The 71,464-nt window shown below is 34.4% G+C and overlaps 1 protein-coding gene across 1 annotated transcript; it reads left to right on the top strand.

Moving 5' to 3' along the window:
* Positions 1-10,768: 10,768 nt before the first annotated feature.
* Positions 10,769-28,497, top strand: LOC149558356 (uncharacterized). Its single transcript, XM_089832619.1, has 3 exons — positions 10,769-10,968; positions 27,530-27,852; positions 28,236-28,497. The coding sequence occupies exons 1-2, from the start codon at positions 10,962-10,964 to the stop codon at positions 27,841-27,843; spliced, it is 321 nt and encodes a 106-aa protein (XP_089688745.1). The 5' UTR covers positions 10,769-10,961; the 3' UTR covers positions 27,844-27,852; positions 28,236-28,497.
* The last annotated feature ends 42,967 nt before the right edge of the window (positions 28,498-71,464 follow it).

Genomic DNA, 71,464 nt, shown 5'->3' with positions numbered 1-71,464 from the left:
TGGAATGACCTATCAACTCGCTTCTAGTTAGCATATATCCTTTGTTGATTTTGAGCATGGTGGAGGTTATCTTTGAGAGTCTTCATGATGTCAATACTTTGTTGAATGAAATCTTTGGCTCCAGGGACTCTGCTTTCTTGATTGATTAGGTCTCCAAATGTAGTAGCATCATATCCATATAATGCTTTAAATGGACTCATTCCAATTGACATATGATGAGTATTATTATAGCAATATTCTCCCAAGTATAACCATTTGATCCATGAGTTTTGTTGTCCTATCACATAGTTTCTGAGATAGCCTTCTATCCATTTGTTAACAATTTTAGTTTGTCCATCTATTTGGGGATGATAACTGGTGCTGGGAGTTAATTCAGTTCCTACTAATCTAAATAATTCCTTCCAAAACAAACTAAGAAATTTTCTATCTCTATCACTAATGATATTCTTTGGTAATCCATGTAATCTAAAAACCTCTCTAAAGAATAATTCTGCTATCTGTGGTGCCTTTAAATGTATGGATATGGGAAAGAAATGTGTATATTTGGTTAACCTATCTACTACTACCATGATGGAGTCTTTGTCTTGCACTTTAGGTAATCCTGTAATGAAATCCATAGAAATGCTCTCCCATTTTTGTTTTGGAATAGGTAATGGTTGTAATAACCCAGCTGGACAATCATGCTCAGCTTTATTTCTCTGGCATATTCTACACTCCTGAACATATTTTATAACATCTTTCTTTTGGCCTTTCCATGAGTATCTTTCCCTTATTTTCCTGTAGGTTTTGTAGAATCCAGTGTGTCCAGACAGAGGGTTGTCATGATATTCTCTCATAACCTTACCTTTAACTTTGGACTTTGTTGCAAGTAAAATTCTTCCCCTATATAGTATGAGTTCTTCAATGATTTTGATTTCATCATTAGTTACCTTTCCTTCCATGATTTCCTTAGTCCTAGGATCCTTAGCATATTTTGCAATAATTTCATTTTTCCAATCACCTGTGATGCTAGTAAGGGTGTTCAATTGACCCTTTCTAGATAAGGCATCTGCTACCACATTGTGAGTTCCTTTAACATAGTCAATATCAAAGTTATATGCTTGGATTTTACTTACCCACTTTTGCTGGCGATCATTAAGGTTATTTTGATTCATGAAGAATCTTAGACTATTATGGTCTGTTTTAATGTTGAATCTTCCACATACTAGGTACTATCAAAATTTTGCCAATGCATGCATGATAGCCAACATTTCTGTATCATAAATTGAGTAATGTTGTTCTGTTGTTGTTAGCTTCTTGCTTTCGAAAGCAATAGGGTGTTTGTTCTGCATGAGAACAGCTCCAATTCCTTCACCTGAAGCATCACATTGTAATTCAAAGGGTTGTGTAAAATTCGGGACAGCTAAGACTGGGCAAGAACTCATTCTTTCTTTTAATTCTTCAAAAGCCTTCTATGCTGCCTCATTCCATCCAAAATTTCTTTTTTTTGCTAAGTCAGTTAGAGGGGATGCTAGCTTGGAAAAGTTTTTCACAAACCGCCATTAATAGCTGCATAAGCCCAAGAATCCTCTAAGTTGAGTTAGGGTTTTGGGTTTTGGCCATTCTTATATTGCTTTAACCTTTTCTTCATCCACGCTTACACCTTTGGCACTGATTTTATGGCCGCTATAAAGAATTTCTTCTAATCCAAACTCACATTTTGATGCTTTTGCAAATAATGATTCAGATTCTAATATGCTTAGTACTTCTTCAATATGTTGAAGGTGTTCTTCCCATGACTTGCTATAGATGAGAAGGTCATCAAAGAAAATAAGGAGGAATTTCCTGAGTTTTTTTTGAAAGATATGATTCATACATGACTAGAAAGTGGCCACAGCATTAGTGAGACCAAAAGGTAGAACCAAAAATTCAAAATGTCCATAATGGCATCTAAATGTTGTCTTGGGAACATCCTCCTCCCTCATTCTAATTTGATGGTATCCTGAACGTAAATCAATTTTAGAAAAATATACTGCTCCATGAAGTTCATCAATAAGTTCATCCAACCTAGGAATGGGATACCGATTTTTTATAGTTTTCTTATTTAGTGCCTGATAATCTATACACATTCTCATTGTTCCATCTTTCTTTTTCACTAGAACTACTGGGGATGCAAAAGGACTAGAACTGGGTTGAATATTCCCCATGGCTAAGAGTTCTTGGATGGCCTTTTCAATTTCATCTTTATACTTTTGAGGATGTTGGTAAGGGGTGGTGATCACTAGCTTAGCATCCCTTTCTGATTCTATAATGTGTTCAAATCCTCTTTTGGGTGGCAATCCTGGTGGAATTTCTTCAAATACCCTCCCATGTTTTTTAAGGATAGGTTCAATATCTATATGGATAGCTGATTCCTGGGGTGCAGATTTATTCAATACCAAACATTGTGCAACCCACTCTCCTCGACCATGCCGCAGTGTTCTTTCTATTCTTTTGCATGAGACTAATTTTGCCAAACCATCTGGTATTCCTTCCAATGTTATTTCTTCACCCTTGTGCTCAAAGTGGATTTTTAATTTTGGAAGGTCAAACCTAAAACATCCTAGAGAAAATATCCACGAACTTCCCAGGAATAATATCTGAATCAAGTGGAACCACATGTAGGTCTTCTCTGATGGTGTGCCTTTTTCCCAAAGTGATCTCTTGTTGTGGAATCATCTTTGTACAATGCACTAATGATCCTGTGGCTTGAACGACAATAAAACCTTTGAACTTCTCAGTTTTCAATTTCATTTTGTTAACGATTTTTTCATCAATGTAGTTATGGGATGCTCCACTATCAACTAATGCAATGACTTCTTGTCCATTAAGAGTGCATCTAATTCTCAAGACTCAATTTTTGGAGGGTTGAGTCATAGTAGCTATCACTCCATATTCTACTCCCTCTTCTCCATTATCTTGGTCACATTTTGCCTTTTTGTTGACCTCTTCTTCCTCTAGGTCTTCTTCTATTCTTTGGATGCGACCTCTCTTTTCACATCTATGTCCTGGTACCCAATCTATTCCACAGTGGTGACAAGCATTTCTTTTTCCGTTGCAATTATGGCCTGGTTCCCATGGCTTTTGGCATTTAAAGCATAAATTTTTCTTCTTAAGTTCTTCTTGGTCCTTGGTAGGGATGAACTTTTTGTGGAATTTATTATTTTTGTGATTTTTTGTATTAGGTTTATTCCAGGATTTTTTATTTGTATTTGAAACTTCCAATCTTAATGATATTTCAAAAGCATCATCTAAAGACGAAGGTTTTAAGGCACTTACTAGACCCCTTAATGAATCTTTCAATCCTTCTATGAATAAATATGTAGAGCGTTCATCATCTACTCCTGTGACTTGAACTGAAATCTTTTGGAATTCCTTAATGTAGTCTTCTACTGTTCCTTGCTGTCTTATTTGAGTCAGTTTCTTATAATTTTCTTGGGGGTGCCTTCTATCAAATCTCTTAACGAGTTTCTGAGAGAATTCTTCATAAGAAGTAATATTTTGGTGTCCTTGAGCAATAAGACCATGATGCCACCAATCGTGTGTTGTTCCTTCTAAGTGGAGGATTGCAAATTGAAGTGCATCACCTTTAGTCATTGGACTAAGGGTTAGATAGGTGTTTAGTTTTTGCAACCAGGCACATGCAGTAAACTTTTTGGATCCATCAAATTTTGGAAGTGTTACTTTGTTTACTTTACTTCTAAAGTCTTGATTTTGAGTGCTACTTTCTTTTTTATGTGTCTCCTATCTATTGGCTTCACAAAATTCCCTGAATGTGATTAATTCTCTAATTTTTGGTTCAAGGTTGGCATAAGCTCTGGCATTCTCAATAGCGGTATTGGTTGTCTATCCCTCTTCTTCCATTGAGGAGCCTTCCCTAGGTAAGAAAGTAGGTTTGGGTACTTGAGGTGGTGAAGCTCCATTATTTGTTGAATGGTTTGAACTTATGTCCCTCCCACCAGAATTATTATTTTAAAGATTGTTTATGGAATTTCCCATGTTTTGCAGAGCTTGAAGAAGTGCTTGATTTGATCTTTCTATTTGCTCTGCTAAGGTTTGGTTTGTCTATTCCATAACATTTCTAATTTCACTAGTTAATTGCTCACTCATTTTTGCTCCTCTTGTTATTTACTATATTTTCAAGATGGCAGGATCAGGCTCTGATACCAATTGTGATGACCCCTTTTTTCAAAATTTTAACCTGATAATCAATTTAAGGAATAGATTAGGAAATCATCAATTTAAAATTAGCCTAAGATCCTTTCTACTATTGAGATGTTTGAGGAGTTTGAGCATTAATACTAATTTATTGATTTTCAAGGAATATTTCTCCTCATAGTGTCAGGTCATCTTTCATCCTGATTATGATCATTCTGAGACGGTAGAATGATGGTGCAGAGGGCGCGTGAAACAAGGTCCAAGCGTATCCGACAAGTCCTCGAAATTACTTCGCCTTTCCCCCCCACCAACTCCCTATCTCAGGATTTCATAATTCAGGTGAAGATACAACCTTCTACACTATAATTCAAAGTATATCCTGATGTTATTCAAATTTCTATTTATATATGTTTATTATATTAATATCCTTTGATACAATATTTATTATTACTTTATGTATCAATATCTATTTGAATTTTGATTATCATGCATATATATATGCAATGTAAAATATGATAATTTGGACGTGCATTGCAAATGTTTAATAACATTGAGTGATTTTTGTTATTTATAAGATCCATTTTAATATGCATGGGATAACACTTGTGAATTCACAATGCAATAATATGGTAAGCACGCAATAATCTTTTCATGTGAAAGCCCAACCATTCTATGTCGGGCATGAGACAGGAATTTCGTAATTTCCCTTAATAGCATTGAATTCACTACATTATTGTGATAAGACACAACTAAATTTTATGTTAATACCTTCCAACTTTAGATAGTCAGCTATTTAAGACGTACAAGAAGAAATTGGAATAGTACCTGTATCCGGATTACAGATGTACTACCCTGTCAGCGGGGTCTTGCGAATCCGATTACAACGCGATGTCTACAAGTAATATATATATCGCGTTCATACAAAATATGAAATGTTCTATTACGTATTCAACACTGGTTTACTATGTCGTTCCTTCTTCTCTGAATGTGCAATGTTAATTATGTTGCTTGATGTGATCCCTTCATTCCCACTTCTATATATTTCTTTTGACCTAACCCTAATATGATTATTTATACGTTATTGGGCAGTCGTGACTATAAAATTGTGCCTTTATATATGGATTTGATTTATAGTTTTCAACTTGCTTATTTGTGTAATTTAATGTTTATTTTATTAATTTAGTAAGCTTATTATATTGATGTAGTAAGCTCTTGTAATTATATATAAGTTTAATGTGATAATAATTAGTAGTTTATGGTTTTCTTAGATTAAGAGGATGTTTACATAATCAATTTAGGGTTTTGGGCTTATTGAACATTGTTAACATTTAAATAATAGTAGATTTATATATTAATGTATTGTAAAATAATAATACATTCATAGTTATGAATTGTAACGAGGGACTTGGATATTATGAGAATATTATTTGAAGCAATTTAAAGTAGTACCATAATATTTATTATAGTTTGTACGATTTGATATAAACAATCTCAAATATTTGAATTAAATACATTACAATGAGAATATATATATATATATATATATATATATATATATATATATATATATATATATATATATATATATATATATATATATATATATATATATATATATATATATATATATAAAAATCTAGGTTCATTACAGTAATGAGAAAAAAAATATATATTAATCTAGGTTCATTACAATTTCCTGATTGCTATGATACCATTCTCATTGTTCCTCTGTTATGAACAACAATAGTGTATTTCTTTTGAAGCATTGTATACTATACAGTCCTTCTTTTTGTGCATTTTCTAAGTTTTGAGATACAGGTGATGTATTGGTTTCAATGAAATTAATACAAGAACTTCATTTTCCTTAGTTTCATTCTGATTCTCATCTCCTTCTTCTATTATTGACAATCTTTTGTGTTTAAGAATAGAGAGCTTAAACTCAATTATAATCCCTAAATGTTGTATGTCATGATAAATTTGCTATTGGAACAAAGATCCATGCAAATGGTTGTTTACATTGATAGGTTTGTAGTTTTCAATAGAAGGATATTACAATAAGTATGAGAGTTTTTATGAAGATAGATGTCTATTTGCAAGCCAGATAGATGGATTAAATGTCTGAGTATACAAGTATACTTTAGATTTCCATGTTTATGTTAATGTTTAGTTAATACCCAATGGATAAGGGACTGGTCATCTTAGAGATTGCATGTTTTCTATTGCTACATACTTGGGTTATGTTGAGATCAAAGTCTTTAATCGAATATCAATTTACCTTTTTATGTATTGAAGAACTATAAGTGTTGGTCATGGCTTATTTGTTGTTACTTTTTGGTTGTAATTAGCTACTATAATCAGGAAGTTTGTTGGTAGATTATAGAAGATTATTGGCAATTTTTGCCATAGGGGATAGTCTTGTAGAGAAGAGTATCAAGTTAATAAGACCAATCCCTTAAGTTTGCTAGCCTTGGCCCTATAGAGCCTAAAGTGAAGTGAGTCCTGATGACTCTATCAATGTTGGCCTAGAACCAAGATTTAGCCTCGCTGAATATAGGATTTAGCTAATCCTTAGGCCTGTCCCTATCTTTGTTTCCTAGTATTAGGTCTAAATCTACTTTATATGTTCCTTACTAGAAAGAACTCCAACACATGGAATAATATAAGAAAAGACTTCAACTATATTGCAGAAAAATTGGACAGATTTTTTTCAAAGGAGAATCAACATAATTAGATTTCATAATCACAACCTCCATACAACCAATAGTAGGATCAGATCATTATCCAGTTAAAATTGAATTATCAGAACCAAATAAACCTAATAGGAATCCTTTTAAATGTGAAAAATGTGGTTTAGAGGGTCTATGAAACAAGAGAGGTGGAATAGGATCCTAAATCTAGTAGATGATGTTATTAGGTTTGCTAACACCCGGGCTATTGGGGAGAGGGTGTTTAATTGTGATTATACCTAGCGAACCAACATCTTTGTCATAGGCTCCTTTATAGGTTGCCTGGCTAAGGCTAATGTCAAGAAAGGGAAAATAGTTAGGTTATGCTATAACTCTTTGACATCACCTAACTAGTGGGTCTAGAAAATGTAGTCATGAGCATGGATTAGAAACTATGTATCCCGCTTACTGAGGTCTACATGGCATATGAACCAGAGCTTCAGCTTGTCAATATCGCGAGGAGGCTGTTTATGTTCATTAGAGATAATATAAAATTATTCAATGCATCGCCAAAAATGGAGGCCAGTATTAATTTCTTGCTAACATGGAGAGGATTTCATGAAGACCCTAATAAGGACTAGCTGATCAACTTTCTACAAGTGTTTGGAGCCTATGTCGAGCCGAATATCAATTTTGATGATTTGGGTAGATTGGAATTCACATTGCCTAATTTTATCAAGTCCAACAGAGAGCTTATGACGTATGTGTTTCCATTAGGGTCAATAGTAGATGATGCAGACAAAACCAAGGGCATAGTCATGGTTTGTTGGAAGAAAGAGGAGGAGACTTGGCGTTAAAAATGCCTTGTGGTGGCTAGGTTTTTGGCTTGCTATGTTTATGCCAATCTTTTTAGGTTTAGGTTTAATTTTATCAGATTAGCAGTATAGAATTAGCTATGGCCTTAGGAGAGGCCCTTTTTGGTATTTCCTTACGTTTCCTCACTTGGATACAACTTCTGTTATATCTAGGCTCCTTATAATTATAGTTGATATAGTATAAGGATATATGGTTAGTTTAAAGGTAGCCTAAATCTGACATGGATGGAATCTTATATTCTGGCATTTTGGGTATGAGCCATAATCCTATTAGTATGGATAATACAAATGGTTTAATGAACACGTGGTTTATAAATGTACAAATGGTTTTATTAATGAACAAATGGTTTAGTTATTATTGAAGAGCATTGACTTGCTAGTTCTATGGTTTTTTCTTAGTAATTAATCATAAAGGAAGCCAAGTTAAAGTATCAAGATGCTCTATAGTCTTGAGGAATTTATATATAAATCTGGATTTGTATGCTTGTGTTTTGAATGCAAACCTAAGATTAATGTTTTTTTTCCTTTCCCTTCATCTCTCTAGTTTGAGTCTGCACTTCATTTTGCATTAAGTAGAGCTGTCATCAATTTGGAAATTTGAATGATTTCAAGTTGGCAAATAGTATTTTTTGATAGTTTAATATTTCTCCTTTCATAGTCACATTATATGATAATTAGCAAATGGAATAATGAGTACCTTAGCTTATTAATCTAGTTAGTTTTACTAAGATGGTTTCTTCAGTTAAGCTAAGTGGGGATTTTGAATATCTAATACATCCAAAGTATAAAATAGTTAAAAGCATAACATAAAACTCTTTTGATAAATCTTAGAATAGCTTAGAATACTTATTACTTATCAATGTTTAGTATACTTTTGGTAAATGCCTAGCATTTGATAGAGTGAATGTATGGAATTTAACTGTTAATACTTATTGCTTTAGCTTTTAATATGTATTTTAAGGTGGTTAACTCAAACTAAGAATGAATTGTAATCACTTCTTAAGAGCTTTAATAAGAAGAGTTTAACAGTTTTCTATTTGGTATTTATCCTTTTCTCTTTTCCCTTTTTACATGGATTTTTGTTACTAATCCCCTATTGGAAGATAGTTATTCTTTTTCATGCAGATGCTTGGTAGAGCATTTCTTCATGGTTGGACTTTTGATGCACTTTGTTGGAACCTTGCCCTTTCTAGCACTCAATTTTCCTTTTCATTGGAACTTTCTTTGTAATAAATTGTTTTAACATCATGTATAAACATGATTACAAGAGCTTCATTCATATTGGTGTATGACCCTTTTAAATCTGTATAATATAGAACTTCGGTTCTGGGCAAGACTGGAGGTTTTTTTTATCCATTCTTTCCTACTAGTTCCCATTTGAACGGAGTAATCTGTAATTTTTAATTTATTAATCTAATATAATACAAAGGCTTCAGTCGTTTACTGATAAAAAAATAAAAATTAGGCAAGAGCCTACAACACAACGACTAAATTGTGAGCCTCTTATGTGGGAGGTCTTGGATTCAAATCTATTGAGTTTATTAAATAATAATAAATAATAATAAAAACACATAATAATAATTAATCTTGGCTTCAACGTCTTACCGATAACAAAATTTCATAACTAAAGTTTTTGGGGTTAGGGCTAGGATTATGTTTTAGGGCTTAGATTGCCATTAGAATTAGGATAATGGTTAGAGTGGTTATTATTATCAATATCATGTTGTAATTATAGTTAAGATTAGGGTTTTGATAATGGTAAGATAAGAATTTGGGTTTACCCAATAGTTAGAGTTATAATTACATTTAGAGTATGGATTATGATCTTATTTAGGATTAAGGTTTAATATTTGAGTTATAGTTAGGGTTGAAATTAGGTTTACATCATGGTTAGTATTATAATTAGGTATGGATTAGTGTTGGGCTTAAATATTAGATTGGGGTTAGATCTAGGAATATAGTTCATTTTATGGTTCGAGTTAGGGCTTTTATTAGGACTTGGGTTAGCTTTTTTTTTAGGATTAAAATTATAATTACAATTATGGTTTAATTTTAATGATAATTTTTAAGATTTAAATCTTTAGTAATTGATTAGCTTTCTCACTAAGAGGTTTTTATAATTTCTTTGTTTACTTGTCACTTTTATGTTCACACCTAGCGTGCACAAACATTATTAACTAAACAATATGTCAACTTACCTTATTAACTGTCAAAAAAGATATAAATAATTTAAAAAATAAGTCCATCTTTCCTCTAATTAACCTTCAAAATATCTCTTCGGCATCCCATTGCACCTTAAGATGGATTGCTAGTTTGTAGCAATTCAAACCTCTTAAACATATTGTAGACGATTCCTTGTAATCATGACAACCGTTTGCAATTTTACATCATAAGGGCCAAAACCCTAATACATATTTATTGATAATTTTTAAGATTTAAATCTTTGGTAATTGATTAGCTTTCTCACTAAGAGGTTTTTATAATTTCTTTGTTTACTTGTCACTTTTATGGTCACACCTAGCGTGTACAAACATTACTAACTAAACAATATGTCAACTTACCTTATTAACTGTCAAAAAAGATATAAATAATTTAAAAAATAAATCCATCTTTCCTCTAATTAACCTTCAAAATATCTCTTCAGCATCCCATTGCACCTTAAGATGGATTGCTAGTTTGTAGCAATTCAAACCTCCTAAACATATTGTAGACGATTACTTGTAATCATGACAATCGTTTGCAATTTTACATCATAAGGGCCAAAACCCTAATACATATTTATTGATAATTTTTAAGATTTAAATCTTTGGTAATTGATTAGCTTTCTCACTAAGAGGTTTTTATAATTTCTTTGTTTACTTGTCACTTTTATGTTCACACCTAGCGTGCACAAACATTATTAACTAAACAATATGTCAACTTACCTTATTAACTGTCAAAAAAGATATAAATAATTTTTAAAAAAAATCCATCTTTCCTCTAATTAACCTTCAAAATATCTCTTCGGCATCCCATTGCACCTTAAGATGGATTGCTAGTCTGTAGCAATCCAGACCTCTTAAACATATTGTAGACGATTCCTTGTAATCAGGACAACCGTTTGCAATTTTACATCATAGGCGCCAAAACCCTAATACGTATTTATTTATGTAACCCAAGCGTCCACTATTATATCTTTGCTAGGACTTCAGTTTTCGATAGAGGCGGCGTGTTTCAGTGTCTGGAGGCCAAATACATCTCGACCATGTCTGGTATGTACGCTAAAATTCAATATTTGTAAATCGGAATGTGCGCCAACCCTTGACAAGTTTGGGTGAGAGTTAGAGTCGTGTTCTGCTCATTTTCAAATTTAACCTGCTGTTGTAATCAAGTAGATTGGAACATGGCTCAATTTCTTGAGAGTTCCCATTTTCATTACATCAATACTTAAGACACTTTTTATGCCATCCGTGTTTTTCGTAAGCATTTTGTTTACTCAAGAACATTATTAAATCTGTATATGCTCCTAGAGAGTTCTTCTGGTTGTGGTATGCCGTTCCCTTTCTTGTAAGGCACAGGGAGGCGAACTAATATATGTCGACAGTTAACTTCAATTTTTATGGTGTAATGTCCTCTATCATATCTTAATTTAGTCTGCCCTAGCATTTCTAAAGGAGGCTTGGATTAAGGATTTGGTTTAGATCCACAATCTAGGTTAGTCTTCAATAGATAAATAAGGATATATTCTAACATTTTACAAAGAGAATTCTGATGATCATTACAACCCTAATGTACATTAGATTCTATGAAAGTTTTTTAAAGAACCCTTTTCGTTAATTTGCACCTGGGAGATCATAGAAGGTCCATTGAGACTATCAATCAAATCCAGGAGTTTGTAAATGGCACCATCCATTTGGCCTTCCAGCCCCACTTGAAGTTACCACTACTTGAACGGGCCTTTACGACCTCCTTGTATGCTCCACCTACCCTCCATAATGGTTACATACACATACATACATACATACACCTACCTACACATTCATAACTACACATTCATATACATATACATAGACACACACACACTCACATGCATATATATATATATATTTATGAATTTGTAATTTGTATTAACTGGAGTGTGAATTGATCTTCTTCAATGCCTATCCTCTTGTAAAGCCCATCTCTTTCTTCTTATACCTTTAAATGTTTGAGGGCTATACCGGTGCAGCTGGAAGGGATTGATCCTTCCGAGGAGGTACGCCCTTAAATGGTCACACCCATCATTAATTAGTATGGTCCAACTAGTGTGGTGGTCAACCACTAGTTGAGAAAGATTAACAATAATTAATTATTTAGTGTGTTATTTTTGTTGAGCTGCTTATTTTACTTCTCTTATGGGCATGGCAAAAATTGGTTGTTATCCCTTCACCAATTGTTGCTGCTTGGAATCAATGTCGAAAAGTTTTAGTTTAATATGCTTCCTTATGCTCTAGCAGATTGCTGATTTTATATCACTTTTCCTTGTTGGATGATCCATATTTGGAGATATCTTCAATATTTTATATATTTTAATTGCTGACATCTCCCAATCAAATTTTTATCTTGGTTGCCTTTATAATAGAATTAGAACTGTTGATGCATATCTATTCCCTATATTTATCTTTGTCATTTGCTGCATTCTATATTAGTTTATTAAATCACTGAAATGGTGGATTTGAAGAGAACTTTGACCAGCTTCTGTTGATTGATGCAAAGGTAATTTGTTTATACTTCCTTAACAGAATAGTTGAGGAGGTATTAGGTTGGGACATGACAACCTGGAATTCCCCAAAATTTCTTGTCAAGCAATGGTTGAGTGGTCACGGAATGTTATTTGTAGTACGCTTTTTGCTGCACTATATTATCATAATTTATAGATTCGGATTATAACATGTATGTTTTCTCCTTCAGTCTGAAATGTTAGTTATCAGTAATAGTTGTAAATTGGAAAGATTCAATTTAAGACAAGTTTTCTCTCGCAGTATCAGTGTGAAAGTCAGGACTGTAACAGCATCATTTAAACTGATAAAAACTGATTTGGTTTGTCTAACCATTGCACAGTTTTATACATATATCATATTCGTTTTACTGAAAGTAGGGAATTGAATTTTCCATATATTTAGGAGCGTGACACATATTGGTGACCTTAATGTTCTCTGAAATTATCACTCTCAAGTTTCTTGTATAGCTAATCCAAAAGTTTAAGGCATAATATCAAATGCTATTCTCCTTTTGAAGAATTCTTAATTCATGAGGTATTTGTCATAAAAACATTATTTATTCCAATAATTCTCCTTTGCTGTATATTCTCCTCGCTTCTCTAGAATCTCTATGTTTCCAAAACATTCTGTCTGCTTGTTTGAGTAGCTTGTTCTTTATGCACATTCATCTTCTGCTTTGCTACTCTGTAATGATCTTGAACATGATTCTATTATCAAACACCAAATGCTTGAAGAGAAATAAACTAGAGCATAGCTCTGATATTATTTAAAATAAAAATGCAAACACTGGACATATCATTTAAAACTTTAATATGCATTAGTCTGTGAGAATATAATCAAATCCCTAGTCAATGTTACCCCTAGTCTATCTCATCCACAATAAAGAAACGACATGTATCAATTGGGATAATCAAATTCAATTCTGGCTTCCCCTAAATAAAATAGCTGAAAATTGATCTGGTATGAAATATAGATGTGCTGGTTGAGAGAGGGAACGATATTGCTGATGATTGTTCTCTGCTGAGTTAAGTGCCTCTGATATTTGCCTGGTGTGGCAAAGTATTGGTTATTGCTCGGCTTAGTTTCGGTGGATCCTTAAATAGTTGTCTGTGACCATGGAACTGAATGAGCACCTGAAAAGCGTGCAACCTCTGCAGTTAATGAGTACCTGGAAAAAGTGATGGCACTTGAAGATTACACGGAGAGAACTGGGCTCGATCAGAGTAACCCGTTTTGCTGTTTTCCTGCCATGTGAAAATCTCCATAATTGCCACTTGATTGTCTGAAGGAAAACTATGATCTGAAACCAAGCAAAATGTGTAAGCAAACTTTGAAAAGAGATGTAGTGATGTGAAATGCTGAATGGACAATCATAAGACAAATTCATTTAGTCTGAAGCTACACACCAGGCTGAGTATTCATGTCTGAGCAGCTATGCCTCCAGAGCAGATGATTATTCTCCAAATTTGATGTGTCCAAAACATTTATTTTTTACTTATCTTTATACACGCAAGGATGCCAGACCCAAGGGTGTTGGCCACAAGGAAATAAATAAAATTCAAATTAATTGTTCATTAAGTAGGTCACCAAGCCAAGATAGGTGGGCCCAAAAATCTCATTTAATATTTATTGATTATTATAGTGTTGAGAAACACTTTTATCTGGAGCTCAGGTTAGCATAGAATATTCTGGGACATTACAATCCACGTCTCTAAATGGTTGCTTGTCCTCAAGCAACCTCAGATTAGGATGCTGAAAGGTGTCAAGTCCCTCCCATGTAGTGTCTTTTAGTAGGCAAGTTCTTCCATTTCACCAAATACTCCAGGATTACCTTGCTCCTCTAATGCTTCTCTCTTGTGTTCTCCAACAGAGTCTCAGGTTCAAGAGTGAGTTTACCTTTGTCATTGAGGGATGGCAACTCCATAGATGGTGTGATCTGTTGTCACTTGTCCCAAAGCATTTTTATGCATGAAATGTGAAAATATTGTGAATTCTGCTCCCTAGAGGAAAATTGAGCTCACGGGCAACTTCTCCGACCTTCCTTGTGGTCCTGAATGGGCCATAGAACCTTGGCTTCAACTTGTCCACTCCGTTCCCCTTGAGGTACAACTGTCTAGAGTGTCAAAGGCCTTTAATAAAACACATCATAAGTCTCAAAGACCCTCTTATCCTACACTGGTCCACGTCCAGTTCTTGCTGATTTGGGTATGATGCGGATTCCTTTTCAAGGAGTTCACAACGTCAACATTCTGCTGTACCAGATCCCTAGCACCTGGAAGTCTACTGTCAGCAAGAATCAAATTCCTGATTGAGATAACTTCATAACCATAGAGTGCTTTGAAATGGGAAATTCCGATGGACATGTGGTGTGGTGTACTAAAAAAACTCATCTAAGTGTAGCCATTTCACTCAAGCTGATTGATGCCTTGTAACATAGTTTTCCAAGTATCCTTCAATCTATTTGTTTATGATTTCTGTATGTCCATCTTTTTGGTGGTTATAGCTAGTGTTTGGAGTTACTCTATGTGGGCCAAACAAAGGAGTTCTTGCCAAATCATGCTGATGAACCTGATGTCCCTGTCACTCACAATGTTTTTTGGCAACCCATGGAGTATAAAAGCATCAAATGACATATTCTACTTTTATGCCTGAGATACTCTTGAACCTCGCAAGGTGAAAAATAGTATGGAACTTGAACCCAAGAGTCCATATGCCCTACAGCTGTGAACAGAATGTTTGTCTTTGTGAAAGGGTTTAATATTATTTATATAATTACATGAAGTTACTCAATTCTGCGTTGAATTGCTTTTCGGTTGGATGATAAATCGATAAATGTATGTATATGTGAACACTGCGAATGATTGGTTGTGTTCTTTCAGTTTCAATGATTCATGATTTTTTGCTAATCAAATTGTGGACGTATGATGAATTATTATCCAATATTTGATGAGTGATTGTTATTGATATTTGATGACTTATCATTTATTTATCACTTGATTGGTGTTTGCTGATGCATAGTTACTAATTTCCAGTTGATGGATAAATTTCTTAACTGCGACTTGAAGGAAATGATATTTCAATGAGAATGTTGATCGACAAGTAGTTGCCATTATATTATATATACCTACTGTCACAAAGAATTGCACCTTAGGAGATTGTGAACTCAGCTGTCTTCTGATACATGGAATCATTGTCCGGTTGTGGATGACCTAAGATGAGGAGGAAGCTTCATAAAGGGCTGTTTCCCTTGATATACCTAAAAAAAGTAACTGGATTTGAGATTCAGACTCAAAATTCATCCAATTTTTTTTTTGGGTTCATCTGTACAAAAGTATATGTTTGTGTTTGTGTGTGCACAACAAATAAGTCCATACACCACTCTGCTAATGGTACAGCAACATAGCAAAATGCACCACCTTATTCAGTCCAATAGGATATTAATTGCATCATTTAGCCATGCATACAACATGATGCACTTGTTGGGTCAGATGCATAGGACATATTTCCGTATGAAGGGGACAGTTTGAGAATGAAAGGAATTGTCAAAAGACAACTGCAATTATCTGAATTTTTATTTTGCATTGGTTATAGGATTTTAAACCAGGCTAGATCAAAAGTTGAGATTTCAATTTTAAGCCCTGGTTTCAATGATATCAGTGCTTTTTTAAAGAAGTTCCATTGTAATCGTCAATTTGAAGTTCCTTTATTAGTGAGTTTTCATTTTCATTCACAAATGCATGAATGACTATAAATCATCTATTTTAGTCTTTTAGTGGTTGCTCTTAAGGTTGGAAGGAATCAAACAGACCAAATTAGGCAAAAAAAGGTTAAAAACACATTAAAAATTCTTTTAAAAAAGTCTTCAGGCCAAATTTGGCCAAAGCTCGGCCACTACTGGGCAACAGTTTTTTCAAAATTCGCACCAAATTTTGCTTGGTATCCTCTGACAGAATTTGCGGTGAATGTGTGGCTTTATAGGCGAATTTGGGGATAATTTAACAAGGAGCAGACTCTTTAGAGAATTGAACCAGACTTTAAGGGTTGCTGGAGAAAATCTGGTAACTTCGGATAAATGCATTGATTAATAGGTTTAGGGTTTGACTGTGCCATTATTTTATACTGCTTGATTTTTGCATTAGAAATCAGTAGTTGTATTTGACCTTGACTTCCATTTTTTACCTTATGCGGAATTTCACAGACTTTGCAAAGACCTATCAAAGTATCATTTCTTTTATTCCTCTAACATCAGGATGTATTTCATCAGATTTTAAAAAGGAAGTTTTTATATAGCTGAAGAAAAACTATCAGCATCTATTGCTTCTTTGGTATCAGTATCAGTGCCCTGACCTGTAAAAGTCACGCGATGAACATATTTTAAAAGTAACGATTCTCAAAAAACTTTTAAAAAGGAAGTTTTTATCTAGCTGAAGAAAAACTATCAGCATCTATTGCTTCCTTGGTATCAGTATCAGTGCCCTGACCTGTAAAAGTCCCGCGATGAACATATTTTAAAAGTAACGATTCTCAAAAAACTTTTATATTAACCCCACTATCAGACTTACAAAATACTCTGATACCAATAAACTCTGATGCCAATTTATTTGACATAGCTCTTACGATGATCATTACAGACATTTACAAATAAAGTTACACTGTGGATTGATTTCATTGACGCGCTGTTTTAACACTGAGTTTGTGGGTCTGGTTTCTGATGTCTCAGTGGAACTGGAGATGGAGCATACTCTATGCCAAATAGTCAGTATGCAGATCCGAAGACCTTCCTGACTCTTTGGTACACCTACCCTTTTAGATATTGGACCTTAGACTCTCAACTCTATGGAGACTGATATTTTTCACACACTTTTGCCTTGCTATGACAAATGAGGACAACTTTTATAGAACAATCCCTCACTATTTCCCAAAACTAGGAAAAGAGTGCTTTCTAATCCGTCACAGGATGCATGACACGTAGTATTGCACTAAGAATTAAATCAATCTAAATGACTCTTTTCTGGAGGAGATGCCCACTGCGTGCTGTATCTCTTGCTTGGTGGACTTCAATATCTCATTATTGAGAAAAGTTTACTGACAAACATGTGGGACCGCTACAGGGGGAGCATTGGTTTACCACTGAAAGCAGATATGGGAAAACTTTTTGATCATGTGGAGTCTAACGCGTCTCCACAATAAGGTGGTGGACTTGGCCCTTCTACTGTGGTGTGGACTACTGTTAGTTTTCTTTTTGGGACTCAAGTTATCTGTGAGGTTAATAGTCCTAGACTCCTAACACCTAGATTGATCCGGATTCTAGTCATATTCATCTGGATTGCTTTTTTGAGGAGGTGTTGCAGGATCTAGTTGTTTCCACATAATTCATTGAAAATAGCTGACACAAGGAATATTGCTTTGTAATGGATGAAGTCAGCCATATGGTTCTAAACTTCTAAGTAATGTTTGGTGTAGACCTATGTTGGAATTTAATTGTGCCAAACTTGCCATAGCCATTGTTGAGGAGTGAGTTTAGTGGAACATTCCCATTGTTGAGGGTCAAAATTATCCAGAAAACATTTATTGATTACATCATTCCTGGCTGATTCAAATGTGATAGTAAACAATTTGGAGTTGCAGCTGTGTCTGCAAGGAAATTTTAAGTCTTCATGAGGATATGGTCCTCTAACGAATTAATCCACATGTACCATATTTTCTCTGATCCAAGCCTTGGCAAATATAGGTGGCATTAGCGATAGCAATTGGCCATATTCTCACTTTAATGAATGTTTCAAAGCTTTCTCTTTCTCGAACCCTATACCTTTTGCTTGAGTACTGCATAATTTCATCATATGTATCTTGAGGGACTTTTATTTTTGAGAATTCCTAGTTATTTCTCCTGGCTTCAAAGAATTTGAGTATTTGGTGTCCATAATTTCGAATAATATATGTTCTTAGGTAAATTGAGGTTGTGTTGAAGCTTATGTGTATCCTTATTGACTATAATAAAGCTATTGGATCTTCAAGGGCAGTCATGATGTATCCTCGAGAAAATTAAAAAACCTTTGAGAAACTGTATGCATTTCCAAAAACAGTGATTAGGTTTGATGGAGCAGTCACATATTTCTGAAATAACAGTTATTGAATCAATGGGGCAATCAATACATTCTATGGTAATGAACGCTCTTAAAAACTTTGAATACCTCTATTATAAACCCCTCTGTTCTGTGCAATAGTAAATACCATATGTCTCACGAAAACAGTGATCTCACTGTTGAGAACAATCAATGGCCTTGAAGGGAGTGAATAAAACCCTCTTAACAGTGAAATGATACTTCAAAAAAAACAAATGGAACATAATTGGAACTTCAAGGAGATTCATAATACCTCATTAAGAACAGTTAAAGAACCTTTGAAAAGGTGTATTAATTTCCAAAAAGATATTTTGATGCATGAAATATCCTCGACCGGATTATTGCTCCTTTTTACACCCAAAGCTTAACTTCAAGGGTTTGACATTTCGTCAAACAATTAGCAATCGAGCTCTGATACCACTGAGATAATCCCGACAAGATTATTGCTTCTTAAACACCAAAAATAACCCTTTATTCTTCAGCTCTGATACCACTGTAGTATCCCTTACTATAAAGGGCACTAAATCCCGATATTGTACTGTGGCAATTCGTCAAATACTTGGCATGCAACCGTTAAATGGTAAGGATGTAATGTCTCAAACAAATTCACCAAATAAGATGGATGTAACAGATGCAATGAATACAATATAATAATAACAATGCGAACAAAATTCAGAAGATCTGATTGAACTGTCACAAGTTCTAAAATAAATGCTTATGATAATAGCTAGTTTTCACCAAATTGTCTAACAGTCCAACTTAAGCTAAATTATAACATCTGTTACATACTGGACTGCAATAAGGAGAACTAGACATCTATAACTTGTACTTAATTCTTTTTTGCAACCCAAATTAATAACAAGAACCTGAAAAGACTGTGTGTTTGGTACTGCAGTGAGGTCCCTTGACTGATGAAGATCATTCCTAAAGATCCTCAGACCTGTATGGTCCTGTAGCAGCTTTCCATCTATGGTACAACACCCTTAATGGCAGCTTCAGATTTAAATAGGGTTCACATACATCAGCTGTAGCTTGTATGGCACTGCTGACACCTTCTAGTCTCCAGTACAGCACTAATTTCAGACTGTAACAGCTTGCAAGAGTCTGCACTAAGCACCTATTCGAGGACAAGGCAAACCTGCCCAACCAAGCTTTCCTTCAGCAACACACCCTTCATATGATTGTAAAAGTGGCACACCTTTGGATGACTGTAAGAGCAGGACGGTTTGAAACAGCTGTTCGTTTGCTGAGGAATGTTATTTCATCCACAGTCTCCCCAATCAATTCCTCCCAACGCATATCCAAGTCATCCTCCTTTACAATGCTCTGATCTTGCTGCAATAGACGAACTCTTCCATTGATAAGGGATGGGATATCTTGTATGTATTACTGTTGGAATCCTGCACCCTGGAATTTGCACCCTCGCACCTTGCTGTACAGTTCCCTAATACAGGTCGTACAGTACGGCACCTGTACTGAAAATTATGCACAGTAATGACAGTCGAATTTACCCCAAACAGGGACGCCTAGGGTTGCTTGATAGTCCTTTAAAAGCATTAAATAAACCTCTGAATATTTGGAGAGATATGAGCAGTTTGGTGACTCGAGCCCTAGTACGGACCTGTCATGTACGACCCTGTTATTAATAATCCCACTTGGTAATGGATGCTTAGAATGAATGTTCAGTACCGCGTAAGGTAAATATATGACCCCTCCAAAGCATAAATTCAAACTCCGAAACAATATGGAGTTATGAGTAAAAATGCGAGTCCAGGCCTTGGTACGGACTGATCAGAAATTCCCATTGAATGACCTCCGAATTTTGCTGACTGATTCTGCAAGAAGATGATGAACTCCAAACCCTTGCAAATAGCTTAAATCCTCAAAAATCAATTCTCACAATAATCCTCCCAAAATTGGCCTTAGGCCACAGATTATGCCCCGATGAAATGACTGTAATGTCACCTCCAATCTGCAATAATTCAAGTGATATTTCACACTCTCAAAATTGCGAACCAACTGAGAGTTATCGTTCTCAATGGCCAACTGTGATAATTGCAGAAACCCTAGGTTCTACAATACACCTATGATTGAATCACAATATGAAAACAAGAGAGATAAACAACTGCCTGATTCGAATGGAGCCCCGGGGTGCCTATTTATTCTTTTCTCTCCACCTTCTCCAGAGACTTCTAGAGCATTTTTGATCTTATCCCTCAAGTGACTTTATTAAATATTTTCCAAGTCACTTTATTAAATATAAAGTTATCTTTTAATAACTATTTATTTAATTAAAATAATTAATTAGTCGTCCTTGGACAACCATTAATTAAATTAATTAAATCGAACTGTCACCTAAAAATTGGGGACATGACAGTCCGCCCTTCCTGAAATTGCTTGTCCCCAAGCAATGGCTGAACCATGAACCAATCAGTCTGCCTGGATCCCAAATGTAAACCTGTGTATCATCCCAATCCTCATCATACTCCCGTGGAGAAATCATCAATACCAGTAGCTGAGAAACTGTACTCAACATACAAATAACTGTCAACTCTGATGAAATTATCTGTAACCCAACTGTAGATGTCAGTAGAAGAAACCATTTTGCGGAACTCAAGCCAACTGAAACATCAACTCTATCAAAACTCAAGCCCCTGTCAAAAAGACACCTGCACCCAACTGCATTGTAGATATGACAACAACCATAGGTACCTGAATCATTGCCGTCAAATCCAATCTCTGAAAAACTACTCCAGGTGTGTCGATGCTGCAGGCTAAGTAACTTGCTACTACCAATTTTATTTTCAAAAGATGGTGCCAATCTATCCCCTAATGGATGGTAAGAAACTGGAGCCAATCTACATCTGCGTGAAATAAAATCTTCTATCTCTGTGTCAGAAGAGAAATGATGAGCGTACCCTATCGTATAATGCCGGTAAGAACCTCCAAATTCTGCTGCTAGCTCATCATCACTGAACTGGTAATCAACATATGGCTCCATTTTCTGACTCCGAGTGACTGTAGGTCGGATAGGTCCTTGTGCACTCTGCTCAACAAACCCCTTCTCGAGATCCCTGTGAGGTTGCATAGTAGAAAGGACCCCTATAATCTTCTCAACCAATCTGCAAATAACACTAGTATCATGGATGAGAACACCTTCTGTCACTTCATGCGAGTCCAAATGAACACATGCACTGTCCAGCAAATACTCCATAAACGATTCAGTGCAGTAAAAATTATACGAGGAAACATTTACATACTCCCCTTTACACCACATCGGGTCCTCCTGTAAGGATGGCGTACTCAACTGTACCACACTATCAACTATCTGAGTAGAATCAATCTGGAGACTTGACTCTACCGGTATCCCAAACTCATTAGAACCAGCTACTACCAAATCTTGAATATATGTGTCGGCCTTAACAATATGCTCCTTAGTAGTAACTGCGGAAGTGTACTTACCATCATCCACCTCAGTAGTCAAATGAACTGGGTCTGGGGCTGGTTTTGACCGCAAATGCTCCAACTCCACGGTCACCTCCTTCAACTGAAACTGCGACTTCTGTAGATCTCGCTGTGTGTCCTCTAATGCCTCAGTAGTCGCTATGAGCTCTTGGGAAAGCTCACTCACCTCCTCTTCACGATCCAAGAGTGCCTCATAGGCTGTACTCCCCCACTCAACCAAGTGATCACGGTCGGCTACCAATCGTAAATAATCCTGCTTCAAAATCCGGACAGCTTCACGCAAGGCATGAATCTCTGCCAAAGAAAAGTAACCACCGCTGGACTCATCTGTCATAGAAGTACCCCAACCAGTAACTGCCAACAACTGACGAGCAGTATCAAAATGCTCACAAGCGATAGCAATGTCTCGCTCACTAACTTTCAATTGGCTAATCACATGATGGTTCTGGCTATACCGTCTTCTATAAATTCCCTCTGACACATTGTCTAAAGGAGTATCTTCAAAGATACTGGTCTCTGGATTATTACCATCCATATTTTGCGAATCAACTCCAAAACTCATATCAACATCCATAGTGTCAAAATCTGTAGTTCTGCTGTCAAGCTCTTCTGTACCTAAAGAAACTGTCAAAGAAGCTGTGTCTTCAAAACTGTCCATTTCATCCTCCTGGATGTCATCAAGGCCAAAATGATCCTGGGACTCATCCGTACATACTGGCAAATATGAAAAATCTCCAACACCTTTCAGCAAGAAGGGTCGTCTACATATATGAACCAAGCCCAATACCGGTGTATAAAAACTAATACCAACATCGGATGTTCTGCTGGCACAAGGAAAGACAACACCGTATACTCTGCTGATCGAATCCATGATAGCACTTAGACAATCATTGCTACCATTAAGTGTTAAAGATCTCCAGTTAACTGAATCCCAAATGCTGCTGAAACGTTCTCGAGTCCATATCCGTAAACAAGAAACAGCTGGTAACTCAAGCAAACTCCTTACCTGAGTAATGTGACCAATACCAATTAACTTCACATACCTGTCTGCCATTGTCCTTGTATCCTGGATGTGAATGCAAGATGAACTCGTAACATTATCAGCTACCATATATGATCCCTCTTCTGTCAAAAACTGAGTGCAAGATGATCTTAAGCTCAGCTCCATGTCGTGCTCTTGCCCTTGTTTCTCCCAGTCCTGTAATGCCAAAGTTGCTCGAGTGTCCTCAAGCTCGCAAGAAAGCTTGACAACTTCCTCCTCCTTCCTCCTCAAGGCATCTGAATAATCTTTGGTAAGGCTTAGAAGATGGTCACGATCTGATAGAAGATGCAAATAGCTCAACTTCGTCGTTCCCATTCCTTCACCAATTGCATGTAAGTCACAGCAGGAAGAATTTGCCTGAACTCCCTTATATCTTCCTTGTAACTGAATCACCTGGATGTGCGCTTCTAACATCTCCCGCATCCTGTCATGATGAGATAAAGAAGCCACAATACTATCTTTGCTTACCTTCAGCTGGCTGGACCAATCATGTGAAATACCACCAATTTCATCCTCATGTGACGAAGCATCTAACTGAGCCTGGTACTCTCTGTCAGCAAAATCATAAATGCTCGATGTTTGCTCATTTTCACCAGGTATCTCATCATCATGCACAATGACATCTTCATCATCTGAACTCACTTCACTGTAATCATTGACTGTCGGAACCAAACTACCCTGAGTACATGAGACATCACCTTTGGGAAACTCGTATTCAACTGTCTCAACTTGAGTGTCAAGTTGACAGTTACTATCCATCAGCGTAATATCCTTCACCACTTCTTCCTGTGACCGAACTGAAGCCTTTGACTGGTTGCACACTTGTTTCTCGAACTCCTCATTAAGGTTCCTCATAACATCTCTCATTGTATCAGTCAATGCTTTGTGAGAAGATTTGCCAAAACGAAATCCGGTTGATTTATTCACCTTAGCTGGGACGGACAGCCTGTCAATCATACGGTGGTGTTTAACCAACAGTTCAGACATGTTATGTTTGATTTTTCTGAGCTCATCTTGAATGTCTGAATAGTCCTCCTTTCCACAATTCCGACTCTGAATACTGCGTCTATTACTTGTCCGAGATTGTGTCCTTGGAGACTTTGTGCTGTACCTGTCCATCTTGGTTGAAGTAGAGTGCTGATCACTCATGTAAGTCGGTTCTCACCCCACAGGATGGCAAGAAAACCGCTCTGATACCACTGAAATATCCTCGACCGGATTATTGCTCCTTTTTACACCCAAAGCTTAACTTCAAGGGTTTGACATTTCGTCAAACAATTAGCAATCGAGCTCTGATACCACTGAGATAATCCCGACAAGATTATTGCTTCTTAAACACCAAAAATAACCCTTTATTCTTCAGCTCTGATACCACTGTAGTATCCCTTACTATAAAGGGCACTAAATCCCGATATTGTACTGTGGCAATTCGTCAAATACTTGGCATGCAACCGTTAAATGGTAAGGATGTAATGTCTCAAACAAATTCACCAAATAAGATGGATGTAACAGATGCAATGAATACAATATAATAATAACAATGCGAACAAAATTCAGAAGATCTGATTGAATTGTCACAAGTTCTAAAATAAATGCTTATGATAATAGCTAGTTTTCACCAAATTGTCTAACAGTCCAACTTAAGCTAAATAATAACATCTGTTACATACTGGACTGCAATAAGGAGAACTAGACATCTATAACTTGTACTTAATTTTTTTTTGCAACCCAAATTAATAACAAGAACCTGAAAAGACTGTGTGTTTGGTACTGCAGTGAGGTCCCTTGACTGATGAAGATCATTCCTAAAGATCCTCAGACCTGTATGGTCCTGTAGCAGCTTTCCATCTATGGTACAACACCCTTAATGGCAGCTTCAGATTTAAATAGGGTTCACATACATCAGCTGTAGCTTGTATGGCACTGCTGACACCTTCTAGTCTCCAGTACAGCACTAATTTCAGACTGTAACAGCTTGCAAGAGTCTGCACTAAGCACCTATTCGAGGACAAGGCAAACCTGCCCAACCAAGCTTTCCTCCAGCAACACACCCTTCATATGATTGTAAAAGTGGCACACCTTTGGATGACTGTAAGAGCAGGACGGTTTGAAACAGCTGTTCGTTTGCTGAGGAATGTTATTTCATCCACAGTCTCCCCAATCAATTCCTCCCAACGCATATCCAAGTCATCCTCCTTTACAATGCTCTGATCTTGCTGCAATAGACGAACTCTTCCATTGATAAGGGATGGGATATCTTGTATGTATTACTGTTGGAATCCTGCACCCTGGAATTTGCACCCTCGCACCTTGCTGTACAGTTCCCTAATACAGGTCGTACAGTACGGCACCTGTACTGAAAATTATGCACAGTAATGACAGTCGAATTTACCCCAAACAGGGACGCCTAGGGTTGCTTGATAGTCCTTTAAAAGCATTAAATAAACCTCTGAATATTTGGAGAGATATGAGCAGTTTGGTGACTCGAGCCCTAGTACGGACCTGTCATGTACGGCCCTGTTATTAATAATCCCACTTGGTAATGGATGCTTAGAATGAATGTTCAGTACCGCGTAAGGTAAATATATGACCCCTCCAAAGCATAAATTCAAACTCCGAAACAATATGGAGTTATGAGTAAAAATGCGAGTCCAGGCCTTGGTACGGACTGATCAGAAATTTCCATTGAATGACCTCCGAATTTTGCTGACTGATTCTGCAAGAAGATGATGAACTCCAAACCCTTGCAAATAGCTTAAATCCTCAAAAATCAATTCTCACAATAATCCTCCCAAAATTGGCCTTAGGCCACAGATTATGCCCCGATGAAATGACTGTAATGTCACCTCCAATCTGCAATAATTCAAGTGATATTTCACTCTCAAAATTGCGAACCAACTGAGAGTTATCGTTCTCAATGGCCAACTGTGATAATTGCAGAAACCCTAGGTTCTACAATACACCTGTGATTGAATCACAATATGAAAACAAGAGAGATAAACAACTGCCTGATTCGAATGGAGCCCCGGGGTGCCTATTTATTCTTTTCTCTCCACCTTCTCCAGAGACTTCTAGAGCATTTTTGATCTTATCCCTCAAGTGACTTTATTAAATATTTTCCAAGTCACTTTATTAAATATAAAGTTATCTTTTAATAACTATTTATTTAATTAAAATAATTAATTAGTCGTCCTTGGACAACCATTAATTAAATTAATTAAATCGAACTGTCACCTAAAAATTGGGGACATAACAATGCAGCAGTTGCATATTTCTGAAATAGCGGTGTATCTATTTAATGGGACAATCAATACATTCTATGGTAGTGAGCACTTTTCAAAACTGTGATTACCTCTATTATAAATATCTCTTTTCTGTGTAATAACCATGTCTCATAAAACAGTGATATTGCTGACAAGAACAATCAATGGCCTTGAAGGGAGTGAATGAAACCATGTTGACAGCGAAACGATCCTTCAAAAACAAGGCCTTAAGACAGTGAACTTTCACCTCTGTCTGGTCTGATGCTGGACATATGTGTCTTCTGTTCTTGCATTAATATCTTCCCTCTCCTGCTTAAAAAGTGGCGTTGGCTTTGTAGTCTGCTGTATATTGAATGCACATCTTTTTTTAATAACTGCAATTTTTTTTCCTTGGCCTTCATTTTTTCCCTGTTTGCTAGCTCTCAGGAAAAGCATGAGCATCATTAGCATCCTTTGCCCTAACTACCAATCTCGACCATTAGTTCACTTTCACTCAATGGGAGTTGTCTGATTAGACTAAAGCAAAAGAGAATTGAACTTTACTTTGCCCTTCAAACTTTTCTCTTATGAAAATAACATGCACTACATTTTGACAAAGTCAAAAAAACAGATGGCCAGGGGCAAATCATATATGGAAGATGGAATAGTTAAAAAGAAACATTGGCAACTTCCTTTAAATGCTTGTAAGCTGGCCCATATGATCATTAAAAGCTTGTTACCAACTCGAGTTCTCTTACAGAAACTACTTAATGCCTTAAAGCAAAAAGTAGGTAACAATACCAAAATTTATTACTGGGCAGCTATTCCATGCTTGCAAGAAGTTATCCATTCAATAAAATCTCCTTTTTAATGCTCTTCTGAAATCAGTATCATAAAATTTATTATCTGAATGATACAATTTTGAATTAGGCAGTTTCTAAAATTATTTGTGTATTTTTTGTTTGCATGCTTTTGTGTTTAGCATTTCCCTAAAACTCTCTCCAGCATACTTCAATGTACTGGAAGCAAGACATTATAGGTTTAATGTTATTCTGTTCCAAACATAATGCCAGGTTTGTTATAAATTGCAAGCTAACAGGATCTCATGCTTTGTTTATTGGCACCTTGCAATAAATAGATGCAAGATGCACTCATGTTTACCATCTTAATTGAAATTTAATTTCGGGTTGTAAACTTGCTAGAAATGGTGAAAGAGTACGATCAGATTTTGAAGGGAATGGGAATCAGCGAATTTTGTAAGATTGGTAAAGATATATTGTACGCTTGGGAATCTGCCATGATTGAGCTTTCTAAGAACCTTAATAAAGTTGAGATTGCATTATCTACAATTGAATCAGAAAATCAGGAATTGAATAAAAGAAACAAGGAGCTAGAGGAGCTCCTCAAGGTTACAATGGCAGAAGAGGTGTGTACAGGGTTTACTGCTGAGGAAGAAGAATGTAATGAAGCAGGGAAGCTGGAAGAGCGTTTAGATGTTGTCTTCACAACTTCGTAAAAAGAGAAGGTATGATTAAGTGGGCAGAATCTAAATTCAAATGACTTTTTATCTTGTTGTGATAAACTCAAATTCAACTGTGACATTTTATTAATGAATGCAGTGACTGCACAAATCTCAAACAAATGATAGGTAGAAGATTTAGTAGGTATATTTGTTTGATAAAAAAACCGATCTTTTAAATTATTGCATTTATCATCATACATTGATAAATTATACAATTATTCAATTATTAGTTGAATTTTGCATGGTTGGCATTCTCCTTTTTAGTCTGTTTAGCAAAATGAACGTCTGATTTCTTTATGGTAGCTCTTTTCAGAACTGTGAAAAAACTAAGACATTTGTTATATAATTTAATTTTTTCTGATCTTACATCATTCTTTTTTCTACAGGTTGGATTAAAGTTGTAAAGCAAGGGTCATCTTGGTAGCTTTCTTTCTTTATTTTTATTTGTATGTACATAAGATTAGTCATTCACAAAGTTAATTTGCCACTCAACTATGCAAAGGATTTTATCTGATTAAACTTTATATGACACATATCATCAATGTGTTTGATATAATGATGTTGGGATAAATAATGTTCATACCTGCAAATCTTGTAGTAATTTTGTCTTTGATACATGAGGTTCACATAAGATTTTTTAAGTTTGTATTTGTTGAATTGATTAACTGGTCATTAAGATGAAAGTCAATCTGAAATATTACTAGGTTAGATTAGTTCAATATAATATGATGTTAATAATTTTAAATATTCCAATGATATAATTACATATTTTTTCAAATGTAGAGGTGAAAATTGTGTGCTTGTATGTATTAATATTATGGATTGTGAAAAGATTATTTCTGTAATAAGTTATAATCTTTATTGAATATTAATTAATATAGTATTAGGCTCTTGGGTGTGAAACTATGTGTAAGACATAATATTTTTCGGTTTGTTGCAAGGAATTATTTGTATAAGGTTTTTTGATTGCATAGAACTAGTTTTTGATATATAGTATTTTGAAATTTATTATTGTTGAGTTTTCGTATGTGATTCGTCCATTCAGAAGGTCCACATTTTTACCATGAGATACTTGTTCATTATATAGGTTTATTGACATTACAACTCTAAATGAAGGTGTTGGAAGAAAAATAAAATGTGCTCAATTATTTTTGTTTTTGGATAATGTTCATTAGTTGGACGATGCTTTAAAATCCAAAAATATTTGAAGATAAAAGACATGCTCTATTATTTTTGTTGTTGGATAATATTAATTAGTTGGACATGGAATGCTTTTGACTCTTAAAATATAGTAAGAAAGTGTAATGCCTACCCTTAGTTGACTTTTCTATTGTATTTCAAGATTCTTTTAGGACAATTTTTTGATTGTGTTTTATGATTATCGATACTTGGTCATCGGATTGTTTAGATGTTATTTCATGCCTAGTTGATTAATTTGATGAGTTAATTAGTTATTCAGTTAATTAATGTGTTTATGTTTATTATTTCAATGATGACACACACACACACACACACACACACACACACACACACACACACCAGTTAGTGATATCAATTATCTCATGATGATTAAGTTAGATAAATGATTTATATGTTGTTATATGGCTACTAATCCATTCTTGCATGTGTATGGTGTACTTAACTATTTCATTTTACGTACGATGTTTTTGATGTGGTTGGGGAAAGGAATACAAACTAAGCAATTTTGCTGTAAGTGTCAGTGATAAAGATGATGATGATGATAAGGAAGATGAAGAAAAAGATGATGAAGAGGTAATTCATTTTGACAATATAGAAGATGAAGAACAACAAGAGCAAGAGGCTACGGAGGAAGAGATACAAGAGGTTGAGAAAACTAACCTAGTTAAGATTGTTGTAGTAGTTATAGCTTCACTTCCTCACTCTCCAAGAAAAATATTGGCAACATCAAGCACAGAGACAGCCTTAGCAGCACTAATTGTGACTAGTACTACAAACACAAGCATCCAATCAATCTTTGCACTAGTCTAGCTCAACACAACATTGATTGAAGTTACCTCCACTTCATCTACCAAGTTGTAGACTCTTTTGTTTTCAATTGTGTTGATTACATCAATTTTGGACACAACAGTTTCAGATACTACAGGTATTTGTACCACTAGTTTAATGAGTGCAATATCAATTTTTGTGGCAACTCCTACTATTCCTACTATTGTTTTCATTCTTAGTACATAAGGAATAAGTGCAAGGACAGTTGAGACCAAACCTCAACTGAGCACAAAATTTTTGAGTAAAGGAAAAGAAAAGGAGGATGTAGATCTTGATGAGGAAATTTGGATTCCAAATTGGGACATTTCCAAACTCAATCCAGATTAGATGTAGACCTTTGGTGAACTTCTCCAAAAGAAAGCCAAGCAACAGAGGCTTAGAGAGGAAAGAGACAAGGAATTTAAAATCATTGAAGATGCCAAGAATATTTTGGCAGAAGCTCTAAGTATAGAGGGGGATACTTTTCAACCAATTTTGTATCAGTTAGTAGTGGTAGTCTAGAAATACAATGAAGATTTGGATGGACAGGATAAATTGTTACAGAAGGCAAAGAAAAAGTTTGAAAATAAAGTGTTAAGAGCTTATTGCTCAACAAATTGCCATTTACCAAGTAGAATTATCTACTTTTTTGGGTTCTGTGGAAGCTTCATGTACAAATGTATCATTACTTTTTGTTATGTAATATTTCAAATTTTACAAAAGAAATAAAAGACAAATTGTCTAAGATTGGTGAAGATCTCAAGGCAAGTGCACAACAATTATAGCTTGACCCAAGTTCAAGCTTTGCCCATTTCAAAAAGATTAGATTTTTGATAGATATGCAGGCCTAATTGATTAGAGAAGAAGCTAGAATCAGATCAACTTTGATAGATATCTAGAATATGATTCTCCTTAACATGGATGCACTGCAGAAGCATATTGTACATTAAAAAACGCTCATCCATGATAATAAATTCTCTATTGTAGACCCCATGATTGAGTTGTCAACAGAAGTGTAAAAGGCGAGAAAGATGCAAGAAGTTATGAGGGAGACGATGTGAAAAAGATTGAATGAGAAGATTGAACGAAGAATAGTGTACAAGTATATATTGTATATAGAGAAGAGATGTATTCAGATGTATAGTATACTGTACATTGTACTACAAAGGAGCATTGCTATGTACAAAAATATATCTCTTACAAAACCAAATTTGAAAAATTTCAAAAACAATATACTCTATTGAGTTAAAGACATAAGGTGATGGATAAATAAGGTTTGATAAGTGTTTTTGTCACTAATGCCAAATGGGGAGATTGTTGACATATTAGTGAAGTTTGTTATTAGTGACATACACTTATTCAGATTGTAACTATCTACCATGCTTATTGAACCGTTAATAGTGTTAATCAAGCATTTTAGTTGTTTTCGAGTTTTACAGCTGCTACCAAGACCATTGGATAAATTTCAGTATGTGCTAAGTAGATACAACTATTGTGAAGATTAGCAATGTGAACCGAGCATCTCAATGTATGCTGAGTTTACTAGTGCAAATTGAGTTGTGCAGTGCTCTTACTGAGTTCACGGTTGATGTGATATGAATCTAGTGTTAATTGAGCTACACAGTGTTAATCAAGTGATTCAATTTATACGTAGCTCTTAGTGGAAGCATTGACCAAGCCAGACAATATGAGTCAAGTGATTCATATGCTAAGTTTCATAGTATTTATTGAGTCACTAGTGCAAACCGAGTTCAAGACTACTTAGAAGTGATCAATATGGATCGAGCTTCTACATCTATCGAGTGCATGACGATGTTGAGCATTGACAGTGCACGCCGAGTATTAGAACCTCACTGAGTCAGTCTTCAGAACTCGAGTGTCTACATTTGAGTTGACTTTGTAATATTTTTGTAAATTTATATTGTGGTCAACTTTGTAATTGTGTAATTGGATTGATATATATGTAATGTATTGTATCACACTCAAAGTGTGTAATCAAGTGCAATGTAATTGAATATAATAAAAAAAGAGCAGAAGTGTGAATTACAAAGGCTATAGTAGTCTAAAGAGTAGCAAAGATATATCTATCACAGCAAGGTGATTTATACACACAAAGAAATCTTGCTCAGCAAACCAAGCTGTAGATTGGAGATTAACTACTACTTCATCTTAACAAGTGGATCAGTTAAATCTTTTAACAAGGTAGATCTAACAGTCTTATGTAAATCTCTTTACCGAGTGCATACTTCATTGTATGTTTGTAAATCCGTTAACAAGGTGGACCTAGCAGTCCTTATTACTCCTAATAGGGCATATTATCAAAAGTGATCAATGTAAGCCTTAAAAGACTAATTTTATATTGCAGTACTAAAGCTTGTGAGTATCATCCACACCCTCGTTTTACTTTCTATTTGAAAGGTTTCTAGGTCACCAAATCTTGTATTAAAGTGTTGTGTATGCTTTCATGTTTTTTAGTTTCTCATTCATGCAATTAGATTAGAATATATGTGAAGGATTAATTGGGTAATTGAAGTTAAAAGTTTTAAAAGTTACTGATTCACCTCTCCTCTGATTCACCCCTCCTCTCTCAGTAACTTAGCCTGTCATTTTCAACACATGATATTTCAATTGTCTAAATACATTCAACAAGCGAGGACACAGGAATGTGCATACACTTGGCCGACATAGAATGAATGCAACAGAGAAGATCTCTATTGAGTGTAGGCAAAATTACATAAGAGTTTTGAAAATTAGAAAAGAGAGAACCTTTGAAAAAATGATAAAACTATCTTTTATAGTTCAAGCATAACTTTGATTGCTTCACAATTTCATTCATGCATTTAGGACTGTCAGAGGACTATTGGATGAAATTTGGGTGATAGATTAGATCTGGTACGCTTTCAAAGTCATGGAAATTTTCAACCCTGACTGGAAGAACTTTGATCCTAACATGAAACGGTGCCAGTAATGGAAAACTTCCCTCAAATTGATAACCAAGTGGTAGGCAACATGTCTTTCATGTCTTTCTAGTACAATTATAAATTGGGAGTGGTTGGGATCGATTAAGAAGATCAGATCTTGCAAAGGAAACCCCTTTTCCTTGCTCTAGGTTTGACAAATCATCAGAATCAATAGGTCAATTGAGTCAATCAACTAGGAAAGGACATGTGGACCAATAGTCTTTTATTCTTTTACCACTTCATGAAGTCTTTGAGTGTTGACCATTTTTTGTCTTCTTGACCTCACCACCTTCCAACATAATTGTTTGAACCTTTGCAATCTTAAGATCACCAATTATGTTGTAGCATCCCTAGTTGGAAATCCATCCCTTATGGTTTCATAGCACCTAGTTTATCTTATGGTTGTGAGCACCCCTTATAATCCCTACGATCTTACAATCATGGTTAATAGACCATCCTGTAATCTTGGCATTTACCCCAACAACTATTGTTGATTTTCGACCACACGACATCGGTTATCTTTACTTATTGTAGCCTTAGAAGCATCAAAATTTACCTTTATGATCTCTCGATGACCATCACTTCAGAACATCGGGCAGGTATCCTTTTTGTTTTATGATCTTACAATCCCCTTTGGTGTTATGACCATACAATGCTACGACCCTACGAGGTTACGCCAAACTACTAGTATCATGGTATCAAAACCTCCATTGCTTGCACCCATGATCTTACGATCAACTACTATCATAAGATCAGGAGACCATTCGTGTCATGCAAAAACCCTTATACTTTCCTTTGGCCCTACCATGCCACATGTTGAAATGTCGCTATCTCACCATGAGCATCTTTTGTGCAACTTTTGTTAGCGACAAAGCAATAATCACTTGATTATAATTCATCTAATGGTTTTGAAGATGCATCAACTTTGTCAGCACATAGACCAATAGAAAACACAGCTTTTCACCAACTCACTTGATAATTTGTCCACCTCACCTACGAGCTGCACTGAGAACTGAACCCCCTTGCCATATGCCATCGCTCACTTTCTTGCATAATTTAAAGTCCTTACATCTTGAGGAAGCGAGAAAGTGACAACCCTTGATCCTTTTCGATTTGATGATGGATAAAACATAGGCCCACAAAGAAATATTTAAAATGCAAAAAAAATTAGGAAAATATATAACCTAAGGTCTTGAAAGATTTATTTGTGTATCCTAAGATATTTGAATATTTAAAATGTATGAACGTTACTAGTTCAAATTCAAATATCCCCATTTTGATGGAAGGGCGAAATTAGCCAACAATTCTAGTGACTTGGGGGAATGCAAGACTAATATGCATGGACCAGTAGCTTACACTTCCATTAGGTTGTAGAGTCATTACCCATTGCAAAACCCTAAAATCACAGAAAGACATGCCTTGTGAACCTCAAAATTGCTCTTTGCAACTACAAAAACTTAAAAAAAAATCCTCTACAACTTCAGCAAGACTTCAAAATTTTGAAACTTGACTATCTCACAAAGAGAAAACTTGTGCCCGACACTTCTTGAAAAACAAGAAAGAACTGAAAGAAAACTAACTCTAATATGTGCATGAAAATCATAACCCTCGTTAGAAGTAGGGCTTGAGATAAATTCCATTGATTGGTATTGGCAAGACATCACCATTGGGTCTGGATAACAGAAAGGCATTTACTTGTTTGCAATTGGTGATCACATAGGGTCTACTTGATGATGCATCTAATTTTGAGTGCCTCTTTGGCTTTTCTCTTTCTGCATCCCACTTGAGAAAAAGATCCCCTTCCTTGAAAACACTAGCCTTGGCCTTCTTATCAAAAGACCTTTTCATTTGCTTTTGATGTGTTTCCAAGGTTTGCATAGCTTGTTTCCTCTTTTCCTCCAACTCAATCAGTTCTGCCAACCTAATTATCATGGGGTCATATTCTTCTAGCTCCAATTAATGAGCTAACTCAAGAGAGGGGAAATCTAATGAGATAGGAAGCTTGGCTTCCTTTCCATATACTAGCATGAATGGAGAGTTCCCAATGCCACTCTTAGGTGCAATTCTATCAGCCCAAAGGGTTGTCTTTAACTTGATATGCCAACACCTCTGATTATCTTCAATTGTCCTCTTCATGATTTTGATGAGGTTCTTGTTAGAGGATTCGACCAAGCCATTACCTTAGGGTTAATAATTTAAGGAGGTGCTCAAATATATCCCATGTTCTAGAGCCCAAGAGTAGATATGAGCTCCAATAAAAGATTTGGCATTGTTAGATATAATTATGGAAGGGACACCAAATCTGGATGCAATTCCACTAAGGAAATCAACCACATAAGCCTATGTTACATCCTTGAGAGCCACTACTTCTACCCATCTTGTGAAATAATGTGTGGCTGTCAAGATCCACTTGTGACCAACACTAGAGGGTGGGTTTATGGGACTAATAAAATCCAAACCCCATTCAGTAAAAGGTGTTAGAAATAGGGATTACTTGGCGGGGAGGGGAGGGGGAATCAATAATCTACAAACTTTACTTGCCAACTGGATATTATTTCTTACTATAAACCATGCATAACAAAGCAATAACACAATGTTGTACAATAACAATAACAATGCAAAAAGATAACTCATAACACCATATTTTGTTAACTAGGGAAACCTTGGCCAAGGGAAAAACCCACTAGGGATGACACCTACTAGATAATATATTGATATATAAGTTCCTTTTCAGAGGATGGACCCTGTTAGGAGTCAATTAGAAAATTCAGTATAAGGAGTCTCTATTAGAAGACTTTGAATCCCTGTTAGGAGATTCCAACTCTGTTAGGAGTTGTAGTATAGTAGAAGCAAGATGAGCCCACTGCCCAAACATGCACTTCCAATTACAAGAAGAGCTCACTTACCAAACAAGTAATCAGACTTCTGGAATATAAGAATTGTATCTTCTTCCTTGACTTATCTATGATCTTTATCTTGATCTTGGATCACAAAATAGCTCATATGAAACTTCGCATATATCGCTTTCACAAAAGTTCACATACAATCACAATTACAAGATAGCACTTGCAATCACAATCACTTGCTCCTTCTCATCGTAAGATTTCATTTGCATAAATACCATGCCTTTACACAAATTTCTTCTGGGTTGGATAAGATCACAATCCACTTTTCCAACTTAGACTAAACATCTAGGATGTCAGCCCTAATTGGACAAGTAATTATCTTGTAAACAAAATAATCCTTTCCTTCAATTCCACCGTTCTATTTCACTTTAAACATGATTATCTCTATTCGGTACAGTTCGTATTGACTCTTGAGGTTATACTAACTTTGCTACTCATAATATGATGTCAGCAACAAGTTATAAACAAAACAATACACTGTTGTAAACCAAATTCCAAACTTAGACAATTTTTTGATTACCAAACATTAAGTGTCTTTATTTGTGACCATGTACATCATGTGTTGCCATAAATGAAAACAATTACATATCACTATTAGCCAATTGCAAACAATCTCCCCCTTTGGCATTGATGTCAACAAAATAGGGAAAACTAGCTAAGTGACAAAAACTCAACACAACAAAAAAAATAACACCTTACATTACATCTATTACAATTGTTCAACTTTATAGAAGTTCCCCTTTATAATATACTTCACAATTTTCTACAACTACTCCCTCTTTGACATCAATGACAAAGGTCAAAATGTTAGGAATCTATCCAAAAAATTGTCAAAAATGTCGTCATTGCTTATTTTCATGCAATCATCAAAGTTTGCCTTAAGACTATTCATACCTTTAGTCCATGTCTCCTTGGTTGATTCAACTGAGGTGAGAATTGCACATAAAACATATGATGTTATCTCAACTGTATTAAGATCTAAATGCAAAAAGTTAGAATATGTGTCCTTGGCCTTGACACATTCTTCCAATTATTTCTCAAGAAAAGATAATTTCAAAGCAATAGATTCTATAAAATCTGATATCCTCTTCAGAATTTGTTCTTTCTAAAGTTCCAGTCTCTTGATATCATTGTGGATATTGGCCCATTGTACTTTAAAATTATCAACTTTGCAAGATGGACGCTAGATCTAATTGGATAAAACCTCTAGCTCACTCATCTTTCCTTCTATCTAACTGTTGATTTCCTTGGTTAGCTTGTGCGATAAGGTACACTTAATACACAAAGTTTTCCCATCCTATTGGCATTTCCGAAGTTCCTTGACACAAGTATCAAGATTAACCAAATCATTCTTAATGTTTTGATAGATGGTGCAAAACAAGTTAGAATCATGCAAAATTTGTGCCTTTTGTTTCTGCAACATTTAACAAATTACTAAACTCTTCATCAAATGATTTCAACACTGCTTGTGCCCTTTGTTCAGAATTTGATTCACTGTGCTATACTGACAAAGTACTGCGCAATCTATCTGTAACTTCCATTAAAATATTTTGTAAGCTTTTTACTGTTCTATTCTTTTATATAAGCTTGGATAGGGATGAGATCAAATATGTTTGATCATCATCATCAGTAACTAAAATGGCAAAAGAGAGTGGAGTGGATGAATTAGATGGTTTAGTATCATCCTCTCTTTGTTTCTTAGTTGCCTCTTTCACTCTTCTCTCTTCTTCTTCTTTATTTTCTCTTTCCTCTCTTTCCTTTTCTCTCTTCTCTTCCAATATTTTCTTCTCAACTTCCTCTATTTTCTTTCTCATTTCTTCTTATGTAATTCTCCTCTTTTTCTCCTCCTCTTTTCTTTTCTTTTCTTTTCTTCCTCAAGCAATTTCTTCTTGGCTTCTTCTATTTTCCTTTTCTCTTCTTTAAGTAACCCCTTCTCTTCTTCAATCAGTTTCAATTTGTCCTCAATATCCTCGATGTTGGGCTAATCAAGTTTGGAGCTTCCAAATGAATTTATATCATTAATGTTAATGGTAACATTGGTTTGATCAATTTTCATAGTGTCACCGCTTACTGACACTTTTGAGGTTCTAGGTGTTGGAGGAGATGCTTCCTTTGACTCTATCAACATCTAACTGATAGCTATCACAATCTCACTTCTCAATTTATCCTTTTCACCAACCATAAATAGAAATGGTCTCACTTTATTCCTTAAATACAGTGTGAGGTTATTCAATAATCTTTTAATCTCTTCTTCATCATTAGTCTTGAAAATAGTTCTAAGAATAGACTTCCAAAGTTCTAGATCTTCTTCTCTTGCAAGAGCCTTCTTCTGAATGAGTCTTTCATAGACTTTCTGGTTAATTAAGCTCTCAAGATCCTTCAATTTCAGATTGTTTGCTATGATATATTTCACAATAGATATATCAATCTGATCCTTCTCAAAACTATTATACAAATCATAAAATTTGTTCATTTGAACAAAGTTACCTTCATTAGCAATAAATGTGTTGATCTTCTCTATCTTTTGCTTCCAAGGTTGCCTAGCTTTTCCTACTGATTTCCTTGATGGAGTCACTTTCTTTGCTTGCTTGATCTCTTGTTCTTCTTCCTCTTCATTATTGGACTCAACAATTGTCAACAATGTTTTCTATCTTTTTCCTAGTCTGGTGGCTTGTTGTTTTACCCTCTTTGTTTTAGTAGTCACTGCTTCCACCCATCATTCAGATTTTCTTTTTGGTTCACTTGGCTACACATTTGACACTACTACATACGAAATGCTCTATTATGAAGACATCTCTGCAACATATATTGACAAAGCTTGAATATTCATTATTCCTTGCTTCATAGTTTGTCTTACAGCCTCAAACTCTCTCTCTATCATTCCGACCTCTAATAGTGCCTTCTTCATATTAGATTCTATCTTCTTGTGTGATGCCTTTTCCAAGGTTGCTTGATGAGCTGACTGTGTGATCTCATCATAAGTACCAAATCTATATTCAACTTTGTCTTTATATGAATTCAACAATAAATCAAAATAACCAATTGCTATATCATCATTTATTCATAAACCAAGGGATCAAGTAATGTTTCCTAAGGTTCCACTATTTGAATATAGGTATAATTTGTATCAACCAAAATACAAATGTCTTCCTTAAATATGTCTACGATTGCAGGTGCAATTCTAAATCTCTGTTTCAGTTAATTCTAAAATATTCTCATTATCAGGTTGCCAATATCCAAGATTTTATTTGCAGGATACCTTTTGCATACTTCTGTAGTCTTCTCCATTGTACATTTGTCACTACTCATTATCTCTGTGACTGATAAGTAAGAAAATATTTTAAGGACATGAAATAATATGTGATTGATTAATGACTAGAATCTAAATACACCATTCTTTTTCCTTTTGATCTTTTCTAGGTTTTCTAAGAGTTGCCTTCTCAAAATTTCACTAAGATTCACTTGTTCCTTCTCTACACATATCTTATATGCTGCATAGATGAATCCTGCTAAAATTTCATCAATATTTAAACTCACACAAATAGAATAGGAAATGATTCTGCTAAAAAATCTTACATCATCTTGCTTGATGGTACTGATCACCATAGCCTTTCCATTATACACTACTTTAGTAAAGCTCTCAACTTTCTTCTTGACCAATTCCTCACCTATAGGTACACTGGTTTGTTTACTAAGACCAGTTACCTCATGAATAAGGTCGGTTGAAATATCAATTACATTATGTTGCATCCATAGTTTTCCATCATGTATCCTACTCAATATGATCTATGTCCAATTCATGGTAGAAGTGATATTTGACCAAGTCTAGTTCTCTTAAATGTTAAAATATGGGCTTCATATTCATGTCATGATTGAAAACTAATTCCATATCTTTGTTGATGAATTCACTACTAATCAAGTCAAACTTACTATTCAGATAACTTCCTACATCTTCAAGATATCCTACGTTGTTCAGAGTGATAGACAATGCTGATTTAGGGTTTCCTTCAGTGGGTTTTATAGAAACAACCTTCAACTTAGGTCTATCCTCATTCTCAACATTGTGCACTACTGACGTAGCCATGATTCTATCAATTATGAACTTTTACCGAACACCTTTGTAGAAAAATGATAAAATACCTCTTATCAAAAATAGGGGTTTCTTCAAAATCACTCCAACAAGTCACTTCTTCACTTTAGATGAATTCACAATGAAGTGAAAATTAATTCTGTACTCCACTTATTCCATCAACTTGAACTTGCATTAATTACATACTTTGCAAACATGAAAAAGCTATCAATTATATTTTGTAATTAAATAACTGCTCAAGATCATCTATCCTATCTTCAAATGTCACTCGAGGTTTTCCATAGTTAGTTTCCATCATGACAAAACTCTACTGAACTTCGCATCTCAAAATTATTTGCAAAATCTTACTTTTCATCTACTGTTACAAAAATAGCCTTTTCTATAGTACCAGTAACTCTGAAATCCTTCATAACTTTCTTAGAAGAGCTCCAATTACAAGTGAGCTTAGGTACCATCTAAACTTATCTCGATACATCTTTTACCAACTTCACTACCTCTAATTCGATCTCTGAATGAAGTTTTCAAATTTTGATGCTATGAACAATCTTAATTCAACTTAATTGAGTCAAACTCAACAAATGACTTCGATTTTCCTATCTCATCATCATTTAGCTTTTCCTTTGAGATATCTACTCCTTTTACAAATGTCTCATTAAGTTCTTCTCGAAGTTCACTAATAATATTTTTGTGTTCCTCATTGTCTCTATTGGTTCTGTAGTTCCTTTCATGGTTCCTTCTATCATTTTTGACATTCTTTCCCTCATTCCTTCTATTCCTAAAGTTTCTTCCATTGTCCCTTCTATCTCCGAAGTTTCTATCCATTATGGAGTACTTTGCTGTGTGTTCAAAGTTGTTGCATAACTGACATACAAGTGCCCTACTTCTAGAATTTTGATAATCATCAGGTGCATGAAAATTATAAGCAATGTGTCCTAAGTTGTTACACTTTTAATACACAATCTATCTTCTTTCTTAATAAGATCTTCCTTCTCTCGATGTGTTTTTATTAGATCTTCTTCTATCTACAGGGTTAGTATGTCTAGACATTCTACTATTCCTTCTATCATTATCATACTTAGGTTTCTTACAATTAATTGCATTATGACCCATGTACCATGACAATTATGAAAATAAAAGTCCTTAACATGATTAATGAGTTATTAGTACAATCTTTTTTCATATGACCTATTTCATTACATAAAAAGCACATACCTCTAAATTCATACCCAGTTTCCTTAGGAAATTCCACTTGCTTACATTCATCCAAAATTTTAACTTCCGTGTCTTGTCCAACTTCTTTGGATTTATCAAAAGATTGATTGGATTCAATCTTATCATCAGATTTATCTTTTTCTTTCAGATCTAATCTAATCTGAGGTTTCTTTGTAGACATGTTAATTAGATAACCAAGACTAGTCTTATCATAAGTAGGTCTTTGTACTGACATTGAATCATCAAGATTTTCTCTCTAGAATAAAGCTTCTCAGGTTGCCTCTTGCGTTGAGTTAATTCACCTTTCACAATAGTAATGTACTTATGAGGTTTTTCATGATCTTCTTTCAATGTTTCAAACTTAGACGGGTAAAAGTACAAAGTTGTGTCACCTTTTAGGCTAACTTATCAGAATGACCAAATTTGAGTATTTCTATCTAAAAGTCTTTTTTTTAAAACATATGATCTAGATAAATTCATTCTAAGTTATATATGGTTTCACACTTTTCCCATTGAAAATGTCTATTAAATGCATGTCTTATACTAGTTTGTATTCAATTACTAAAGAAATAAAATTATTTCAAGAAAACTAACGTTTCAATAAATCTTATTATTTTTTATAATATTTTTTAATAACATATAAACACAATTTTATAGAGCTCAAAGTTAAGAATGTTCTCATATAGAATTTATACTGTTTTAATTAGATATAGTATGTTGTAATTAAAAAATTCTACAAGCATGTATTTTAACACTCGAAATGATGTCAATTTTGAGAAAGAAAAAAATATTAAATGATATCAAAAAAATTATAAAATTATATAACTTTCTAGAGGAGAGAGTCCTCTTCTAGAATGTATAATTTTTCTCCTGGTTTGGATAGATTTGCTTCAAAAAATTTGGTGGGAGATGAAAATTATCAATTTTAGGTGAGTTAAAATTTGAATCATTTTAAAAGAGAAAATATAGGTCTAAAGATAATTTTTATTATTGATTATTGTAGCTCTATATGTTATCTATGACATAGTCTGAGATCAAAGGGAAATAAGTTGATTCATTCGGTGGTGGGAACTAGACCCCTAATTTTTAGCATTTTTCAACAATAAAAAAATTATCTATAAAAATTAAGAAAGAATATCAATTCTTATTTCAAATAATTATTAAAAATCATAATCATAAACTTCATCCATTTCTACACATTTCATTAGTTTATTTTATTATCACATTCTAAGTAATAATACTAGTTTTATGTCATTAAAGGTGAACAATTATACTTTTGTTAGCCTTTTCCTTTATAGAAGGGTGACACAGGTTTGTGCTTTTACCCAGATGTTTTCTTTGCCAGACTTGCTCTCAGATCTACATTTTCAATCCTCAAATCAGATTCAACTTTGCTAGGATAATTTCTCAAAGTCAATTGTAGATTTGTAATCTTCAATTCATGCTTCAAGATCTTCTATTTTGTCTTTAGCTTTGAATAATTATCATCACTAGTTCTAGATTCAATAGATTTAGGTTTGGATTTGAGATGTTCAATCTTTTCCTTCAATTGACCAATTTATACTTTGGAGTCTTCATAACTGTCCTTCAACTTATCTCTTTCTTTACTAAGGAGATCAATTTGTTGAAGAGCTTCTTCAAGGTTCTTCATCAACTATTTCATATTCATAGGGATCTTACTCAAGCTGTTAAGCCTCTCCAAAGTAACTGCACTTTGATACCAATTATTAGAAATAGCGATTATTGAGAGTGGGGGTAAATCATTAATCTACAAACTTTACTTGCCAACTGGATATTATTTCTTACTTTATACCATACATAACAAAGCAATAAAGTAATGCTAAACAATAATAGTAACAATGCACAAAGATAACTCATAACACCATATTTTGTTAACTAGAGAAACCCTGGCCAAGGGAAAACCCTAGTGGGGATGATACCCACTAGATAATATACTAATATATAAGTTCCTTGTTAGAGGATGGACCCTGTTAGGAGTCAATGAGAAAATTCAGTATAAGGAGTCCCTATTAGGAGACTCTGAATCCCTATTAGGAGATTCCAACCTTGTTAGGAGTTATAGTAAAGTAGATGCAAGATGAGCCTACTACCCAAACATGCACTTCCAATTACAAGAAGAGCTCACTGCCCAAACAATTAATCAAACTTCTAGAATATAAGTACTATATCTTCTTCCTTCACTGATCTTTGGTCTTCATCTCGGTCTAAGATCACAAAATAGCCCATATATAATTTCACATATATCACTTTCACAAAAGTTCACATACAATCACAATTACAAGATAACACTTGCAATCACAATCACTTCTCCTTCTAATTGCAAGATGTCCTTTGCATATATACCATGCCTTTACAAAAATTTTTGTTGGGTTAGCTAAGACCACAATCGTCTTTTCCAACTTAGATAAACATCTAGGATTTCGGCCCTAATTGGCCCTAATTGGACAAGTAATTATCTTGTAAACATAATAATCCTTTCCTTCAATTATGCTGTCCTGTTTCACTTTAAACATGATTATCTATATTCCATACAATTCATACTGACTTCTAAGATTATACACATCATCTGCAACAAGTATACAATCTCCATCTAATTTTGCTAGTCATAATATGACGTCAACAAGTTATAAACAATACATTGCTATAAACCAAATTCCATACTTAAACAATTTTCTAATTACCAAATACTAAGTATCTTTATTTCCAAAATTTCCTGTGATCATGTACAACATGTGTTGCCATAAATGAAAACAATTACATATCACTATTAGCCAATTGTCAACAAAAGGTTGATCAACCTAAATGGGATGGAGGGGAAGGGCAACCAATCTTTGCTTCTGAGAAAAGAAAGCACATTTCTCACATTTCCTTACCCACTTATAATAGTCATTAAACAAGGTTGGCAAATAATAGCCAACTCTCATTATCTTCATGGCATTAACTCTAGTTGAGGAATGACCACCAATAGGACCATCATGAAAATATTTCAACAACCTGTTGACTTGATCAATTTGGATGCATCTTAATAGGACTCCATCAGAATCCTTCCTAAATAATATCCCATCCACCAAGAGATAGGGAATAGATTGTAATCTGAATTGTCTCCTCTTTATTCTATCTAAGCCTTGGGGATATCTTCCTTCTATCGAGAAGGTTGTCATGTCATGCAACCAATAAGACTGACCCTCGTTACGTACTAGTTGTTCATCTTGAATCAAGAGGGAATCTTCCTCAGGTATCTCAAAAGATGAAGCCATCTGCTCACAATGTCCTTTACCTCTTATTATCTTGGTGATCTTGATATCAATGTCATATTCCATGACCTTAGTAATCCATCCATCTATCTTCTCATTAATATCTTTGTTTAGGAGGAAGTTCTTCACACCTGCATGTGGAACTAAAAGATGGATTTTGTTACAAGAGAAGAGATGCCTAATTTTTTTGAGAGATCTTACAACAACAAGGACCTGCTTCTCTACATAACTATATCTATCCTCATAATCATTGAGCCCCTTATTGAAAAAAGTAATGGGCTATTCCAAATTCTCATCATTTAGCTATGTCAAAACTACTGATATACTTGATTCTTCTCCAAAGGAGTAAATGATGAAATCTTTGTCAATCTTGGGGTTAACAAGAGTGGGGGCTGAGGAAATTGATTTCTTGGTTTCTACAAAACTAGCTTTCCCCTCCTTAGTCTAGGTGAAGGTCAAATTATTTTTTAACATGGTTGTAAGGGTTTTGACTATAGTAGCAAGGTTTGGAATAAATCTTCTGATAAAATTAGTCCTACCAAGGAAACTTTGCAACCCATTCTTATGAGAAAGAAGTGGGACAATAAGAATTGCTTCTACCCTCTCTGGATCTATTCTCAATCCATCTCTTGACACAATATTCCCTAGGAGCTTTCCCTGCTTAGTGGCAAACACACACTTCTTGGGATTTAGGGAAACACCATATTCTCTGCATCTAACAAATATTTGCCTCAAATAATAAAAGTGATCTACTACATGTTTGGAGAAGATAGTTATATCATCAAGAAACACTAACAAAAAATTATCCATTACACCTTTGAAAGCCATCTCCATTGCCTACTGAAATGTGACATATGCATTAGTTAGTGCAATTGACATCTTACAATAGGAATATGTACCCTATTTAGTGGTAAAGGCTATCTTATGTTAGTCTGACTCCTGGACAAGTACTTGATTATAGCCTGAAAAACCATCCAAGAAAGAAAATCTTTCTAAACCACTAACCTTGGACATGATCTATTCCATAGAAGGAAGAGGGTGATGGTCTTCAAGAGAAGCCCTATTAAGGTCTCTAAAGTCTACACAAAGCCTGATTTCTCCACTCCTCTTCCTAACAGGGACACGATTAGCTACCCATGTAGAATGTTTGATGGGAAAAATGATATTAGCTCTTATGAGTTTTGATAACTCTTTTTTCATTAATGACTTAATCTTGGGGTTAACTATCCTTTGTTTTTGCCTAATAGGTTTGGTAGTTCAAATCTATAATATGCTGAAATAAGCTTGGGTCAAAACCCTTTAAGTCTTCATATGTGCATGCAATGAAATCATTAAATTCTTGACATAACTTAATGAAAACTTCTTGTTCAACTTCAGTACATACCTTTCCTAAGTTGAGAGTCTTTCCATCAACAATAATGATAAGTGTGTAGTCATCCTTACTTGTAGTCAGATTTGAACCCTTACTCCTTACTTGATCATCACAATTGAAAATCCCTTCCAAGGTAATGAGATCCTTAGGCAATTTTTTAGAGTTCAAATTCATGATCTGGTTCCCACATTGACTTTGGAGTTTGGACTGATTTTTAGCAGATAATTCTGCCTCAGTTTGTAATAAATTTACAATTTGTGCATCAGAATAAAAAAATGCCAATTTGTGTAATTATTAGGAACATCAGGTCTCACAAAAAAATTAATTTGTTGCTCCTTATCATTGACAACATGCTCTGGTATGTCATAGGGGGCATCAATGGTTTCAATCTTGTCAATATGTTTTTTCTTGTTCCTTGGAACACTCTAAATATTGAATGCCTAAAATTCTTCAAGAAGATCCCATACTTTATGTTTATATGACTTGAGGAGGTTGTTCTTTGTGACATTTTGATTCCTAACTTTATTTACAATTAGCTCATTATCCCCATATACCTTTAAGAGTTTAACACCACTCTTTTGTGCCAGTTGGAGACCTTGGATCGGGGCTTCATATTCTAATACATTATTTTTGCAACTAAATTGGAGCATATAAGAAAAATAATACTTCTCCAATTTAGGATTAATCAACATAAAATCAACCTTTGAACTATTTTTATTTCTTGAACCATCAAAGAACAACTACCACAATCCATTTGTATCTTCTTTTTCTTTTATGAGATTGGGGATAGGAACACCTTCAAATATAAAATAGGTTCCAAGACCTATCTCTTTGGTTTCTTGTATTGGATCAAACTGATAGGTAGTAGCCCACTCATCCAAAAGGTAATCAGGAAACTTTTCTAATGAAGTAGTAGGCTCATGGAATGTGTACACTTCTTCCTCATCCCTATTTGTACAACTCATGTTTATATGGCTTGTAGTATAAGTCTCTATGTGGTTAAAGGATAAAGGCTTTTCCCTTAGGAAAGATCTTGCCCCATATCTTGTCATAAGAACATACATGACCAATCTACTACACTATGAACCTCTGTGTAGTGAAGCCTCAAGAAAGACAGATAGCAAAAAAAGGTTCTACCTCTACTATTGATATTGTTAGAAATAATAGTCCACCAAGATAACTAAGAGGAGGGGGGGTGAATCATTTATCCAATAATTAAAACATTTATCTTCTTTAAACAAACTTAACCATTCAACCAAAATAAATGGCAACCATAATAAAATGCACATAGACAATTACACTAGATATGTTGAGTAGGGAAACCCTTGATCATAGGGAAAACCCTAGTGGGAATGATGCCCACAAGATGATGTACTAATATAAATGTTGCTTGTTAGAGGATGGACCCTATTAGGAGTCTATTAAAAAATTTAGAACAATGAGTCCCTATTAGGAGACTTCAAATCCATATTAGGAGATTCCAAACTTATTAAGAGTTGTAGTACAATGTATGCAGGAAGAGCACACTGCCCAAACATGCAATTTCAATTACAAGAAGAGCTCACTGCTCAAACAAGTAATTTACTATTATGCCCTCCTTTCCTTTGTTTTGTCAACCAAACCAATCACTGTTAGACCTTGTAGACTAGGTCATGAATCTAGGATCCAAATATCAAATCTCAGATCACCTAGCAAAACCTCGACAATGAAGCTTCCTCCACTTTCACATTACTCTTGTTCAACTTCGCATTGCACACTCTCTACTTCTTATGACCAATCATGAAAATATATAATTCCATATCATGATAAAGGAAAATGTCCTTCCTTTATTCCAAGTACTCAAAAAAATTCCCTGAGTTGGTTGTTAGACCTTCTCAATTAATTATTATAGAACCACATTAAGAACATGTTACACTTAGTGATAACATAAATCTTCTGCCTTGCAACTTGAATAACTTTTCATACACAATATTATGATGAGCTAGTGTAGCCACATCATTACCAACATGTCTTCTTCATGTCCTCCACCTCAATTCTCATAATAACAACTCTACTAAGAAACATAACAAATTTTCTAGAACATGCCTCTATAAAATCTATCTCAAAACATAAATCACAAAAAATCTCATAACTTCTTCTATACTTATCCTTTCTTCTTCCTATGTTAACTAAATATACTAGATACTCAAAAGTATCTCCCATAATGTTGGATAGTGTAAACACTCAACTAGCCATCCATACCAACTTGATATTTCCATTGTTCTTTTGTCAGATACTGCAAAAAATTGCTATGTTGACATCAATAACAAACTTAGTCATGAATGTAAGATATTATCATAGTAACATATCTACAATACTCCCCCATAGGAATATCATCAACATTCATGCTTGCAACCAATATTCTAACAATCTTCCCCTTTTGTATTGATGGCAACATAGATGAAAACATCTAGTTCCAAGAATACCAAAAAAAGGTTGTTAATCTTCTTTTTCAAGCCCTCTTCATCAATCATTCTCTGCCATTGATATACCTCAGTGTTCTTTCTATCAAATTGCTATTCCATGTTGTCTTTCATGCAATATCTCACACTCAACATAATGTTTTTTGTGCAATATTCTCCCCCATTGACATCAATGTCAAAGGTTTTATCAACCAACTTTACTGCATCAAACTTTGCAACAACCAATTCTTTTTAGCTCAAGTTTCAAGAAACATTATTCAAAAAATATCAACAAGAGTCCTAGATGACTTTGTTCATCACAAATACTCCCCCATATAGGAAGCATCAACATTCAGTCTAAACAAACAATGTTACTCTGTTACATTAGACTGATGGACTCTTGCATCTTCTACTCTAATGTAGGAAGGGGCATAACCCCAAGCATACCTCACACATACTCAAAAGTCTCTTTGGGAAGAGGCTTAGTGAAAATATTTGCAATCTACTCTTTGGTGCTTACATACTCCAATCTGATTTCCTTATCTACAACTTTCTCTCTCAACATGTGATACTTAACAAAAATGTGCTTGGTCTTAAAATAAAACATTGAATTCTTAGACATATATCCGTGCTTGTTTTGTCACAATGTATGACAACAGGTTTACTGATTTCTATCCTTATATCCTTTAGCATCTGCTTTATCCAAATGACTTGATTGCAATTATTTGCTGCTGTAACATACTCTGCTTCTACTGTACTTTGTGATGTACAATCCCACTTCTTGTTTAACTAAGAAACCAATCTTTCTCTAAGAAAGAAAGCTCCACCACTGGTGCTCTTTCTGTCATCCATATTGCTTACCCAATCTGCATCAATATAAGCACTTAGAGTAAAATCATTAGATCTATCATACCACAATTCAAACTTTGATGTTCCTTTTAGATATCTAAATATCCATTTTATTGCTACATAATGTGCTTCTCTGGGATTAGCCTAGAATCTTACAATAATTTCAACTATATTTTCTATATCCAACCTTGTGTGTGTCAGATATTGCAATCCTCTAATCATAGATCTGTACTTTTTTTTCTCAATATAGGTGTCTCATCCTTTGTGGATAACTTGTGTCCAGTTACCATAAGTGTTCCAATGGATTTACATGCTTCCAATCCAACCATTTTTAGTAAATCCTTCAAGTACTTAGTTTGAGAAATAAATATTCCTTCTTTAATCTGTACAGTATGCAATCCTAAGAAATATTTTATATTTTCTATCATACTCATTTAAAATTCTTTCTTCAAGTCTTCAACAAACTTTTTGCTTTCCTCATCATTTCCTCCAAATATGATAACATCAACAAATATTACCAAAATCATTAAACCATCATCAATTTCTTTCTAATATAGATTACTATCTACCATATCTTTTCTATATCCAAGTTTTTTCAAATGTTTATCCAACCTTGCAAGCTAGGTTCTGGGTGCTTGCTTCAATCCATACAATGCTTTCCTTAGTCTACATACTATGTCCTTGTCATCTGTCAAATGACATCCTTTAGCTTGTTCAATATATATCTCTTCTTCAAGTTATCCATTTAGAAATGTTGACTTGACATCCATTTAATATACTTTGAATTTCTTCTATGCTACGTATGATAAGAATAATCTTACTACTTCTATTCTAGCCACTGTAGCATAGGTCTCATCATAATCTATTCTTTCATGCTATGAGTAACCTTTACATACCAATCTTTATTTGTTCCTTAAAACTTCTCCTTGCTCATTCATCTTGTTTTTGAATACCCATTTAGTTCCTATCACATTCTTGTCTGTTGGTTTGGGGACCAATTCCCATGTCTCATTCTTTACTATTTGATCTAATTCTTCTTTCATAGCTTGTTTCTAGTAATCATCTTTGCATGCTTCATCTGCATTCTTAGGCTCAACTTGATATATCAAGCATAGTTATTTAATTACTCTACTTCTTGTCATCACACCTTTATCTTTTCTTCTAATGATTTGTTCAAATGGGTGATTCTTTATCATATTCTTTCTTGAAGTAGGAGTTTCTATCTCAACTCTTGGATCTACTGAAGGTTCTGAGCTTTGTTCCTTTCTTGGCTGCCCTTCATTTGTAGGTGAGTGATCAAACCATAGTTCATAAGGGGTCTTGTTTGTATCTTTTCTATCTTGCAATCTATTCATAGTGTAGACTGATGTATTTATAGCTTCTCTCCAAAATGTCTTGGATACATCATTCTTTGCTACCATAGCTCTTGCAGCTTTTGTAACTGACTTTTTCCTTCTCTCTATAATACCATTCTGTTCAAGGGTTTTTGGAGCTGATAACTATCTCTTAATTACATTTTTTTCACAAAATATGTTAAACTCATTTGAAGTAAATTCTCCTCTATCTAATCTTAAGCATTTAATCTTCATATTAGATTCATTTTCAACTCTGTTTTTGAATATCTTAAACTTATCAAATGCCTCAGATTTCTCTTTAAGAAAAGCAACCCGCATCATTCTAGAAAAATCACCAACTAGAACTATAAAATACCTTTCACCATAGAATCTTTTAGTCTTTGTAGGACCACTAAGATCTTTGTGTACAATCTCCAATTTTGTTGTAGCGGTAAACTTCTTGTTGGGAAAATAAGTTTTGTTATGTTTGGCCAAAACAAAGCCCTTGAAAATTGTGTTAGTAGGCTTTACAATCTTTGAACAATATCTAACTACAAACATTCTACTAGTCTTCACAATACTGTCAAAGTTTATATGAAAAAATATCTTATGCCATAACCAAATGTCATCTACCTTTGCAATCAAACATGTCATTTTAGTAGGATTCAACTGAAATAAATTACCTTTAGATCCAATTTCTGTTTCAATTACCTTTCCATCTTTGTCTTTAATCATGCATGTCTTTTCTATGAAATGAAATTTATAACCTTTGTCTACTAATTGTCCAACACTCAAAAGATTATGCTTTAAACCATCAAAAAAGTATACATCCTTAGTGTTAGTTTTAACATCAAGAGTTATAGATCCAATACCTTTAACTTGGCATGCTACATTGTCTCCAACTCTGAAAATTCCTCCATCCTGACTTTTGAAGTCAAAAAAATTGTTCATGTCACCAGTCATATGATGTGAACAATTACTATCAATTATCCAATTAGATTTCTTCTCAACCTGTGACACCAAAACTACCTTTTCTAGACTTTCTTCTTTAATTGCCACAAATTCAATTTCATCATCACTAGCGCTTAATGCTTGTTCATTAGAATCATTATCTTCATTTGCATACAAACATTCTCTATCCTTTCTAGGTTTGTAATTTCCCTTATACTTTTTCTCTCTTTTAGGGAACTTAGATGCATAGTGACCATATTCATCACAAAACCAACACTTAAAAATTTTCTTACCTCATTTTCTCTTCTTACCAGAAGTGCTACTCCTTCTTCAATCTTTCTATCCTCCTCAGTTCTACTACTACTAACAAAATCTCCTCTAGTACTTGTGCTCCTTGATACTCTAGGTCAAATATTCAGGGCATTGAAATTTGTCTCTGTTCTAGTCCATTCTCTGAACTATCCAAGTTCATTCTCAACTTCTTTAAGTCTTCCACAAAATGTCTCCTTTGTGAAATCTTTGGTACAAGATATCAATAATTGTATCATTTGAACTGCTGATTTAAATGGTGGTGTTAGAGTCTTCAATATCTTCCATATAACCTCATCATCTTCTTTGGTTCCTCCTTGAGCTTTGATACCTATAGTAATTTCTAATATCTTGCATATATATGTTCTTAAAAATTCATCTTCCATCATTTTAGCATCTTGAAATGTACAAATCCAACTTTGTAGTCTCAACTTCTTAGAATGTGCATCACCTTCAAAATTATTTTACAAAGCTTTCCAAATCAAATGTCAAGTAGCATGTGATTTTACTTGATTGTACTCAATTTTAAGAAGTGCAATCAATAGTGGTTCTCTAGCTCTCATATCACACTTGAAAACATCTCTTTCTACCTCAGTGCAAGTTTTCAAGTCCTCTTCAACAATCATTGTCTTCTTTGATTTTGTCAAGATCCAATATCCTAGACCTATACACAATAGATGTGTCTTCATATTTTCTTTCCATATATCATAATTTGTTCCATTGAACTTCACAATATCTTTCCTAAACATATTCTCCATGAATCTCCCAAAGTTGTTAAACTTTATCTTCAAGGACCTGAGGCTCTAATACCAATTGTTAGAAACAATAGTTCACCAAGATAACTAAGGGGTGGGGGTGAATTAATTATCCAACAATTAAAGCATTTATATTCTTTAAAAAAATTTAAGCATTCAACCAAAGTAAACAACAACCATAACAAAATGCACATAGACAGTTACAATAGATATGTTGACTAGGGAAACCCTTGATCAGAGGGAAAACCCCATTGGGAATGATGCCCACAAGATGATGTACTAATATAAATCTTTCTTGTTAGAGGATGGACCTTGTTAGGAGTCTATTACAACATTTAGTACAATAAGTCCCTGTTAGGAGAATTCAAATCTCTGTTAGGAGATACCAACCCTATTAGGAGTTATAGTACAATGTATGCAAGAAGAGCCCACTGCCCAAACATGTAATTTCAATTACAAAAAGAGTTCATTGCTCAAAAAAATAATTTACTATTATGTCCTCCTTTCCTTTATTTTTTTAACCAAACCAATCATTGTCAGACCTTGTAGACTAGACCATGAACCTCAGATCAAACCTTAGATCACTTAGTAAAACCTTGGCAATGAAGTTTCCTTCACTTCCACATTGCTCTTGTTCAACTTTGCATTCCACACTCTCTACTACTTATAATCAATCATGAAAACATATCATTCCATACCATCATAAATGAAAATATCCTTCCTTTATACCAAGACCTCAAAATAATTTCCTAAGTAGGTTGTTAGATCTTCTCAATTAATTATTATAGGACCACATTAAGAACATGTTACACTTAGCGATAACATAAATCTTCTACCTTACAACTTGAATAAATTTTTGTACATGCAATATTATGATGACAAAGTTTAGCCACATCATCACCAAAATATCTTCTTCATGTCCTCAACCTCAATTCTCATAATAAAAAATCTGCTAAGAGATAACACAAGTTTACTAGAACATTCCTTTTTAAACTATATCTCAAAATAGACATCACAAAAACTCTCATAACTTCCTCTAGACTAATCATTTCTTATTTCAATGTTAACTGCATATACTAGATACTCAAAAGTATCTCTAAGGGGAATGCCCCTGGATGAAGGACCTAGCATGCAACCTCCATGAGAAAGGCCAAAATAAAGATAGTCATTATAATGTGTATTTGTGTCATTAAATAAAAGCATGGTTTGGTTCATGGAAAAAGGATATCTAGATAGGCTTGTGCATGTGTCCATTTTTGTGGCATTTTGTAATGTTTTGGATGTTTTTGGAAATTTTGAAAAATATTTGAATGTTTTTTATGTTTTCGGGAATATTTGGATGTTTTTGGAAATTTTGAAAAATATTTGAATGTTTTTGGGAATAATTGGATGTTTTTGGAATTTTAGAAGAATATTTGAATGTTTTTGGAATTTTAGAAGAATATTTTAATGTTTTTGCAATTTTTGAAAAATATTTGAATGTTTAACGAGGCCCACAAATGGCGATAAGTGAGAGGAAGATTGACCTTCACTTACAACAAGAAGAGGAGATCAAAAGTGGGCTTTGAATGAAATATGAACATGAACTTGTGCAGTATTTGGGGAACAAAAGTGAGGGAGGCGGAAAAAGCAAGAAGTGCTAACTCCTGAAAGGCTAACAAGGCTTGGTTGAGAAATTTTGTATATATTGATAGCCTTTGTAGACAAGTGAGGGCCAAGGCCATGATGTTTCTCTAGGTGTGTGTCAAGATAGATTTGTCATGGGGTCTATGAAAATTATGAGGGCCCAAAAGGTGTTTGATGACCTAAAAAGGTGCTCAAGGGCCTAAAAAGGGAATTGGATGGCCTAAAAAAGGCATCTGGGGCCTTAAAAAAGGTGCTGAGGATTTGAAAAAGGTGTTTGGGCCTATAAAGGCTTCAAGTCTAAATAAAGTTGTTTGAGGGCTCGAAGAGGGCTTGTGGGCCTTGAAAAGGCACTTAGATGGCCTGAAAAAGGAGTTAGGGCCCTGAAAAAGACATTAGGACCTTGAAAAGGCAATTAGGGGGGGCCCAAAAGGTACTTGGGGTTCTAAAAAGGTGCTAGAGTGGCCTAAAAAGGCGCTTGGGAGCCTTGTGGTCTCAAACATATGCTTACCTATTTTAGGCTCCTATTGGACGGTGATGGAAGAGTTTGATGAATATATAGGCATTTTAGGATAGCATTGATAAATTTATTGAAGGCTAAAGGATTAATCATGGTCTCTGCAACATAAATAACTTTGGGGAGCCGTAGAGAGCTTTTGTTCTTGTGTAAGAGACACAAGTGGGATCTTTTCAGCCATCTACATTGTGCCAAATTTTCCTAAGCCTAAGGAAATGTTTCAAGACATAACTATGCTACTTTTTAATGTCTTGTAGCAAAGTGGAGGACAAGGAAATCCTCATTTGAACAATTTAAATAAGCCTTTCAGAGATGTATTTATTATTGTTTGGGCTACTTTTAGGTACATTGTGATATTTTAAACAATTTTGAGTATTTTTGATAATTTTATGACTATTATTGGTAGTTTTAAACAAATTTTGACTATTTTTGGCAATTTTAAACTATTTTTGACTATTTTTCATCATTTTTGACAAATTTTGGTTTTTTTTAGTGATTTTTTAATGATTTTTGACTGTTTTTGGTATTTTTGGATCTAGTGAGTAGTAAAAAGGATGTGGGTGAGATTTTTTGGAATATAAGCATCACTAAGGTGAACATAAGGGCCAAAAAGGATTATCAGGAGTGCATATGGATTTTTGGAGGTTAAAAATGGATTTTAGGGACCAAACATGGACTCATAAGGCTAAAAATAGGATTTGTAGGACCACCTATGGATTATGGGGGTAGGAACAATTGGTGGTGGTTGATAGATGAGATGCACATTAATTTTCCTGTAATTCATGCCTATGGTATCTTAAAACATAATTGGACTCCATCTTTCCTCTAAGATGCCCCCTTGTCTATTGTGAACTATTGCTACCGCCAAGAAACCATTAAACTGTGAACCACAAGTGTTTCTAAAGTGGGTATGTACAAAATTGACTCAAGTGGGACATTTCGAATCCCTTGGTTCCATTTTTTTGTCAAACAATAATAGATTTAGTGATGAAAAAGGCCACAAACAAGAAAAAATTGTGTCTAAGGTAGATTAGTACCTTGGCCTTATTGATTTCAGCATTGAAGGACTTGTGTTGTTTTAGGAAGCCCAAATGTTTTATTCCTTGCTCCTTTATAACAATTTTTTTGAAATTTTTCTGGTGTCTTTGATTTTTCAGTGATGAGGTGCTTCTTCAAAGCTTTAGACATAGAAATATTTGAGATGAATGTTGTTAATATGTTCTACTAGTTCATCACTATCAAATTTTGAGAGTCTGTAAGTACTAGTTCCAAAGGATTATGTTATGATATAAGTACCAATTCAATTGGCTTCCCATTTTCCTTTCTTTTCCCTCATTGCTTGATTTTTGGGGTTTTCCCAGAGGACCAAGTCTCTTATTTGAAAGACATTGGGTTTGACCTTTTTGTTGTAGTTTCTGGATAATATATTCTAATACACTTTGAGATGCTCATGCATTGTTCATTGGTGTTCTTCTAGGAATTCAAGCTACTTTAGACATGCCACTCTATAGTCTTCATTTGACAAGATGTCATGGAGGGTGACTCTCAGTGATGGGATTTCAACTTCTAAAGGAAGAATAGATTTTCTACCATAGACTAAAGAAAAGGGTGTTGCACCTGTAGGTGTGTGAACACTAGTCCTATAGGCCCATAAGGTAGGATTCAATTATAAGTGCCAATCCCTACCAGTATCATTTACAATCCTCTTAAGAATGTTGATGATGTTCTTGTTGGTGGCCTCTGCTTGGCCATTGCCTTGGGGATAGTAGATCAATGAGGAATGGTGTATAATGTGAAACTTCTCACATAATTCGTCAAATATTTGATTTTTAAAATACAAGGAATTATCCATTAGAATGAAATAAGGTATTCCAAACTAAGAAATGATATGGTTTAGTATAAATGAAGAAATTTTTTTTTTGGTGGAGTCTATGAGCGGTCCTGCTTTGACCCACTTGGTGAAATATTCAGTTGTGGTGATGATCCATTTATGTCCACTAGAGGAAGGTGGGTGGATTGCACCAACCAAATCAAAACCCCACTAAGTGTGGCCAATGGATTAAGTTACTGTGCTGGTGCATGAACAAGATTTCCATGGATTTGTCATTTTTACAATTTTTTACATAGTCGATAGAATCCTTTTCCATGGTTGGCCAAAAATAGCCCATTCTAAGAATTTTCTTTGCTAGTGTAAACCCACTCGAATGTGATCCAAAAATGCTTGTGTGGAATTCTTACAGAGTGACCCTAGACTCATCCTTTTCAAGAAACCTAAATAAAGTAATGTTGAGACCTTTCCTATATAATGCATCAGCCACCAAAGTATAATACAAGGTCTGTTGGATGAAGTTAATTTTTGGTTTTGTGAGAGGTCAAAAGGGATGATGTTATCATGGAGGTAGGTGGTAATGAAGTCATACCAAGGGGAGTCAATGGTGTTCAAATGGAAAGTAATTTGGGATTCAAGTTGAGTAAATGTGCGTTGAACCACCTCTTCTACTAGGAACTCATATCACTCATGTTGATCTGGTAATTGAACTAAGGATACCAAAGTAGCCATGGCATCTGCTGCCCTATTGTTGTCTTTAGGAATTTGTTCAAAAGTGATGTGAAAAAAGAATACCTTAAGTATATCAACCATATGTTTGTAAGGTAACAATTTCTCATCTTTGGTTTGGTACATGTCTGTGACTTGATTGATGACTAGTTGTGAATCCCCATAAACTTCTAATGTTGTTAACTTCCATTCTCAAGCAAGATTGAGACCAAAAAGTAATGCCTCATATCACCTCATATTTTTGGTTCATGGGAAGAGAAACTTGTAAGACTTTGGGATGGTGATGCCTAGAGGCATGATCAACAATATGCCACACCTAAACCATGTTGTGTGTAGAAACCATCAAAGTAGAATTTCCATGTGACTGGTTTTTTCTAGAGAATGTGCATGTCTATAAAGTATACTAGGATAGGATTGAGCTTTGTAGGGGTGCATCTATCAATTTATCAACAATGTCTTGTCCTTTTACAACCTTCCTATCAATGTATTCAATGTTGAACTCACTTAGGATCATTACCCATTTGGCCAATCTACTAGTTAATGTTGTTTTGTTTTGAAGATACTTGAGGGTTGTTAGGATTAAACCATGGACATAAATAAAAATTACATTCAAATATAACCAATAACAAAAAATAATAGATCACAAAGAAAAGAACACAAGGCACCAAGATTTAATGTGGTTCACCCAATCCCTGGGCTACATCCACAAATAGAAAGTCCAATATTTTAATGATCCAGTGATTACAACTTGATTACAATCCGTAATCCTTTACAACTCAATACCGTCGCAAGAACCAACTTCACATCACTAGTATGTAACAACCCCTAACCCTAAGCTCCTTTTTTATACTAGTATTTTTACCACTTTAGGGTTATAATTAATAATTACATGTCAGCCCAAAATCTTGATAAAATAGAGCTTGATAAAATAGGGCCCAAATTTTTTTTCTCGAAAACCCCAAAGAATTTATGGAGTATGTACAATAATTTCCTGATCAGTCACCAAAAACTAACAATCTCCCTCTTGGGGACTAATCAGGCTCCACACTAAACAACAATCTCCCTCTTGGAGACTGATCCTGTAGCTATGCCACTACTCCATGGGGCTCCCACTAGATTAAACCACCTCAGACTTTTCTATTCTTTTATGCATGTCTAGTCTAGAAGACCAACCGAAGCTGAAGAGGAGTTCAACTTCTCCCTTGTTACTACCTTTGTCAACATATCTACTGAATTGTCATTTGTATGTATCTTCTCTAACCTTAACTGTCCATCCTCTAAAACTGACCGAATGAAATGGTACCACAACTGTATGTGTTTGGTCTTTGAATGCAGAGCTAAATTCTTTGCAAGATGAATGACACTTTGACTATCTGTAAACAAATAATTATGCTTCTGAGGATATCCCAATTCTTCTAAGAATATCTGGAGCCATATCATCTCCTTGGATACCTCTGTAGCAGCAACATACTCTGCCTCTGTAGTGGATAGAGAATTAATTTTTTGTAACCTAGAAGCCTAGCTCACGGCTGCCCCACTAATAGTAAAGACATAACTTGTAGTACTCCGCCTAGTGTCAATATCCCCTACCAAATATGAGTCATCATAGCCCTATAAATTAGTAGTAGAGCCCCCAAAGTGTAGACACTTATTGGATGTTCCTCTCAAATATCTAAGAATCCATTTGACTGCATTCTAATACTCAATTCCTAGATGACTCATATACCTGCTAACGACTCGTACTACATGTGCAATATCTAACCTAGTACATACCATGGCATACATCAAGCTTCCTAGAGCTGAAGCATAGGGTACCTTGGACATCTTATCCTCCTCTTCTTGTCTTAGGACACATCTCCTTAGTCAACTTCAAATGAATAGGTAAAGGTGTGCTGATAGCTTTAGCATTCTCCATAGAGAAATGTTAAAACACCTTCTCTACATAATTAGCTTGAGATAGTGTCAATGTTCTATTCTTTCTATCTCTACAAATCTTCATACCAAGGATTTTTTTTGCTACCCGCAAATCCTACATAGAAAATGCATGTGCTAACTAGCATTTCAACCCCTTAATATGATCCATGTTAGACCCAGCTACAAGCATATCATCAACATATAAACATAAAATAATGTAGCTATCATCATCCAACCTCTTAAAATAAACACAATAATTTGAATGACACCTATTATAGCCATGCTCATACATAAACCTGTCAAATTTCATATACCATTTTTGAGGTGTTTGCTTCAAGCCATATAAACTTTTCTTCAATTTGCACACTAAGTTATCCTTACCTTTGACCTCAAATCCCCGTGGCTGAGCCATATATATTTTTTCATCCAAATCACCATGAAGGAAGGCTATTTTAACATCAAGTTTCTTTAAATGAAAATATTAAGTAGCCACAAGACTTAAAACAACATGGATAGAAGTCATCTTAACAATAGGAGACAATATCTCATCAAAATCAATTCCTTTTTGCTGTGCAAATCTTTTCACAACTAACCTAGCTCTAAATATTTTCTTACCTCCTTCCTCTTCTTTCAGCCTATAAACCCACTTATTTTGTAAAGCCTTTTTACCTGTAGGCAATTTGCACAAGTCCCATGTTTTATTCTTTAGCAAAGAGTCCATTTCATCTTTCATTGCAGACTCCCACTAAATCTTAGTATCCACCTGCACAACTTCATCATAACACTCAGGTTCACCAGCATCAGTAAGTAAAATTGAATACAAAGAGGGAGAAAATCTTTATGGAGGTCTAATTTTCCTTGTTGACCATATAACATTCATTGGTGTTTGTGGTTTTTGTTGTTGCTATTATTGCACATCATTAGGAATGGATAGAACATCATCTTTTGGAGTATCATCAAACACTACATAATCATCTTCTTTCTTCTCATGTTGCTGCAACAGATCTTTGTACAACACTTTATCATTGAATATGAAATCCCTGCTTCTTACAATTTTATGATTTTCAAAATCCCAAAGTCTATTACCAAATTCAATAATTCCATATCCAACAAATACACTTTTTTGACTTAGCTTCCAGCTTGGTTCTATTTTTAGAATCTATGTGAGCAAAAGCTTCACAACTGAAGGTCTTGAGAAAAGAATAACTCACCTTCTTACTAGTCCATGCTTCCTCTAGAATACCACAACCCAAAAGAGTAGAGGAACCTCTATTAATAAAATATATAGTAGTATTGATAGCCTCCACCCACATGTGTAAGGGCAACCCAACATGCAACCTCATGCTCCTTGCGCGCTCCATTATAGTCCTGTTCATGCATTCAGCCACTCCATTTTCTTGTGGAGTCTTTGAAATAGTTTTCTATCTATGAATACCATTAGTAGAACAATAATCTTCAAATTCATGACTGCAATACTCACCACCATTATCAGATCTAAGACATTTTAATTTCTTACCAGTCTCATTTTCAACCAAGCATTTCTAGTTCTTAATAGTTTGAACTACATCAAATTTCTGTCTAAGGAAATAAAACCATATTTTTCTAGTTATGTCATCAAAAAATGTGACATAATAATGAGATCCTCTAAGGGAAGATACCTGAGCTAGTCCCCATACATCACTATGTACAAGCTCTAATTTCTCTTTTTTGTTTTCCTTCCCAGTCTTTACAAAACTCACTCTCTTTTGTTTTCCATACACACAACTTTCATAGAAATTCATATTAACACATTTCAGACCTGGTAAAACTTTCTTTGAATGAAGTATTTTCATACCTTTCTCACTCATGTGCCCATGTCTATTGTGCCACATTGCTGTATCAGAATGTATAGTAGCTATTTGTTCTCCCTGCTCAACTGCAACAATTGTTCCTGAACATTCATTTTCCTCTGAAACAATTAAAGTAGAAGGAAAAATATGACTTATAAAAAGATATAAGGTGCCTACTTTTACACCTTTTTCTACTATAAGGGAACCTTTTGAAACTTTCCAATTTTTATCATTAAAAATAACTACACAACCCTCATCACCGAGTTGCCCTGCTAAAATTAAATTCCTACTCAGTCTTGGAACATGTCTTACCTCATGTAGTAGCCAATGATTCCCATTTTGTAACTTAATCTTACTTTTTCCCTTTGCAACAATTTGATAGGGTTCATTATCCCTCAAATAAACAAGCCCAAAATCCCCTTGGACATAATCAATGAAATAACTTCTATGATGTGTAGCATGAAATGAAGCACAATAATCTAAAACCAATGAATCATCAACACTTTTGAAAGATAGAAGAAAAACATCCTCTTCAAATTTGTTACTTACCACATTTTCCTCCTTGTCTCCATCTGGTTTATCTCCTTCATTTTTATTTCAATTCCAACAATCTTTTTTTTTGTGCCTTAGTTTTCCATAGTACCAGTAGTTGTTCGGTCCTCTCGATTGAGACTTCCTCCCTTTTGACTTTCTTCTTAATTTCTCACAATTTTTGTAATTACTTCCTCTCTTAGTCAGTCAGCCCCTACTTTGTGCATTCAAAGCACTTCCTAATGTAGATCCACTTGAAGATTTCCTACAAGTTTCCTCACTCAAAATAACACCGATCACATCATCATATTTTAGGGTACTAGATTTAGGAATAGAATTACTCATAGCCATTATCAAGCCATTCCAGCTTTCAGGCAAATAATACAAAATCAAGAGAGACCTAATTTATTCATCAAAATTAACACCCACAAAAGATAACTAACTACTAATAGTATTAAACTCATTTAAATGATCTGTAATAGATCCACCAATTTTTATTTTCATATTAAATAAATGCTTCATGAGAAATACCTTATTTGAAGCGAAAGGCTTTTCATACAGTGTCACTAGGGTTTTCATCAAATCTTCTATTGTCTTTGCTTTTGTAATATTAAATGCCACCCATGGTGCCAGGAATAATCGAATGCTTCCAAGTGCCTTTCTATCCAAAAGATCCCATTCATCATTTGACATAGATCCCTGATTCTTGGCTTTTCCTTCTAATGACTTCCATAAATCCTTCTGATAAAGATAGTCTTCCATTTGTATCTTCCATAACTGGAACTTCTACCCATTAAACCTATCAACCCTTAGCTTATCCTCATTTTCCATTACTCTCACTCAACTATGAGACTTTCTTGCAAAGGATAACTAAAAAACAACCTCGCTCTGATATGACTTGTCAGGATTAAACCATGAACATAAATAACAATTACATGCAAATATAACCAATAACAAAAAATAATAGATGACACAAAAAATAACACAAGGCACCAAGATTTAATGTGGTTCACCCAATCCTTGGGCTACATCCACCAAACAACAATTTTGATATTTTTATGATCTAGTGATTACAACCTAATTACAATCTATAATCCCTTACAACTCAATACCGCTACAAGAACCAACTTCACATCACTACTATGTAACAACCCCTAACCATAAGCTCCTTTTTTATACTAGTATTTTTACTACTTTAGGGTTATAATTAATAATTACATGTCGGCCCAAAATCTGATAAAATAGGGCTTGATAAAAAAGGAAACTAAATACTTTCCTATAACCCTTAGTTGTAACTTGCACTTATGATCAAATTATTTCATCAAGCAATCCATCTTCTCATAATTTTATTATTTAGAATCTTTTGATGATGAGGGAAAAAGAGTGGAAGAACTGGAACAACCCACTTTCTCTTTACGCTTAGTCAATGTAGAAAATTGGTTGTTATCTTGTCCCATGAATGTAGAGGTGTCTACTGATGTGGATTATCTAAAAACACTTGTCAAAATGATCTCTTTCTTGTTGTAAGGGATGAGAGCATTATAGTATTGAGAATAATTTTGGTGCCTAGGTATGGTTACTTCTTGAACCATGTAAGGAAATTTTAGAGATTGATGGTAGGTGGAAGGGACATCCTGCATGTCATGGATCCATGGTCTTTCTAACAAAATATTGTAGGTCAATTTCAAATCTAGGCCATCATCCAAGGCTATTTTATCTTTGTTTCTATGCATGAGCACCTCAATGTGTAATGGAGAGTTTTGTGGGTGAATGAAAGACATGTCATCTTGGGATGAAAAAGATACACAATAGGGAGAAACAAGGTTACTTACCATGTTTTGAAGTCTGCTAACATAAAGGTCATTCAATACTAAGGATTTGGTGAGGATATCTTTATGTTCCAATGAGATTTGCATTAGTTCAAAGATGGAAATGTGGGTAGGACTTTTCAATAACTGGTTAACTTAATTGTATTTGGATACAATAGAACTTGTAGTTTCTTGGTTTGAACTACTCCTTGGCCTTGGTAGAATGAGTTTGGAGGCTTGACCTCGAGTAATAACATTTATCGATTATTTATTTTTTTTGTTTTAAATTATGATGACATTTACAACATTGTCAAATCTTGAGATCATATTGATAATGTTATCGTAATGAAGAGCATAATTAACTTTATCTTTGGAAGATGTGTTTTGGTTTTCTTTGGAGGATTCACCCTTCTCATGGTTCATGAAAGGATTTTTGAAGGTCGTGTGGTCTTTATTGTTGCAGAGGTTATTCACTTCAATAGTTCCATTCTTGATTAAATTTTGTATAGGCCTTTTAAGATCATAACAATTGTTGGTTATGTTCCCCCTATTTTGATGGTAGGCACAAAAGTGTTTGTCAGTCCACCACTTTGGTTTAACTTCTGTGTCATAGGACTTGGCCTCAGGGAGAACAATGAGTTCATCTACTAAGAGTGTTTGCAATGCACTCTCATAAGACATACTAATGTGTGTGTATTCCTTGGGTATGTCAAAAGATTGGTATCCTCTCAAGGGAGGAGCTTGATTACAAGCTACTTGATGATTGGAAATCAAGGGAGTAGTGGTATTGCATTGGTAAACAGATGAATATTATCTTGTCTAGGTGGGTTTTTCCCAACATTTATATTGGTTTTGTTGACAATAGGATATTGATGGTTTGGATGGGGCTGAGCATGTGACTTAACATGATTAGCTTCAACCACCTTATCATTGACTATGTTTTTGTTTTTATTTCTCCACCTAATTTTTTTTTTTTTATCAACTAATTAGATGAATTGTGTGTTTGCATGAGTTGTTCAAGAAACCTTTTTCATCTTTCAATAGATTAATGATGCCATTATTTATCAAGGTTTCTTCTACTTTAGTGACATTTTGTAAAGTAAACTTAAAGTCCTTGGGCCCTTGAAGATGGAGCTAGTAGTTCATAGGTTTTGAGAGACTATTGATGAAGATGTTTGTCTTCTCCTTGTTTAGTATATCTCTATGGTATTTGGAAAATGTGTGTTTCCACCTGTGCAAGAAGAATTCAAATGATTCTCCAAGGAGTTTCTTTGTGTTACAAAAATAAATCATGGTTACTTATCTTTCAATTTTGTATGAATAATGGGCAATAAAAAAAAAAGCCAACTGACCAAATGACTTAGTGTTAGAGGGTAGCTTGGAGAACCACTCCATGGATTGCCCTCCTAGGCTTCTAGGAAAAAGAAACATCAGGTAAGTTGTGTCATGGATGAATTCCATACTTAAGAGTATAGAATTGTCTAACGTGATCTTAGGGATCAAATGTACCAAATAATTATCATATTTTGGTGATTGTACATTCTATGGGAAATGTGTGAAGGTGATTCTTTTATCAAATGGAAGGGGACACACTTTTTCAAGGTTGAATTTTGTGGGTTGGATCTTCCCTCATTTGATCCTTTCCATTTCTAGTTGATGATCTTGGAGTTTTTGTGTAACAATATTTAGGGGCAAGTCTTCATCTCATTTAAGGTTTGTTACATCAAAGTTGGATGGTAGTTTCACACCTTGTTGTGCTAGTGCTAGTATGTAACATTCTTTTTATCTTTTGAGTATTTTGTCCATGATATCAACAAGCTCAGGATTTTTCTAAAATTCCTCAATTTTGGTTTCAATACTCTTTTCATCCATGTGTTAGATAAACCCATTTCGGTAAAGGTTTCTTAATTCTAGTTAAATATGAGTGATTCGTGGGTAACTATATTTGATGAACCATCCTCTAACGTGATAGGCTCAATATGGTTTGGAGATTTTGTGTCTTTGATGGCTCTTTTGGCTATCCTAGGACTCAACCATATAGGTGATCATTTTGGTTCTTTATGTTTTGTGGCTACACTAATTTTACATAGTGGCATGAGATGTGGATAGGACTTCATTAATTCTTATGCATTTTAATAATATGAGGATATGTTTAGACCGTAGTTCATTTGGAGCAACAAGCTATGTTTGAAAAGGTGTTTGGTGATGTTGATAATGGTCAGTTCACTCTTACAGAGTTAGATAGGGAATGAATGTGTATTTTCTAGTCATTTCTAGCTTGATATGTGAGGTGAAGAAACAATAACTATCGAATTGAAAATCTCTAGATGGAGATTGTAACATCTCTTATTTCAAAAATGGTGATGGTAAATTTTGAGATCTCTTAGTTTTGAAAGATGTTAGCAAGGAAAAGGGTATCTAGATTAGTTGTTCATTTACAAATGTCACGTGTGAAGATAGATTCTATTTGATGATTTCTCTCAAATGCACTATAGGAGGTCTTAAATGCACTATTTTAATAATTGTATGCACTATCTTATGGTTCACTAGACATTGTTTTACAGAGTATATGCATTACTTAGTTCTTTGAATGCATTGTTATTTTAGTCAAATACACTATTACAAAGGTCAAATGCACTATTACAAGAGGAAAATGCATCATAAAAAAGGTCAAATGTACTATTTCAAGAAGAAAATGCACCATTTTAGGTTATTTAGTAGCATTCTTATTTGAGCTTGGTCTTATATAAGTTTGCAGTTGCATTTTCTTAGAAGGATTGTGATTTAAATTTTATTATTACATATTATAGAAGACACATCCAAACACAGTAGCAGTAGAAATGAAAATAAAATAAAACTGCATGTACCTTAAAGATGAAAGAAATGGATTCCTAACAAGGTTGTCTATAGTTGGTGACTATAGGGTTTTAGTGCTTGACCCATAGTCTTCAAATTTACCTCTCTTGTAATGGAGAGCCTCCCACTAATACTAAGGAGGTTTGGCACAATCTCTTGTGGGACTACTAGAGGAAGTCTATGTTTTGAACATAGTTGGCTTACATTCAATTGGAATGCAATATTGTAAGGAGTTCCCTCTCATTGGCTCTACTAAGGAAAATCTCAGGAGGTAGCCTTTTGATGGCTAAATAATCTACTTAGTAGAAAGCAAGAAAAATAGAAACCAAAAATAAGTTTGGGAGTTTGATCACTCTAGAAGAGTGAGAACATATCCCTACTACTTTGATCTCTCAAACACAACAAACAAGGTTGTTTAATTACAAACCTTTAACTATAGAAGAAAAATGGGCTCCTAATTAAGATATGTGTTCATTCCTAGCTTGATTGTAAATTACCCTCACAAAATGTTTGACATTCTGATCAACTTTATGAGTTGAGAGCATAGGTCTACTTTTGATTACATCAACAAGATCAAACTTTCTACTTAAACTAGATTATGAATTTGGAATTGCCACAATTTAATTGATAAAGGCCAAGGTCCACTTACCTAATTCAATGCTAGCAAAGGCTAGTCACATTTTTGAGGGTATTTATTGCTGTCCCATTATGTATGTGACCTAGGAGTTCCTATTAGTCTAGAAAAGATCTTATTGTTCTTATTGTTAGCATCAAAAAATCCTTTTGGCTATTCTATGTAAACTTCTTCCTCCAATATGCCATTCATAAATGTAGATTTAACATCTATTTGATAAATATTGAAATTTTTGTATGCAGAATAAGCAAGTAGAGTTCTTATTCCTTCTAATCTAGCAATAGGAGAAAATGTTTCTCCATAGTCAGTTCCTTCTTCTTGTGCATAACCTTTGTAGACTAATCTTGCCTTGTTCCTTGTGACTTCACCATTTTTATCTAGCTTATTTCTGAATACCCATTTGGTGCCAATCACATTTTTTTCTTATGGTCTAGGAACTAGAGTCTGTATTTTGTTTTTCTCAATTTGTTCAATCTCTTCTTCCATGGCTTTACTCTAGTCCATATCTTCTAAAGCATCTTTCACTATTTTAGGTTCTTTCATGCTAAAAAAATGTGTTATTTCTCAATTTTTTCCTTATCATTGGTCTATCCTCTTTATCTCCAATAATTTATGCAATAGGATGATGTCTCTTGACATATTTGGACAATCTTGGTTCAGCTCTAGTTTCTTCATTTTGTCTTTCAACTTTAGAGTCATTATGTACATCTCTACATCAGGTAGCTCAGGATCTCTCTCATGTACACTAATATCAAAATTAGAATTTACCTCAACTTCATTCTATAAGTTGGCATCTAAATGTGGATTGATTCCTAAATGCAACTTGGCATTCATAGTTTGTGACTCGACAATCACTAAAACTTCTTGTTGGTTTGTAGCATCTTATTTAGTAGGCATACCTCTGTAAGAGTATACAAATTATTTGTATTCTTCTTATTCTTTCATAGGTTCAACATCATATACTTTTCATATTCATCAAATTTTACATTCACACTTTCCACAACTTTGTTAGTGTTAGTATTTAAACACTTATAAGCTTTACTTCTTGTGAAATATCCTAGGAATATACCTTCTTCACTTTTTGCATATAGTTTACCATTGCTGAAGTCTTTGAGAGTAAAAAATTTTCTTCCAAATACCTTAAAATATTTTACATTAGGTGAGTATCCATACCATAGTTCAAAAGGTGTTGAATGAGTACCTTTCTTGACTTGTACACAGTTTAAGGTATAGACAATTGTACTTACAACTTCTCTCCAATATTTTAAAGAAATTTTTTTCTCCATCATGAGTGTCCTAGCATAGTCCATTATAGACATGTTCCTCTTTTTAGTAATTTCATTTTGTGGATGGATTCTAGGAGTAGATGTCTATCTTTTGATACCTCTGTCATTACAAAACATTTCAAACTCATTTAATGTAAATTTTCCTCCTCTATCAATTCTCAACATTTAATACTTTTACCTATTTTCTTCTCAACTCTAGCTAAGTATCACTTAAACATTTGAAAAGTGTTAGATTTCTATTTCAGAAACATAACTATCATCATTCTAGAATAATAATCAACAAATAACATAATGTACTTATCTCCTTTGTAGCTTTGCACTTCAATTGGTCCACACAAGTTAGTTTGAACAATCTATAGTATTTCTTTAGAGGTATGAGTTTTACTCTTAAAAATTGACTTTATCATTTTGACTAATTGACATTGTTTGCACATTATATTATCAGGCTTCTTCAACTTAGGTAAACCTCTAACTTTTCTCATGTTACCGATACTAACCAAGTTATCAAAATTAACATGACATAACCCTTTGTAACATAGCCACACATCATCAAATTTTACAAATAGACAAGTAGCATCCTCTATATCAAGTTAGAATAGATTACTCCTAGTCTGATCACCCTTTCCAATCAGTTTTCTATCAGTACCATATATCTTAGCAATCTTGTTCTCAAACTCAACCTCACATCGTAAATTATTCAATTGTGGCACACTCAATAGATTATAGTTAAGTCCTTCAACATAGTATACATTGCCACATAAAATCTTATTTGTGATTTTGATAGAATCTTTTCCTTTTATCAAACATGGTGCATCATTACCAAATCTTACTCTATTTTCATCATATCAATTAGAGGTAATGAACTTACTTTTATCTCCAATCATGTGATGTGAACACCCACTATTAATGATCCATCTATCATTATTTTTCATACAAGACACAAGTGTAGTTGCCTCATTTTCATTAAATTCATCCTTCATTACAACATACACCACTTCATCATCATATTCATCAGATTCATCTCTTATTTCCTCTTCAAAAATATAGCAAGACTTCTTTCCTTTACCTTTATAATCCTTGCTATCTTCATCTCTTCTACTTTTGTACTTGTCACCACCTCTGTAGTTCTTCTTGTCTGGACATCTAGGAGCATTATGACCAACCTCATTGCAATAGAAATAAATGATAGGTAGCTTACCTTTAAACTTGCCTTTACCTCCGTGAAATTTCCTTGCTAGTAGTGCTTCACATTGTTCTACATCCTACTCATTTGTATCATTGTCACTAGACACATATTTGATCTTTTTCTTTTTATTCTTTTTATCAGGTTCCTTCAATGATACTTAGCTTGGAAAGCAGATTCAATATTTTCTAGATTGTAATTATCAAAGTTGGTAAGCTCAAAAGCATTGAGCCTATCTAACAAACCTTCAAGAGATAGAGTATTCCCTGGTATACATCTCAATTCTTGTATTGTAGAAACTCTAATAGCATAAATAGGTAGAAATGTTCTTAAAACTTTTCTTAGTATAGTATCATCATCTATTTTACTAGTAGCTCCTCTTATTGCATTAACTTCTTTTATCCTTGAGCAATATTGAGAAATATTTTCACCTTCTTGCATTCTCACATCATCAAACTTACCTCTAAGACTATCAAACTTACCTCTAAGACTTTCAACTTTGGCTCTTAGAACATTAGTGTCTCCTCCATAGATAGTGGTTAAGGCATCCCACATTTTCTTTGCACTGTCAAAATTTTTGATATCATCAAATTTAGCATAGCTTAGAGCAGAGGCAATCTCCAACATTGCCTGATTGTTTTCTTTCTTGTTTTTCATATCCTCAATAGTTAGGGATCCAATGAGATCAACATGCTTAATAGTAATGGTAGATTGTGCATGATCTCCAAGTCCTCTAGGGTGTAGCTTCATCAAAATTTTCCATGTAGGAAAGTTATCTCTATTAAGCTTTGGTACTTCTCTTTTTGACATTTTGATCTTTGTGCTTCTGGTACCTTCAAACTAGTCCTCTTAAGAAGATGGCTCTGATACCAATTATTGGAATTCTTTAGAATAACTGAGAGTGGGGTGGGGGGGGGTGGGTAATAAGTTATTCAAGGTCCAAATGTGTAAATAAAACTTTTTTGATCTTAGTGAACCCATAAACTATTTATCATCATGCATGCATTCATAAGATTATGCAATCACTTAAAAACTAATAGGTTACTATCAAATCAATTTGTAAAAATGTAAAGATGAAACATAATAGATTCAACAACACATTTGACACAATGATTTATATGGAAACCTAATTTGGGAAAAACCACTAGTAAAATGCTACTCTTTTTCACTCTTCGGAAGTGATCCCCTGTGAAAGGCCAACCTTTTTAAAGGTTAAAATATACACTATTAAATGTGACCCTGTTAAAGGATTTCAATAACCCTATTAGGAGTGAGCCTTGTTAGAGGACTATGGACCATTCACTTAGAATGTTACTCGGTTAAAGTATTTACAAATGACTATTAGGTCAACCTTAATCCAAATGATTTACCCTAGATTGATACAATTATTAGAGAGTTACTGTAAGCCTTGATCTGATAAAAACTTACAACTCCATTTGTAGATTACAAATCTATATTTTAGTCCTCCATTTTGATTGGCTTTCACACATTTTAGTTCTAGTAGCTTGTTCACCCTTCAAGAATTCATACCCTTAAGCCTTCTTTCTTGACATGTCAATGCAAACTCTTCACTTAGGTCACTTGATGAAGCAATACCCCTTGAATCCTTGTCTTCCTTGGGTTCTTGCACATGACAACCCTTTCTTCTGACCAACCATTCCTATAAATAAAGAATTAAGATCTTTTGTCGTTCATTCTCCATCATCCAATTTATGGTTAGGATAGATTAGGTAGGATTCAATGAATCTATCCCTAATTCCATATCACTTCTAGGAACTTCTTCTTCAATCCTCTTTGAATTTGATTCAAAATAGTTCACCATGAATTTTGTGCCCTTAGCTCATCAATCTTATCTTTTACCTAGTTTACATAATCCAAGAAAACAAACTTGTCAGCTTAGATCCATCCAATCATGATCTTTCTAATAATGCTGACACTCAACATTAACTTGCTTTTGATGCTCAACACATACTGTGTTGCTTGACATCCACTAAAAAATCACTCAACATAAACTAAAGATTACTGGTGCTTAGCATCAACTAAACTTTACTTAGCATTCATATTTTTCTTGACATACACTAGAATAGACTTTTACTTAGCTCCAACTAATTTTTTACTCAGTTTGCACTGACTTTGCTTAGCAACTACTATCCATTCGGTCAAGCTTGGTAGACAAACTTAGTTTAGCTTGTTCTTCTAAACTTTCTTAGTGTAACCAACCTTTGCAACTTTAAGTAGATTATCAATGCACTATAATATCACTATCTTAGCTGATTCTTGTACTCCTTTGTACACTATAACTCAACCTTTCCTCTAGGTACTTTTGTTACATCTTTTTAATCAAATCCTGTTCATCAATCAAACAATTGATGGTACTTAAATCATATAAGCAATTGTTTTACTAGCAAATAGTAGG

Source organism: Cupressus sempervirens, chromosome 5, assembly GCF_028749045.1.
Source record: "Cupressus sempervirens isolate cs-2001-9-10 chromosome 5, ASM2874904v1, whole genome shotgun sequence".
Lineage (NCBI taxonomy): Eukaryota > Viridiplantae > Streptophyta > Pinopsida > Cupressales > Cupressaceae > Cupressus > Cupressus sempervirens.
Note: the sequence above shows the minus strand (reverse complement) of the source record. Positions and strands in the feature narration are given on the sequence as shown.